The sequence below is a fragment of the Grammomys surdaster genome, unplaced genomic scaffold (assembly GCF_004785775.1).
Source record: "Grammomys surdaster isolate TR1022 unplaced genomic scaffold, NIH_TR_1.0 382, whole genome shotgun sequence".
Classification (NCBI taxonomy): domain Eukaryota; kingdom Metazoa; phylum Chordata; class Mammalia; order Rodentia; family Muridae; genus Grammomys; species Grammomys surdaster.
Window position 1 is genome coordinate 144235 of NW_021604801.1, and position 67624 is coordinate 211858.

General features: G+C 47.8%; 1 protein-coding gene across 1 annotated transcript; it reads left to right on the top strand.

Moving 5' to 3' along the window:
• Positions 1-41165: 41165 nt before the first annotated feature.
• Positions 41166-59869, top strand: Ephb3 (EPH receptor B3). The gene is made up of 17 exons (XM_028781272.1): positions 41166-41668; positions 49474-49538; positions 50888-51560; positions 53794-53949; positions 54617-54967; positions 55099-55223; positions 55399-55558; positions 55644-55752; positions 56017-56069; positions 56982-57104; positions 57205-57452; positions 57876-58091; positions 58200-58349; positions 58438-58631; positions 58723-58878; positions 58989-59091; positions 59256-59869. Exons 1-17 carry the CDS (start codon positions 41575-41577, stop codon positions 59424-59426), a joined length of 3147 nt encoding a protein of 1048 aa, XP_028637105.1. The 5' UTR covers positions 41166-41574; the 3' UTR covers positions 59427-59869.
• The last annotated feature ends 7755 nt before the right edge of the window (positions 59870-67624 follow it).

Genomic DNA, 67624 nt, shown 5'->3' on the forward strand with positions numbered 1-67624 from the left:
TTTTGGGGTCTAAGAAGGTACTTCGAGGTTGGTAAATGCAAGCTATGAAAGTTAGAGGATGTGCAAAACTTGGATGGTGATAGGAAAGTAGCTTAAGGGACATATAAAGAAGCTTCAGATCTGTCGCCCTCACTGTGCTGCTGTTACATTAGGTCTTCGAAGTTCAGAGTCCTAACATTGATCAATGAAGTTATGATAAGTTATTCATCTAACTCTGGTAAAGCCTTCTACTATCCAGTCCACTACCATAGTCACAAGTACAAGATTTTAAGCTTCCTTTGATTGCCTTTTAAGTATAGATATAAAGGTGTTTCTCATTATATCTATAGAACTAGCTTTTTTTTTATATATATATATATATATATATATATCTATATTTATATCTCCAGCCTTCTGGATAGAGGGAAGAACCCCTTCTTGCCCCTTCTGCTCCACAGATGGTTTCTGTCTTCCCTGAGCTCACCTTAAGAAATGCTACTCTTGCTTTTAGAAGAAAAAAAAATGTTTACCAAGCCTCTGCTTTGTCACAAATATGGTATTTACTACCCTTTTCTATAATATGGATTTCAGTACAGAATATAAACAATTGAACATGTCTAGAATTTATCTCTTTTTGTAAACTTAAAAATGATTCTTGTAAGCTTCAGGAAATCCACTCAGATCCATCTCTCATGAGTCAAATGGACTCTGGACCTCTGTCAGTCACCAGCCTAAGTTTCCCACTTATTGCCTATTCCAAGGGGTCGAATTCCTTCCCCTTCCCTAGGTTTGGAACTCCCCTACCCCAACTACCAAGATCATATTCCACCTAAGAAAAGTTTTTTCCCCCTCCCTAACCTAACTTTATTTCCTGCCTCTAATGTGTGTGTGTGTTTCAGCATCCTGACAAGTTCAGGACAGCTCCAGAGAAGCTACCCACAGGTGCTCCATCCACTCTACCCTCACAGACTCTTCTACTGAGCCTGCACTTTCCTCACCAGAGCTAGTCACACAGATCCTGGACAGCAGTGAAACAGCCAGCTCTCTCAGGACTTGACCAGCATTCCAGTTTCCTTAGGGTCCCCAAAGACAGAATGTCTCCCAAAAGTTAGCAGGTAGAAGTCTAAAGAACACAGCAACCTCACTCCTGCCCCACCATCATCCCTTCCTAGTTCCTCATTTTTAATTAAACAAAAAGAGAGGAATATTAGCTCATTTATGCTAGGCTCCTCTCAAGGACCTAGCAACAGCTTACATCATCACCCGTCGCCATTACCAGCTGCCGAGTGCCAGTAGTGCTCGGGTAGCATATATAAAGGGACTGCTTACTACACCCCCCCTTTCTGTCTCCCTCTTTATTTTCTCTCTGTACTCCCACATGTTACTGGCCAGCCTCTCTCTCTCCCCCTACCCTCTTTTCTGTCCTCCTCTGTCCACGTCCCCCCCCCCCCCCCTCATAACCTCACCTGTCTGTCTGCCTTTACCTCTTCTCCAGGTCCTCATTCTCTCTCCTTCCTTCCCCATAATAAGCCTCCTTAAACTAGATCTGTCACGTAGCATGACAGATCTCAGGGGACACCTTGGCATGTGACCATCAGGTACCCCTTTACCCTTGCTGCTGCATTATATTTTAAAACACTGACTGTCCTGGAACTCACTATGCAGACCAGGCTGGCCTCAAACTCACAGAGATCCTCCTGTCTGTGCCTCCTGAGCACTGGGATTAAAGGTGTACAACGTCCAGCATCAAGGACATTTTTAAAAAAGAGGTACAGGAGAATAGAACAGAGAGAGGGAAACATTACTGTGGTGAGATCACCCACGGGGGAAAGGAAGCTCACAGGTTAAGCTTGTGATCCAGTTTCAGAGTGCCCTGGGGAGTCCCCCATGGCCCACACCCTGCCACTGTGTCTGAATGTCAAGAGAAGAGTCACTTTTCAGGGACTGCTGGAACCAAAGGGATGGCAGTGTTTGCCATCCAGCAAAGTGGACCCTTTGCCCTGGGCTGAATCTATACTTGGGAGTAGGTACTAATTCCAAAGTTCTACAAAGCATTCTCAAGTCTTATTCCAGGTAGCCTAGTGCCCTCAGGTGTTGGAAGAAAGACTCTCTCTCAAATTAGTCCCCAAAATAGTAATTCCAAATAGACTGCTGGAAAGCACGTGGTACAGAATGCACACACACACACACACACACACACACACACAGCCACAGAGGACAAAACGGATAGAAGCTGTGGAACACAGAATCACCAGACTCACATTCGTGAGCATCGAAGCTGCTGTGTGTATTCTATACAGGCATACAGGCAAAGTGAAGTGATACTGGTCCATGGTGATAAAGGCTGAATTTACATTTTAATGTAAGGATATGGAAAATTAGAAAGCAACATCAGAGTTCTTATTCATTTATTTATTTATTTATTTATCTATTTATTTATTTATTTTGTTTTTTCGAGACAGGGTTTCTCTGTGTAGCCCTGGCTGTCCTGAAACTCACTCTGTAGACCAGGCTGGCCTCGAACTCAGAAATCCGCTTGCCTCTGCCTCCCAAGTGCTGGGATTAAAGGCGTGTGCCACCACCGCCCGGCCAGAGTTCTTTTTTAATGAGTTATGTAGATATAGGACTGTAAACAGTGCAGCAGCCAACAGAGCATTCAATATTAGAATTAACATTCAGCCAAAGGGACCATTCAGAATGCAGACTAGAGAGACATAAAGACACCAAGGTCGTGAACGTGATTGACATCTGTCACCCCAATGAACCACAGGGCTAACTCAGTTCCTGTGGGCCTGGCCTCCTGCAGCCTCTGGGGTGCATGGGGTGTGAATATGGAGGCGCTTGGAGGGTCCTTGCATCAAGAAGAAAGGCACCAGATCTTTCCCCTCATCCCAGAAAGTTAGTTCAGACCTTGAAGCGCCTTACAAAGTCTCTCAGTTCTGCGAAGCGCACCTGTGCCCTCTAGCGGGAGGATTTTTAACTTCTCTGAAGTTCTGCTGCAGATCTTCTCCTTGCTGGAGGATCTCACTGGGTGGTCCTCAAATCAGGGGATGTGGAGCCTGGGGCTCAGTGAGGCAGGGGCAGACTTGCAGGAGTCAGGCTTCGGTCAGTCAGACAAAGCTGGGCGCGCAGAGGTTGTCTCTGTCCTCTCCTCCATACTGTCCCTCTGTCTGTCTTCCACACAGCTAGCTGCTCAAGGGTTTTTATTCTTCTGGAAAGCAGGGGCACAAAGTTTCCAAGCTGTGCCACCAGCAGCTTCACTTACTGGAAATCCTCTACTTCTAAGAAATGAGGAGTTGCCCATGAAGATTTCTAAGGAAATAATGGAAGGCGGGCTGTGGAGGAGATTGAAGGTAATATTTAAAATTGGTCCTAAGTCCCGGATAGTTTCTAGAAGACCATGAGGATGGAACCAGGAGGTCAGACTTGAGAGTCTGTGTCGATACATGCATGGGTTCCTCCCAGACTCTGGAAAACTAGTAAACAAAACCCACTTCCAAATCTTCAGCCTCCATCGGCCCTTCAAGATCCAGAAACAAAAGACAAAGGCAAAGAGAAGCAAAAAAGGAATGGAAGGAAAATCACGATCTTAAAAGTGGGGAGAGGGAGAAACAGAGGGGAGGGAGAGAAGGGGAGGGAGAGAGAGGAAGAGAGAGAGAGAGAGAGAGAGAGAGAGAGAGAGAGAGAGAGAGAGAAAATATCTTGAAACGGGTATAGCTGAGTGTGTGGTTTACTCTGCAAATCCCCAGCACTGCAACCAAAGCCCACCACAGATTACACTTATTAGAGATTGATTAAATTCCCCTCATTAAAAAAAGAGAAGGCTGGAGCTTTCGTCATGGGTCAGCTGACAAGAGCATTCTCTTACAGAGGATCAGAGCTGGCCTTAAGGGCTGAGCCATCTCTCCAGTCCCAACCATTCACTTTCAATGCCAGTGAGTTCTTTAAGCCACATCATGGTCCAGTCCTGGCTGGATCATAGCCTTGGCTGTTTAATTGGTCTTCTACAGCTCTGTTTCCTTGCTCCCTGTCAAGCAGACAAAAGTAGTTCTTGCTTGGGTGCTAGTGGCACATGCATTTCATCCCAGCACTGAGGAGACAGAGGCAGGCAGATCTCTGTGAATTCCACAGTAGCCTGATTTATAGAGTGAGTTCTAGGACAGCTGTCCAGTTCCACATCTAACAGCTGCCACATGGCTTGCACACACACACACACACACACACACACACACACACACACACATCCTGCTCTCTCTGGATTGCCATTGCCCTGCTGCAGGCTATAGCTTGGGTTTTATTCCTCCAGCTTGCCTTGCTGGCCCAGCCCAGCTAGACTCTGGCCTTTGCCTGCTTCTCCTAATTACCATTTGATTATTTGCAGCTTAATGTTTACTATAATCCTTAAATATCTTGCATATTTATTTAATTTTATTTCTGTTTCAGTAAGTGGGTTTTTTTAAAAAATTCTTAGTTTATTTGAGATGGTCTGTCACTCTGTAATCTAACTTGATCTTAAACTCTTGACCCTCCTGCTTCACTTTACTGAATTTTTCTCTTTCAGATTCCTGTCAATATGTAAACCCATCGTTCACATCCCTTGTCTCAGTGCAACCGAGCTTTAAAATAATGTTGAATAATGATGATTGTGGGAAGCACTCCTTCCTGGTAGCTGATGCTTCAAGAAATGTTCCGAGAGCTTCATGGCTTTAACAAGAGTTAAACTGTTAAGTTCTGATGAACATTCTCTGCCACACCTCAGATTCCTTCCTTTACAGAACATAGTGGTGCACACTTTAATTCCAGTACTAGGAAGGTAGAGGTGATAGGATCAGGAGTTCAAGGCTAGCCTCGGATACATAGAGAGTTTGAGGACAGCCTGGGCTACATGAGACTCTCTCCTGGATTACTTTGACTTTTCCAGTTTCTGCTTTTCCAACCTGTCTATTTAAATTCTGTTTTATCATGGTAAAAGCAATATACAGCAAACCAGTAGCCAGCATTAAACTAAATGGAGAGAAACTTGAAGCAATCCCACTAAAATCAGGGACTAGGCAAGGCTGCCCACTCTCCCCCTACTTATTTAATATAGTATTGGAAGTCCTAGCCAGAGCAATTAGGCAACACAAGGAGGTCAAAGGGATACAAATAGGAAAGGAAGAAGTCAAAATCTCACTATTTGCGGATGACATGATAGTATACTTAAGTGACCCCAAAACTTCCACCAGAGAACTCCTAAACCTGATAAACAACTTTAGCAAAGTGGCTGGATATAAAATTAACTCAAGCAAATCAGTAGCCTTCCTCTACTCAAAAGATAAACTGGCTGAGAAAGAAATTATGGAAATGACACCCTTCACAATAGTCACAGATAATATAAAATACCTTGGTGTTAACCTAACCAAGCAAGTAAAAGACCTGTATGACAAGAACTTCATGCCCCTGAAGAAAGAAATCAAAGCAGATCTCAGAAGATGGAAAGATCTCCCATGCTCATGGATTGGAAGGATTAATATAGTAAAAATGGCTATTTTGCCAAAAGCCATCTACAGATTCAATGCAATCCCCATCAAAATTCCCACTCAATTCTTCACAGAGATAGAAAGAGCAATCTTAAAATTCATTTGGAATAACAAAAAAGCCAGGATTTTGAAAACTACTCTCAGCAATAAAAGAACTTCTGGGGGAATCACCATCCCTGACTCCAAGCTGTACTACAAAGTAATAGTGGTAAAAACTGTGTGGTATTGGAACAGAGACAAGCGGGAGGATCGATGGAATAGAATAGAAGACCCAGAAATGAACCCCCATACCTATGGTCACTTCATCTTTGACAAAGGAGCTAAAACCATCGAGTGGAAAAAAGACAACATTTTCAACAAATGGTGCTGGTTCAACTGGAGGTCAGCATGTAGAAAAATGGAAATTGATCCATACTTATCTCCTTGTACTAAGCTCAATTCCAAGTGGATCAAGGACCTCCACCTAAAACCAGCCACACTGAAACTAATAGAAGAGAAACTGGGGGAAAGCCTGGAACACATAGGCACAGGAGAAAAGTTCCTGAACAGAACACCAATGGCCTGTTCTCTAAGACCAAGAATTGACAAATGGGACCTCATAAAACTGCAAAGCTTCTGTAAAGCAAAGGACACAGTCAATAGGACAAAGTGGCAACCAACAGATTGGGAAAAGATCTTCACCAACCCTACATCTGATAAAGGGCTAATATTCAAGGTATACAAAGAACTGAAGAAATTAGACTCTAGACAATCAAAGAACCCTATTAAAAAATGGAGCACAGAGCTGAACAAAGAATTCTCAACTGAGGAAGCTCGAATGGTTGAGAAGCACCTAAAGAAGTGTTCAGCATCCCTAGTCATCAGGGAAATGCAAATGAAAACAACACTGAGATTCCACCTCACACCAGTCAGAATGGCTAAGATCAAAACCACAGGTGACAGCACATGTTGGCGAGGATGTGGAGAAAGAGGAACACTCCTCCATTGTTGGTGGGATTGTTAACTGGTACAACCACTATGGAAAGCAGTCTGGCAGTATCTCAGAAAATTGAACATAGTGTTACCTGAGGAGCCAGCTATACCACTCCTGGGCATATACCCAAAAGACGTTTCAACATACAACAGGGACACATGCTCCACCATGTTCATAGCAGCCTTATTTATAATAGCCAGAAGTTGGAAAGAACCCAGATGCCCTTCAACAGAAGAATGGATGCAGAAAATGTGGTACATTTATACAATGGAGTACTACTCAGCTATTAAAAACAATGAGTTCATGAAATTCTAAGGCAAATGGATGGAGCTGGAAAATATCATCTTGAGTGAGGTGACTCAATCTCAAAAGAACATACATGGTATGCACTCACTGATAAGTGTATATTAGCCCAAAAGCTCACAATTTCTAAGAAACAACGTATAGACCACATAAAACTCACATAAGAAGAAGGAAGACCAAAGTGTGGATGCTTTGGTCCTTTCTAGAAGGAGTATCAAAAGTTTCAACCAGAGCTCCCAAAGTCTAAGCTGCCAGCCAGAGCACAAAGGGAGGGATTCATGCACCTGTATAGGGAATTGAGGGTGACCATGTTAGACTTCAGTGAAAGTGGAGGGCCATGATCCCCAAAAGTTTGGATCCCCTACTGTGTGGGAAATCGAGAGCAGGGAGATGGGACTGGGAGGATGTTTGGAGCACACCCTCACAAAAATTAGGAGGAGTGGGTATGGGATAAGGGGTTTTGGGGGAGAATGGGAGAAGAGATAACATTGAAAGGTAAATACGTATAATATCCAATAAAAAAAAAAACACAGAGATAAAGGGTCAAAAAAGAGAGAGGGAGAGAGTTTACTTATTTTAAATTATTTTGAAAAGTTTCTAGGAATTGCTAATTGGCTAAGATCCTATTTTAAGCTCTCCACAAAAGAATTTAAGTCTCTGTTCAATATTCTCAAGAGAGATGTAAATCCTAATTTTCCTCAACAATTACTTGACAAAAGAGAGGTAATCTCACAAAAAGTAGAAGAAGCTATTACTAATCAATATATTATATAGTCTGATTAGTTGTTGGCGGTGCTATAACAATCCTTTGACAAAAGATTATTAATATAGATTTATATATCCTTAAAGAGGGTCTTCATGACTCTCTGAGTGTTGAAGGAGCGACTGTTGGAGCTTCTGCCCTGATTTTACAAGAACTCTGAAAAATTGGCTTTAAAAACAAAAGAGGGGGAATGGTACCCCCTCAGAAGGAGTCCCCCTGAAATAATCTCTATCATGCCTTGTTCACTTTTATCTCTCTAAAGCTGAAAGCTCATGGCAAATCTGCTGCTGACTGCCTCTGGCACCACCGAGACCAACAAAACTTTGCCACAGATGTGGGGAAGGACCCTCTTACCCATAAAGGGAATGGCCCAGACCCAGTTCCCTTATGGAGCCGAGGACTGATATGCCTGTCCAATACCACAGAAGGCACAGCTAACTGGCTACCAAAAAGATTAATGAAAAAAATAGATACCCCCACAAAGCCAGGCCCAACCATAAACACGATGAATAACAATTTACATCCAGGGAAGAGAAATCTCCCTGAGAATTCCCTTCTTTTTCCTTTCCAGGTAAAAATGAATCACCCGTGATGTCTGCTGTTAGAAGTTCTAATCCAGATGCTGGCCTCCGAACTTATACTACTCAGACCTTTGAAGGGCCACTGGCAAGAACATCAAACAGCTAGAGATTGACATCACTAATCTGAAGAAATCCCTCGTTTCGCTGCCTGAAGAGACCTCCTAAAATCGCAAAGATCCGTATTGGACTTGATTTACTCTATTACAATAGAAAAGGCTGTATACAGCTCCTAACTGTGTACAGCCCTTAAAGAAGAATGTTGCCTTTACATAGACAAGATGAGGAGGGTTAAAGAGAGCATGAAATAGGTAGTGAAGGCCCTAAGAAAAATCAGAGAGAGAAAGAGACAGATGAATGCTGGTACAAGAATTGGTTTTCAGCCTCTCCAAGGTTGTCAACCCTATTTCCTCCCATCTTGGGACCGTTATTTGGGTTCTTTTTGCTTTTTTCTGCTGGTCCCTGGCCCTCAAATAGGCAGACTAACTCTGTGATACAACAGATAAATAATTTGGTAGCAAACCCTACTCAGATACATTATCATAAGTTAGCTATGGAGGACCACGAGACTCAAGATAAGGTTGTTACTTTATACAGGGTGTTTCCAAAACCCATCTCCACCCAACCTAAAAGGGGGGACTTCTGCCCCTAGACCAAGCAGAGAGGGGCCACCCAGAACCCCCTCTGACAGGCGATCTGAATTCTTGCTTAGGCTGCGAGGCTAAGCACTGCAAGGGAATATAAATAAAAGATAAAAATATCTATCTGGGTTCCCTGAGGGACAAGCCTGACTGCATAGGGGTTGATGTCAAAAGTATCCCCTCTCCAGGAAAAAGACATCGGGACAGGTATGGCCCTCATGCTTCACTGGACAATGACAGGGGGACTGGAGCCATAACAAGGTTCCTTTCAAATACTTGAGGTCAGGCCTCTATCCCTGCCTTCGCAAGTTTAGAATTGCCACAGCCCTTCTATACTTAGAGAAGGGAGGAGATGTCAGGGGCAGCCCTGCTTACACACTGAAGGCCTAAAATCAGCCATAGGCCTAAAATCAGCAATAGGCCTGTCATACATGTATACTAACACCAAGTCTTGGATCTCAGTGGAAAAACATTGTAACAGATGGCTATAAGCTAATGTAAACAGGCAGCTTTCGTGGAAATTTACAAGCCTGAGTAGTCATAGACCTTGTAAATAGGTAGCCTGGGCAGACAATACCAACTTAGATAAGGACAAGTGAGTCATAGGCAGAGTCATAGTGGCTTATCCCCTGAACCTTCACCCAGCTGATACCCGGTTCTGAAGATATCTGTATTCCCCCTGAACACCCACACTCCAGTGTCATTCCCTTCCACACATCCTGCCTTTCTGTGTTTATAACCCCTGTGTGAATGAATTACGATTTGAGAAAAAATAAATTATAAAAAAAAAAAGATAATAACAGAAACTTAAAAAGAATTATGTTTTATTGTGGTTAATTGTAATTTTTTAGGGATAATTTTCTCTAGATGTTCAAGTACGTTGCTAGGGCGTCCTATGTAATAATGTTTTATAATTATCTTTGTTTCTTTTGAATCTGGTATTATATTGTTTTTCTAATTTCTACTATTGTTTGTATCTTTTATCTTTCATTGTTTTCTAATGGGCTACCTAGTTATATTATTAAAAATTAGCTGCTGAGCAGTGGTGGCAAACACCTTTAATCCCAGCACTCGGAAGGCAGAGGCTGTCTGGGACCTCTCTGTAAACCAGGATGGCCTCAAATTCAAAGAAACACACCTGTCTCTGCCTCCTGAGTGCTGGGATTAAAGGTGTGCTCCACTGTGGGAAAAAAAAAGGGGGCCTCAGTGGTGGGGTCCCAGAGGCTTTCCACAAGTCGGGTCCCACATACAGGAGAAAGTCAAAGGTTCCAGAGGCTGGGGGCTTTAGTGATGGCAGGCCCCAATGACACGAGGAAGTCCTTGGTTTCAGAAGGGTTTATTTTCATGGCGGATGGTAGATGCATCTGGATGTACCCCCCCCCAACTCAGGGCAGATCTGAGTTAAATAGGGAGGGAGGAAAGGGGAGGGTCTGGGTAAGAATGCTTAATTTGCTCTGCCCTCTGGTCTTCATTAGTATGTAAATCCCTAGGGCCTGAGGCCTGTAGTCACTCTACCTGTATACTTTGGGGGGGGGGAGGGCTGTAATGGCCTACGTGACTGAACAATGTAGGGCTATGGAGACAAGACTGCATGTCAGGACTCTGGGTTCTGGGGACGTAGCCGAACACCTGCCGTTTCTCCCTTGGAGTCTCAGGGTTCCAGGCCCATGCCCAGCCATGAACCAAGATACCCTTACGAAGTCCCACACTCTACCTCTACCCGGCTAGAGCATCTACTTTTAATCATGTGCACACCCAATTATACAGAGGCATAGACATAGATCAATAGGGGACTTTCCCTAAAAATTCACTTGGGGATACATTTTTGCCTGATTGTGCATGTACCCCAAAGCAGTTCAGGACAGACAGGACTTTCTGGTCTCTTACTGGGCACAGGGAGGGTACAATTTGGATAGAATCTGCATAAGTTGCTGTGGTCAAGGGGAGAAGAAACATTTTCCTTTGTTCAGAGAGATGTGTGAACAGCTTGCCAGTGGTGTCCTGGGCTGCCAGCATGTGGTTAAGTGTATTGTTCAGAGAGGGGTGTGTGCAGGTAGGGGACATAGACAAGCAAGTACATGGTGTTAGTTAACTTAATTGTTTAAGTTATAAAGTAAGCCAAAAGTGGGCCTGGTGGGGCATGGTGTGAGTGTATGAGGAAAGATAAGACAAGAGGACCATGAGAAGAAAAGGGTTCAAGACCAACCTGGATAACAGAGCAAACCTTAAAAAAAAAAAAATGAACACATGAGAGTAAAAATGTTTTCTTAAATATCAATAGAAAATTGCAACAATGGACAGAAAGGGGAAAAAAAAGCAAGAGAATCAAAATGCAAATGCATTACTTAACCTCTAAACCATAGTCATCAGAGAAATGCAGACTGATGTCATAGAGAAGAATTCATTCACATCATTAAACTGGAAGAACCGTGCCAAAAGATACAGTTTATTGCTTTAGAAAAAGGCAAGGCATCAACTTGATACACAGAAGCCAGGCATGCCTCCCAATACCACAACATGACCCTGCTCTGCATCCTGTACAAATGACACACACACAAGGTGAGGCTGATCAGAGTGTCCCAGGAACTTGGCTTCTAATAAGGACAAATGGAAACGCACTGAGGTTTGTCAATATGAGGATGCAGAGTGGCAGCTCTCTGCTTTTGTTTTTGTTTTGGGGAGACAGGCTCACTGTGTAGTTGAGGCTGGCCTCAAATTCTTCATCCTCCTGAGGGATGGGGTCTCAGACACATGCCACCATGCCTGACATGTTAAATATAGTCAAGTGACAATGTTATACTACTCCACAACAAAAATGGATATTGCTTATCTTAATCAGCATGAAGCAGGATTGGCAGGGCAGCTCAGAGGGTGGAGTCATTTGCTACCAAGTCTGGTGCCTTCATGGTGGAGGAAGACAGCTGACCTTCTCTGACCTCCACACATATGCCTTGGCATGATCATGCACCTCCTACAGAAAGTAAATAAAATTTAGGAAAAATTAAACAATAAACAAAGAATGGTTAGCATTGTGTTCCAGCTAAGATTCTTTTTGTTTTGTTTTGTTTGTTTTTGTTGTTGTTGTTGTTGTTGTTTTGAGACAGGGTTTCTCTGTATAGCCCTGGCTGTCCTGGAACTCACTCTGTAGACCAGGCTGGCCTCAAACTCAGAAATCCGCCTCCCTCTGCCTCCCAAGTACTGGGATTAAAGGCGTGTTCCACCACTGCCCGGCCCAGCTAGGATTCTTCATAAATATTAACTCATTTACTGAATAAACAGAGCTAGATTTAACAACACAAATAAACCCCCAAAGCGCCATGTTGGCCCAACAACAAGCCTAGAAATGCTACCCATAAACTAACCATGCATGTGAAGAAGGGCCATACTCATAGGTGCTACTGAAACTCTATTCTAGCCCAGAGGCTGATGCTTCAAAATCTCAGCAGAAGCAGGAGGATTGCTGTGAGTTCCAGACTAGCTGGGGATATATATGGTGACGATTTGTCTAAAAAAGAAAGAAAAAGAAAGAAATGAAGCCATTTTCTAGCTGGGTGTGGTGGAGGGAGTCTGTAATCCCAACACGGGGAGGTAGAGGCAGGAGGGGAGGAATTAAAGGCATCATTAGCTACACAGCAAGTTCAAGATTGGACAGGACTTGAGATTTTTATCTCAAAACCAAAAAACAATAACCCAATATATACCAAATAATGCCCATTCTATAGTGCTTAGAAATCCTCACTACGGGACAAGAAGGTTGAGGGAAGGAGGGTCCCCAGAGCCTTAGCAGTAAAGAAGGACTGTTCAATGCTGACTGGAGAGTGAATTATTCCTCAGGCCTTAACATATCTCTGAATTATCTCCTAACACTTTTTTTTTTCCTAAAGAAAAGCCTCCCACTCTGAGCTTCCTTCCTTTCAGCCTTCTATTCTTATTTTACATGCCTGTGATTATTCTGTGTATACATATTTATATTCTATTTCTCTCACCCTTAAGTTCACACATATAATTTAAGAGTCTTCAGAATGTTCCTAACAGCACATGCTGTCCTAGCAGAGACAGCCTGTAGTATTCATCCACGTCGACTGTAATTTTTATGTCTGCCATTTTCTCACTCTTTGCCGTGAAGGATAGCTGTATGTATGAAAAGCTTTGGGCCAATATTTAGCCCATACTGATATAGTTCTGTGAGTAGAACCGTAGAATCGAGAAGTGTAAACAGTCACACTCAGCCTCTGAAGCATTACATTTTGTCAAGAGCTGTTCTAATCATATCCCTTCTGCAAATGCATTAGTGCCTCCCTCCACGGCCCAGCCAGGTCTGCTGAAAAGCCGCTATAAAACTCCTAACTGCCTTCATCATTGAGAACGGAGGTTTATTGAAAGTATACCTCGGGGCTGGAGAGTTGGCTCAGAGGTTAAGAGCACTGACTGCTCTTCCAGAGGTCATGAGTTCAATTCCTAGCAACCACATGGTGGCTCACAACCATCTGCAATGGGATTTGATGCCCTCTTCTGGTGTGTCTGAAAACAGTGACAATATACTCACATACATAAAATAAAGAAATCTTAAAAAAAAATCTTTGAAAGTATGTCTTAAATGCATATCAATTCTCTGACTAGGAGAACCCCATCACTGTTGTAGGGAGGGGACCCACTGATGCCAAGCACAAGTTTTACCACTGAGCAGCATGAATCCCATCCCCATAAAAACAAATTAATTTTGAGCCTGAATCTTAGTCTAGGTTAGCTCAAACTCTGAATCCTAGTGTGTCAGCATCCCTGGTGCTGGGAATCACAGCTAGTCAGTCAACTGGATCTCAAGGAGGAAGTGAGGATTGAAAAGGAAAAGACAATTAGACAACACTATAACATGACTCCAGCCAGTGCTGAGGCTGAAGCGGGTTTATTTTTCCTCTAGTCTGCTTTTATACCATTCTAGGTACGTACAAAAAATAAGATCAGTTCTAGGCCAAGGAACAAACAAGGTGATAAACAAAAATAACCAAGGAACAAACAAGGTGATAAACAAAGTCCTGTGGTATTCAGGGACTTATCAAGATGATCAAGATCTTGAGCCAACTTCCTTGTTCTAGCCCAATGTCAAATTCCTAGAAGCCAGCCCCCAAAAGCTCTCCACAATAAGGATGTTAGTCTCAACATTAGCAGTCCACCATCCAGTCTTCCGGTGGCTTCAGCTTTTAGGGTCAGGCTGGGCTAATTAAAGCTCCCCTGGTTCAGTGCAGACACCAGGGAAGCTGTAGCCTCACTCAGAGCAAGTGGAAGCATGTGGAAGAAAGGATAGCAATGACCCGGCAGTGGAAAGTGAAGGCATCTTACACAGGGCAGTGGAAAGTGAAGGCATCTTACATAGGGCAGTGGAAAGTGAAGGCATCTTACACAGGGCAGTGGAAAGTGAAGGCATCTTACACAGGGCGGTGGAAAGTGAAGGCATCTTACACAGGGCGGTGGAAAGTGAAGGCATCTTACACAGGGCAGTGGAAAGTGAAGGCATCTTACATAGGGCAGTGGAAAGTGAAGGCATCTTACACAGGGCAGTGGAAAGTGAAGGCATCTTACATTCTTTGAAAGATAAGGCTTGACAATATGGGTTGCTTGTTGCTCAAGCATGGGGACCTGACCTGGCTCTTCAGAACCTGTGGGAAAACCAGATCATGGTCACTTGTAACCCCAGTGCTGGGGAGACAGAGGCACACAGATCTCAGGAGCGCCTGGCCTATCAAGGCTATAAGTTCAATTCCCAGCATAAAAATGAAGAAAAATAGATAGTGTTTGAGGAGAAAGAATACTCAAAGTTGTCCTCTAGCCACCTCACCCATGGACACACCTCACCTGTGCACGTGCACGCACACACACATTCACATGGACATGCATACACAGGTGCACATGCACACTAAAATCAATCTAGAGACTGGTTGCTAGAATTAACTGTATGTTTTGGGAAACGGTCTTTTTTCCCTCCTTGGTGTTTTCCTTTATAAAATAAATGACATGAAATTTTCTTCCGTCTTTAAAAAGACTGAGTTTATCAAATAAATTTTATTTGTTAACCAATAACTGACTTCTTTATTACTCCTATTAATCACAGTCATTTATAAATAACAGAATGATGAATCAACCTGAAAAAAATATATATATATACATACATACACACACGTATGTAGCTACACTACTAAGTGGCACTTCTACACAAAAGAGAAATTTGGGAGTTTTTTGTTGTTTTTTGTTTTGTTTTTGTCTTTTTTTTGTTATTGTTGTTTTTGGGTTTTTGTTCTTTTTTTGCGGGGGGGTGGGGGGGTCGAGACAGGGTTTCTCCGTATAGTCCTGGCTGTCCTGGAACTCACTCTGTAGACCAGGCTGGCCAAAAACTCAGAAATCCACCTGTCTCTGCCTCCCAAATGCTGGGATTAAAGGCATGCGCCACCACTGCCCGGCTCTTTTGGTTTTTTCGAGACAGGGTTTCTCTGTATAGCCCTGGCTGTCCTGGAACTCACTATGTAGTCCAGGCTATCCTTGAACTCAGAAATCTGCCTGCCTCTGCCTTCCAAGTGCTGGGATTAAAGGCGTGCACCATTGTTTTCCTCTTTATAAGAGGTAAATATTTAATGGCAGTTAATGCTTTTGAATGGTGAGGAGCTTACTGAACCCCTAAAAATACATTCTGAAGAGAAATTATTTCAATTACAGAAGGAAATTGTACCCACAAAGTTGTATGTCACATTGTTTACAATGACTTACATGGGGAAAACATCCTAAATATTTATCTATAAATTAGTTTGGGCACATTTGCATATTTATACAATGGCATATTTTGCAGCTATTAGAAATTATGCTCAGCCTTAGTTAGGGTAAGGAAAGATTTCCTATGGAATTCACCAAACCCTTAAGTCATTAAGGAAAAGCTGACAGATTTGACACCATAAATATTAAAAGCCCTTGTCCTGAAGGACCCCATAAAGAAAGTAAAAATACAAGTGACAAACTGAGATAAAATACATAAGAGGAACAATATTAAACTATGTATCTTTATTTCCTCCGTAAACCACACTGTTTCTAAGGATGAGTTCATTGCCTGGGAAAGAAAGGCAAGTATTGGCTGGAATAACCACTCTTAAGAGAAAGAGTCCACACTGATCTCCTTAAACCCCTGTAGCCAGGCAAGAGCCTCAAAAGTCCACCTTTTTTGGAGAAAGAGAGATTTTTTTTTGGGGGGGGGGAGCTAGCCCTTCTGATAAATCAAGGCTTACCTGGGGTGGACTTGATCAAAAAAGTCTACACTTGGGTGTGTGCTAACAGCATGCAGTTAGGAAGTCATCCCTATGTCTGGAGACTGGAAGGGAGAGAAAAAGGAGGGAATGACTGAGGAGATGAGTCCACAAAGCCCCAACGGTAGCCCAAAGGCAGAAACAAACAGAGGAGGAGAAATTATGGGAGGAGAAGCCTCAGCAGGTACCCTCCATGACTCAGGGCACACTCCTCTGACGGCCTTGGGCATTTCCAGCCTATTCCTTCCAGAGATCTTTTGGGACCTAGTTACTTGAAAAGTCAACACAATCTCAGGTTTTTGTGAGCATAATTATAATTTTTCTGGCAATTACAATTTCCTCCAGGAGTTAGCTAACCATTCTGGTCTGTGTGTTTCTTGTCAGCATTGTATTCTAGAACCAACCAGAGCCAGCCAGAGTCAAAGCTGTGATAAAGAATGCTTTTTTATGGGTTTCATTTTCCTTTTTTGTTTTTGCTATCTATCCCTTGCTGACCTGATAACCACTTTGTAGCTGTGCTGGCCTTGAACTCACAGCCATCTTCCTGCTTTGGCCTCCTTGAGCTGTGGGCAAGCACCACCTCACCTAACTTAGTTTGCTGGCTCTGATTCTGCTGCTCCTGGCAGGCAGTCCATTCAGTTAAATCCAGTTGATGAGTTTAGTTGTTCTCAGTCCTAGAGCCTAGTCATCACCACTGACTCTGGATCGGCTGAAACTCCTATCTCCCAAGCCTTTGGTCTTCCATTCAGCACTCAAACTCTGCAGTAGATTCACCATGTCTTGCAAAAACCCAGGGGAGCCCTCAACCAAAGACTGTAGAGGAACCCAGTTCATCCTTCTAGCACTTAGCTGCATACGGCTCCTTCTCTCGGTTATAGTGCCCTGTGAGTTGTAACTTGTCCCTGAATTCTGGCTTTCTGGTTTTCCAGCCTCCAAGAATGTTACTCTGTGAATAATTATCACCTCCCTGTGCTGTAAAAGAAGAGAGAGAAAGCAAGGGCTAATGGGAACTCAGCCCATGGGTCTCCTATCTCTCAGGGTCACCATCTGGTACTATCTGTTGTTTGATGCCTCAGTACAATTGTTTCATGTTTTGTTTGCTTTTACAGACATTCTTTCTGGTGATGATAGCATCTGGTACCAGTTGTTTCATCAGAGCTATAACAGCCATGTTATCCCAAAGCAGAAAGGAAAGACTGGCCTGTAGCTCTGTGAGTTCTGTGGAGGGAAGCGGGAAGAGAGGAAAGAAACCAGAGCTGAGTTGGTCCTAGCTACATACTGAAAACCAAATACAAACAGAACATGTTTAAAGTAGCTGGACAGAGGGCTGCTAGGGTGGCACTCCACATGAGAACACTTGTATAGCATGTGCAAAGCCCTACATGTAAAAAAAATTAAATGTACTAGGTATAATAAGAAACACCTCTACATCCCATTACTTGAAAAGCTAAGGAAGGAAAACTGCCAGCCCAATTATACACACACACACACACACACACACACACGTGTGTGTGTGTGTGTGTGTGTGTGTGTATCAAGTTCTTTTGGATAATTTCAGACTTTGTTGTCAGCAGTCCAGTCTAACATGAATCAGCAGCAGTGGCTTGATCCAGAAGAAACCTCATGACTCTGCCAATTGTCAGCAAGAAGCATCCTGAACACCACCAGTTCTTTGGTGCATTTCTTTCTATGAAGTTGACTTAGTTAGGGTTTTACTGCTGTGAACAGACACCATGACCAAGGCAACCCTTATAAAGACAACATTTAATTGCGGCTGGCTTACAGGTTCAGATGTTCATTTCATTATCATCAAGGTAGGAGCATGGCAGCATCCAGGCAGGCATGGTGCAGGACATGCTGAGAGTTCTACATCTTCATCTGAAGGCTGCTAAAAGAATAATGGCTCCCATGTGGTGAGAAGGAGGGTCTTGAAGCCATGCCCACAGTGACACACTTCTTCCAACAAGGCCACACCTCCAAATAGTGCTACTTTCTGGGCAAGCATATTCAAACGACCACAGAAATCATGACAAGTGAAGATCATCAATGAAAGCAAGATGAACCAATGCCAGAGCATCATCCACTGTCTGTTGGGCTATACTTACACTCTTTCTAAACATCATGTGTCCTTTCAAGGGTCCACTCCAGCAACATCACATCCCCTTTCACTAGGCAGCTTCCAGAAAAGCACCATGTGTCTATTTCCAGCAAAACATTCTCTCATAAGATAGCTTCCAGAAGAAAAAAAAATCTCATGATACAATGGAGTCTCCAACGAAACCAAAAATTCTCACTTCAGGAGAGATCTGAGAAATGTTCTGATCATAAAAGCCACAGAAGAAACCTTCCAAGACATGACTCATGAAGGATATGTGAGTGAAGGGGCTTGAGGAATCTTTCTGTATGATTAAGGAGAGTTGCTGAGGTCAAATGTGAGACTGAGAAAGACAGAGAGAGATAGAGTTAGGGTGCAGGGAGGGAGGGAAGAAGGAAGGAAGGAGGCTAAGATTACAACTCAGTACATAGTTGCTTGTTTTCTAGAATTCCGAAGGCCCTGGAATTGTATAGTACAAGAAAAGCTATAATTTAATTTACAACTTGACTGGAGGTTAAAGTGTTACTGAGTTAACTAGCCAACTACAAAAGGATCTGGGTCCTACCGGAGTGCAGTTGTCCTTCAGTAGTTACAGGGGACTAGTTCCAAGATCCCTGCTGCCAACAGTCAGCAGATCCTTAAATGCAAATTCCCTTTTATAAAATGATGTACAGCATTTGCATACAACCTACACACATCCTCCCACAAACAGTAAAGTTCTTTTTCTCTTCCTGAGCTCCCCCCGCCAACCTCTCCCATATGTTTTAGACCAAACCAGATTCCTTGTAATGCCTTAAATCAATGCTACCTCAAAAACCGTTGTGTTGTACTATTTGACAAGAAAAACAGTATGTATCTGTTCAGTATTGACATGACTTTATTTCCACAATTTTTTAAAGATTTATTTTTATTTTATGTGCATGAGTATCTTGCTTGTGTATATGTATGTCTACCATGTGTGTGCCTGGTGTCTAAGAAGTCCAGTAGAGGTTGTCAGATCCCCTAGAACTAGAGTTACAGATTTATAACTGTAAGTCATGATAAAGGCCCTGTGGAAGAGCAGCCAGTGCTCTTAACCAATGAACCATCTCTCTAGCCTTCTACAAATATGTTTGATCTAAGGTTAACTGAACCTATGAATTCTAGAATCCAGTGAGTGGGGGCTTTCCATATGTGACTGAATTTCATATAGTCTACTTTGTATTAAACACCATCTTTTGGCAATTGTTATAATAACTTTACATTTTATCTCAGCAATTTTGAAATAATTTTTACAGATTTATTTTATTTTCAAGTATGTGCACATGTGTCCAGAAGAGGGCACTGGATTCCCTGGATCTTGAATTACAAGTGGTTGTGAACCACATAATGTGGGTCCTGGGTCCTCTGCAAAGGCAGCAATAATTCTTAACCACTGAACCATCTATCCAGCCCAAATTCCAGCATTTTCAAAGTTTATTTAAAATTTAGATAGAGAGCATCTGGACAGTGAAGACACATACCTTTAATGCCAGCATTTGCAAGACAGTGTGGTGGTGTGGCCTTGTTGGAAAAAGTGTGTCACTGTGAGGGTGGGCTTTGATACCCTCCTCCTAGCTGCCTGGAAGACAGTCTTCTCTTGGTTCCCTTCAGAACAAGATGTAAAACTCTCAGCTCCAACTCCAGCACCTTGCCTGCCTAGATGCTGTCATGTTTTCTATCTTGATGATAATGGACTGAACCTCTGAACCTGTAAGTTAGCCCCAATTAAATGTTGTCCTTTATAAGAGTTGCCTTGTCGGGCAGTGGTGGTGCACGGCTTTAATCCCAGCACTTGGGAGGCAGAGGCAGGTAGATTTCTGAGTTTGAGGCCAGCCTGGTCTACAGAGTGAGTTCCAGCATAACCAGGGCTATACAGAGAAACCCTGTCTAGAAAAAACAAAACAAAACAAAACAAAACAAAAGAGTTGCTTTGGTCATGGTGTCTGTTCACAGCAATAAAACCCTATCTAAGACAGAAGCTGGTACCAGAGACTGGGGTATTGCTGTGATAGGGCTGACAATGCTTTTGTTTGGTAGAATGTGGATTTGGAGACTGTGGATTTGGAAATCAGTGGAATGTTTTAAGTGGGGCTTAATGGTCCTTCCTAGTAAGAATATGGAAGAAACTGGTACTGAGGGTGATTTGAACTGTGCAGACCCAGCCCAAGAGGTTTCAGTGGAAATGAATTTTAGTATGTGGCCTAGAGTCTGTTTATGTGGTATTTTGGTGAAGACTGTGGCTGCTTTTGCCCTTGTCTGAAGAGTCTGCCTGAGGCTAAGGTAAAGAGATTTATATTGTTGCATTGACAAAAGAAGTCTTCAAAACGCTCAGCACAGACTTTGTTCTCTGGCTTAGTCTCATGAAGAGCATTTTGATCAAGCTTCAAAAGCTTTGAAAGAAAACGTACAAAATCTATGGTTCAAATATTATAGGGGCACCAGGAAGTAGAATGGAAATGAATCTTATGTTCAAGGAGATAAAAAGACTAAGAGAACAGTGACCTTGGGTCACTTGGCAAGATCCCACCCAGCTAAGCTTATTGTTTGGGTTTACTGTTGGTCAAGGACTAGTTATATCCAGGCATTATTATTATCTGGTTATTGCTTTTATTTGGACTTTTAATCTGAAATGAACTACAATCTAGAAAATGGAGGGCACATTTTGATCCAGATCTTAGAGCTGGAAGACATAGGCTGTTCAGGCATAATAGCCATGAAAAGCTTAAGCCCAGGCATGTTTGATATGTTTATAAAAAGATAAAGAGATATAGAATATGTTCTATGTGGGTGTGCTAAGGTATGGGGGAGGGGGATGTCTCAACAGGCCCATGCCCGTATAGTATAGAATAGAGTTTATTCAGGGCATGAGGAGGGGAGTTAAGAGGGTAGTAGAGGCAGAGAAAGGCCATGATATGTGGAGAGATGGGGAAGGGAATGGGGAAGAGGAGAGGAAAAGGGAAGAGCCCAAGAGGACAAGAGAGGGAGGAGTGGGCAAGCAGCCCCTTTCATAGTGGGCAGGCCTACCTGGCTGTTGCCATGTAACTATGGAAGGAGCATACCTGGATGTTGCCAGGTAACTGTGGGGGTGAAGTTTTAGACAGAATGCTAACAATGTTGGTACATGCCTTTAATCCCAGGAGACAGGCAAGGGGATCTTTGAGTTCAAAGCTAGCCTGGTACAGAACAAGTTCCAGGTAAAGAAAAGCTTAAGTACAAGCATGGTGGTATGCTGTTGTGGAAAATATTTAGAATCCCAGCCCAGGGCAGAATACTGCCTTGTTCACTGAGTTCCCGAATGAAAGACACACTCACAGCCTTTATATTTACAATAAGCTTTAAGCAGCACAATAGCTGGGCAGCTGTTTGCCCTCCATGCTAGAATCTACTTTCCTATCGAAAACCCTGATAGCCGGGCGGTGGTGGCACACGCCTTTAATCCCAGCACTTGGGAGGCAGAGGCAGGCAGATTTCTGAGTTCAAGGCTAGCCTGGTCTACAGAGTTCCAGGACAGCCCGGGCTATAAAGAGAAACCCTGTCTCAGGAAAAAAAAGAAAAGAAAAAAACAAAAACAAAAAACCCTGAGTTATTTACCAACTAGAAATAACTTTGGGGAGGGTTACTCAGTGTCTTACAGTGCAGGGACTCTCTGTCTCAGGGGCAAACAGCCTGGGGGGGGGGGGGCAAATTAGCATTAGAATACAAGCAACATTGGCCAACCCACTACAGTACAGGCCTTAAATCTCAGAAGACAAATACCTTGAAAATCTCTCGAGTTCAAGGTCACTTTACAAATCAAGTTCCAGGACAGCCAACCTCAGGCAGTGAAGGAATAGAAAACAGAAAGCTGGTGACAATGTAATAGAACAAGGGGGCCATGTTCCAGCTCCGGCAAGTAGCAGAACTCTGCAACTTCAGCCATGTGGCTCTGGCTTTAGAGTCAAGAATAGAAGGGACTACTGGGACAATTGATGCTGGTTAGCTGGAGCTAAAGAATTAGCAGTGATTAAGAAGAGACCAGCATCACTGAGAAATCTTCTGGGAAGTGTTTTCTGAGAGCACAAAAAAGCTGTGTCCCAGAGATAGCCAAGGTTGTACCTCACGCTGCAGCTGTACTTGATAATGTGTAAGAATCACAGAAGTGGTGCTGATTTTGAAGATATGAAAGGGTCATAGAGAGCAGCTGAGGCTTGGCACTGTGAGAGGCCATGGAAGGCATTGGTGAAGGTGCAGCCTCAGTTGCAGTTGATGGCTCAGGACTGAAGGGGTCATGCAGAGGATTTGAGGCTTGGCACCATGAAGAGAGCCTATGAGAGGCTATTGGTGAAGCCTAGTTGCAGCAGAAGACCCCAGTGTGTTGGAGATGCCAGTACCATGGGATGGTCACCTAGAACAGCAGCAGCAGTGGAGTGGATCAACCTGAGCTTAGGGTGCTACAGAGGGCAGAGCTGGAGAAGTGACACCAGCCTTTTGGAGGAGGCTGTAAGATCATCTATGGATCCCAGACACTGGAACAATAATCTATAAAGTTGAAGTTGCCTTGGAGACCCCAAGATATTTGAGATGCCAGAACTGTGGGATACCTGCAAAGGAGAGCAGTTAAGAAAGATTGGAACCAGCCCAAGAAAACAAAGTTTGTTGCTGCTGAATGCCAGATCTGCCAACAGCACAGACCAACACTGAGCCCCAGATATGGCACCATTTCTCAAGTAGACCACCCAGCAACTTGGTGGCAGGGTAACTACATTGGACTACTTCGTTTTGTTCTTACTGGAGTAGATACTTATTCTGGTTATAAATTTCCCTTTCCTGCCTGTAATGCTTCTGTCAAAACCATCACCCAGAGACAGCCCGATCTCTGATTTCAAGGCCAGCCGGATCTACACATCGAGTTCTAGGACAGCCAGGGGTACACACATGCACACACACACACACACACACACACACACACACACACACACACCCTGCCTCAAATGATAACAACTACAACAACAAAAGTTAGAGACAGAGAGTATTAGGCTTCTCTATGGCTCTTTCCAACGTCTGTCATTATACTTGGTTCTTTTTTTAAAGATGTGTTTCCTCATTTTATCTATTTGAGTGCTCTGTCTACATCTGTAAGCCAGAAGAGGGCATGAAAACCCATCACAGATGCCTGTAAGCCACCACGTGGCTGCTGGGAACTGAACCTGGGTCCTCTGGAAAAGCAGTCTTATCCAGCAAGCCATTTCTCTAGCCCCTATACTTAGTTTTTCCTTGAGATATGTAATTTATCTGGTTTCCCAATGAGGAAGCTATCACAGAGAGAAATTGAATTGCTTCTGATATAATGCCTAAGCGTGGCTTGAATTCCAGATCTGGGAATTTACAGAAACTAGTCAATGCTACACCATTTAAAGAGTACATAATATCTAAGCGTTTGGATCAGATTGAAACTCTACAACATGGGCTCTGCAAATGTTGCTATGTAGCTGTTTCCTTTGCTCCATGCTAACCAAATTTTCATGTCTCAAGAAGCTCAGAAGTTACAAGGTTCACAAAGCTATGAAGGCAATCAGACTCTGGGAGAAGAGCCTCTCTGATGGTGGTGGCATTGCCAGCAGTTCAGAGGTAGCTCCTGGGATGCTCTGAGCCATCACCCAGGCTGCCTGTGCATTGCTCACACTCCTTCAAGTCACCTCACAGAGCTCTGGGGTTTGCTCATCTAGACTTGGGTGCATGCATTTCTTCGCTCTGTGATTGGTGCCCTATTGAAGATATTTACTCACACATTCCCAGGAAAAAAAGGTCAGACAATAAATAGCAGCTTTGGAGATCTTAAATTCCCCTGCATAGTATGTGTTCGCTCTTTAGGATTAATTTCTTCTTTTCTTTTTTAAAATTTTCTCAAGTTGGCTGAATGAGCTGAAAAGCACGTTTTCTCTCTGAATTACATGCCGCATACAAATGACCTCATTATTGACAAGGCAGTCATTGTCGAAGGTTAAATGTTTGGCTCTGCTCTCTCAGCCTAAAAATTATTCTCTATAAAATATTAGTCTGCTTTTGTTTATTTTTGAGCCCCAAAGATACTTGAGTAGACAGACACAGTTTCCTCGCCTTATATAACAGTGAAAATGTTTTTTTTTTTTAAATTGGCAAAGCATATCACAGCTTATCTGGTCCAATTCCTCAACTGATAGAAAAAGAGGGCTCTAAAAACAGCTGGGCAAAAATAGAAATATAAACGGCATCACATTTTTTTACTAATCAGGCAAGCTTTCTCTCAGAGTCAGTGTAAACACTTCTGGAAGTGGAACTGTAGCTTGTGAATGATCAGTAGCCATGAACGCCTTACCCACAGGAAGGGGCTAAACTGCTCGCTGACAAGTCACTCAGCTTTTGACTGATCTGTTAGGAAATCACAGCTTGACTGGACGCTTACTTATAACAAGCCCTGTACTCAGCAGGACACAGTATTTCTCCTGTTTCATCCTTGCCACAAACCTAATGGCAGCTACTGTGAGTGTCCTGGTTATAAAAATGAGGCTATGAGTTTGCAGAGGTTAACGAAGGATGCATTCATCATTAGCTGTCTGTCTGTCTGTCTGTCTGTGTGTTTGTTTGTTTGTTTGTTTGTTTGTTTGTTTTTGAAATAGGGTCTCATACAGTCCAGCCTGGCCTTAAAGTCCTGATTTACCTGCTTCTAGTTCCCCAGCACTAGGTTTGTAGAAATGTCCCAGCATCGAGGACAATGTTATAAGCTGCAAATCACACACAACAAAATTTCTCATGTAATGTGACTAATCTCACTTATAGCTTAGATTCTTTGTTTGATTAGGAGTAGGGGATTATACTTATGTAGTGATTAAAAACTCCTGAAATTCTTAATTAAAGGAATAGGAGAGAGAATTAACTAGTGTGAATGTTAGGTTGTGAGACAGATATTAGCAGCCATGGAAGTCACTGAGAAGGATTCCATCATCAGCATTGGACCTCACCCCTCCTTTACCTGGTGTCCCTAGAAAGGGAAGCTTCACCATTGTCCTTCCTTAAGATTTAAGATACAGGGGCTGGAGGGATGGCTCAGAGGTTAAGAGCACCGGCTGCTCCTCGAAAGGTCTTGAGTTCAGCAACCAGAAATCACATGGTGGCTCACAACCATCTATTATGGGATTTGATGCCCCCTTCTGGCCTGCAGATGTATGTGCAAATAGAGCACTCATACATAAAAAATAAATAAGTCTTCTTAAAAAGATTTAACATACAATATGACAACATGAGGACTTTGTTGAGTTGCTGAAAAAGAGATACTTCAGGCTGGAATGATGGGTTGTTGGGACACTGTGTCCCATTACCAGAAACCACCCAGAGAACCCACAGAGTTCAGTGTGTGGCAGACATCTGTAATCCCAGTGCCCCTTCCCTGAGATGGGAGGTGGAGACAGGAGAATCATCCAGAACGGAAAACCAGATAGCTTGGAGTCAACTACTCAGCAGCAGAAACAAAAAAGACCCTGCCTTAACAGGGTGGAGGGTGAGGATGTTCCTGATCTTCTCACACATTCTGTGCCACACAGTACGTAAAGCTAAAAAATGTTTAAAGAAAACTCCTTCCTCTTGGTCAAAAAAAAAAATTGAGTTCTATCTTTGACTCTAAGCAGAAGCATGACATCCTAAACTTACCAAAACAATACACCCTACCATCTCCTCCCTTAACAATCCAACTGGTCCTGTCAATCACCTGACAGAGGAACCGTCTCTCAGAAAAGCTGATTTACCATACACATGCTAGGGGAATGAGAGGAGTGACTACCCCTTTGATGACACAATGCACTTATACACCCAGGAGACCTCCCTCTGGGCAGTTGACTGCAGATCTTCACTAGGTCTCAACTCCTCCACTCCTAAAAGAAAAGCCACGTCAACTTCCCTTACTTCCTTCCTCTCACTAAGAAGGAATCGACCCCAGAAAGGCCAAGGCTTTTTCCCATAGATCCACTGGAACCAAGACTGTGTCCAATTAAGCCATTCATTGGGCAGGACCTGTGCGACCAGAGCCCCACCCTCAGGACCCTGTGTGACCAGAGTCAAAATGAACTCTACATTCTCTGAGGTCAGCTCCCAGTGAGATGAGAATAGTGGCATCTACTTATCAAGATGGCGTGAAAGTTTGTGAAACAGTCTCTAGGGGGTGCTGTGAAGATCTTCAGATCCTTCCATAACATAATTTTTTCTTAAGAAAAAAACAGGAGAATCTTAATCACATGGCCTTGCTGTCTGTGCATCTGAAAGCTGACTTGTCATCTTGAAACCTTGTAGGGTAAACTCACAGAGGACTTGGCAGGGAAGAAGCTGGTTTGAGGTGATGGAGTTGGGAGGCTGACCTTCCTGGGAAACTTGGTCACCTCAGAAGGGAAGGGTGTAACATAATGCCTTTTTAAGGAGAAGGAAAAATTTACAAGACTCTGCTGACCTGTACAATGCCTTCCTTATTCAACCATTCTAAATACAACTTTAGGAGTCTCCAGGCCAGCACACCTGATAGACACACACTCAGTGCCCCCTGGTAGTGACTCGAGACCCCATTTCACCTGCATCCCTAGCTGGTTGGCCATTCAAGAGAAGGAAGCACCCGTATCCAGATGTACTTAGATGAAGTTTGGTAAGCTGCATTCCAACTGCTGAGCCCAACATGCTGAACCTCTGTCATTACACAGTAGCCATGGCACGGTCATGCTGGCACCTGAGTATCCAAAAACGCTGGCTGATGTCCCTGCCCAGGTCATTTTATCTGCTCTTTCTGCACATCACAGTGTCTCCTCTGACACTTTGTGTATAGTGGGAAGTTTGCCTTGGTCTCTCCAGGCTGCCCCTGAGCAAGGCTGATGCAGTTTTCACTTGACAAGCACACACAGGGCTGCAAAGCTCAGGTCCTTCTCTTCTTCCAGCTGGACAGGAGCTCACCCAGCCAGCAGCATCAACTGAAGGTAGGGTACTGGAAGGACGGCAGGGGCATCTATGCAGCTTGTCTGACTTTGGATACTCCTATGTTTGATAAACTGTGTCATTCTAAGCTTACCCTGGACCCCCGATGGGCATGATGAACTTACAGCTTGCTAGAGCTCATCACTCACGACTCGCAGTGGATAATTTTGGCTAGATGGTCATTTAGTGCTCCATAAAAAATTTTCACTTTATTTTACTGCATTGGATTCATATATTATTTAGTAAGTGCAGGGGGAATACATGTTCCATGACATATGTGTGGAGATCAGAGGGCAAACTGCTGGGGCAGTTTTCTTCTTCTATCCTGTTGCTCCTGGGGACTGGACTCAAGCCATCAGTGTTGACATCAGCAGCTGCTAAGGCATCTTGTTGGCAGCTTGTTTTATTTTTGACACACAGGTCTCCTCCATAGATGGCTCGGGGGTGGGTCTCAGTGTGAGCTTACCCTCAGCAGACATCTTTGCCCACCATTGAGCACCTTGGTACTCTAGCTTCTGTTGGGTCTAGGCTCAGCTAACAAGGCTGCTGGAGTCACTACTGAGCAGCCTGGACAGCAAAGCTCTCGTGAATGCAGATGGGACAAGAGAAAAAAAGAAAACGGAGCTCTGCTCCGATGGATCCTCGTGCCATTTAATCTTTTTATTTTGCATTCTATCGCTGTTATCTTGAGAGTTGTTTTGTTTTAAGTCTGGATCGACCTGGAACTCACCAGGCTGGGCTTAGAGTTGTCACGATCCTTCAGGTGTTGAGATTACAGGCCTGGGTCGTCACATCTGGCTTATTTTAGGCCTTTTCTTTCCATACCTACCTAATAGCAAGTTTCTTCAGGGCAGAATCAGAATTCCAGCTCCTCTGACTACCGCTATCTGAGCCTAGACAACTCATTTTTCACCGTGAGGCTTCCTGTCCTCCCCTAAGAAGTTGGGAAATAATTAGCCCACAATGCATTGGTGAGTAGGCACAGGGCCATCTCAGCACTCCCCAGAGCCATGCTCATTCTTCTTGCCTCTGATCCTCTAACAAAAGCTCCCGGACTCCAGCCTCAGCACCTAGTAAATCTGCTAGTGTGCCAATGGGTATAGACAAATGCATGTAGCCCTCGGGGGAACATGTGGTTAACACGTGTGCATTTTAACGGGGCTCTTTTATAGCATTTCTAATGCTCTGTGGATTGTCTGGGGCCGTGAGGGTTGTTCTCTCAAGTTGTAAACTCGCTGCTACTAGTTCTGCCATCTGAGTCTACTGGACAAGGTGTTGGGATGTGGCGCATGCGCAAGGTATGAACGTGCTGGTTAATTGGGAAAGTTTGATTGGGTTTGGAATCACCTAGGAGACACATATTGAGGTTAGTGAGGGTGTTTCTAGAGAGGTTTAACTGAGGAGAAAGCACTTACCCTGAATGTGGGTAGCACCATCAAATGGACAGCAGTCCCAGACCAAATAAAAAGGGGGAAAGGGGAGCTGGAGAGATGGCTCAGCAGTTAAGAGCACTGACTGTTCTTCCAGAGGTCCTGAGTTCAATTCCCAGCAACCACATGGTGGCTCACAACCACTGTAATGGGATCCGATGCCCTCTTCTGGTGTATCTGAAGACAGCTGCAGTGTACTCATATACATAAAATAAATAAATGAATTGGGGTGGGGGAAGCTGGCTGAGTATCCTTCTCTGCTTCCTGACCACAGATGTGATGTGAACAGTGCCTCAGACTCCCACTGCCTTCCCTGCCATCTCGGACTGCACTACTCAGAGCCAAAGTAAGCCTTTCCTCGCTTAAAATGCTTCTCAGTGGGTCACAGCTAAGAAAAAAAAATAATACAGTGTATATTGTTCACTAGATGTATGAATGTAGTTTATACGGTGCATACGTGTACATACGTGTGGTATGTACACATATGTATAGAAACAGGAAAAAGCCAACCTCCTGGGCTGCTTCTTTGGACTTTCAATCCCCCCCCCCTTTCAACTTACCAGTGGGCGATACCCATGCCCTGACCTTTGTGTGTTAAGACACAGCCTACAGCTTTATGCTAAATGAGTACTTCTGCTCACTGAAGGTGTGGCTGGGAAGGGCATGGGAGAAGAAACGAAAGCAGCAGCGAGGCCAAGAGCACGAGGAGCGGTTTCCTCACGGCAGTGCTCTAGTGCCCTCTAGTGAATTTTCCCTGAATTTCTCACGGCTTCTGGTGTCTCTGGATCCAAACAGTTCTAACCACCTTCTCTTAAGCAACTTGTGGGACTCCACAGACCTGAGCCTGCAGGAAACTATGTAGAGGGCTGATGTGGGGGAGGCCGACTTGTCATTCTCTTGGCAGAAGAACTGCTTCAACCGTGTCTATGTAGAAAAAGAAGGAAGAAATAAATATTTACGTGGTCAGATATTTTTAGAAGCGGTTTGTTGGGGAAAAAAATGCAGTAAAATATGAAACAAAAGGGTGGGAGCTGGGGGATGGTTCAGCAGTTAAGAGCCCACACTGCTCCTGCAGAAGATGAGAGTGCAGTTTTGACCACTCTTCTTGGGCAGTTCCCAACTGCCTGCAACCCCAGCTCTTTAAGACTCTATAGGCATCTGCACTCATGTGCACAAACTCCCATGAAAACCTCAGCAGGGATGGAATGTGAAGCCCAGCCTCGCACCCAGAAAAGCTGCCATGCCCATGTGGCCAGGGGCCAGAGCTCCTGTGAGGGAAGACAGTCTTTGGTGATTTGTATGAGATCTCTAAATGGAATATGACTAAAGTTATGGACACCTGGTTTAGTTTGGAAGTGTGTTATCCTGAGGTCCCTGCATCAGAATCCTGCTTTTGTCCCTCAACAGCTGAGTGGCCATGAGTGACTTCTACCTGTTGGTCCTGTGAATGGGCAGAGGCAGTCGACGCATGAGGTGAAGGGGAGGAAGAGAAGGAAGGCATCCTCAGCTGTGCTCCTACCAGGAAACACCATGAAAACAACAGGGCTGTCTTTGTAAATGTGTAAATGTGCACCAGCTCACCCCAGACGTGCCCATGCAGATCTGGAACCAGCGCTGCTGCTGTCAGGCTTTATTATGGAAAGAGGCAAGATGACACTTTCTCTAGGGAACAAAGTAAGTCCCCGATGTGCAATTCAAGTGTCATGGCCACCATTGAGGTGAGTTCTGTGAAAACCCCATTACAGAGAAGGAAACTGCCAAATGTGCGTGCCTAAAGCCAAGAACAGGCTGGAGCTAGAAAACAGGACTGTCTCCTGGAAAACTCAAGACAAGCCTTGTATGCCCACTACCGGCTAAAACAGAAAACACTCCAGACAAGTCACTGGGCCCGCACCTTTCCTGTCTCCCTCTAGCCGCTGCCCCCAATCTAGTTTGTTACCGCAGACATGTTTACTGTTACTGCTGCAACCTAGCCTACTTCTGGACCTTCCGTAGATACTATTGCCCAACGGAAATCCTCCCGCAACATGTTCTTTCTCTGAAGTGTTCTCGACATAACTTGACCCATATGTTGTCAGTATTTGTTGTTACCTTTGCTTTGTTGCTGCTCTGGGCACCTGCTCAGTTTCTGAGCTAAACTTGCTGCTTGTTGATGGTTTTCTGAAGCCAGGACCTATTCAAGGACCTTCAAGCAGCTGGCAGGTCCTCGTTTGCCAATAAAGCTGTTACATAGGCAGGTATCCTGCAAGAGCTTCACAAGGAGTTCACTCTGGGTTTGCAATTTCCTGTCATGCCAGCAGCATGGGTTTCTGCTGCTCTGTACCCTCTCAAAATTGACAGATCATGTAGACAAGCCATATCCTTTACACTGCTTAATAGCTCTTTGTGGTTACAAAACAAAGCAAACAACCCCCCACACACACACACACACCACTACCACCATATTATGCCCTAGAGAACAATGGCACAAAGAAGCACACGTGGGCTGTGCTCTGGATAATCCCAGGCTCAGCAAGGTCTAGATGGAGGTTACTAAGGCAAACTGTCCTGCTGATAGTGCACCACGTAATTTGTAAAACATGGCATAGGGGACAAGAAGGGGGGAAGGCAGGTTTGGAAAGACTCGTTGGCCAACTCAACCAACAACCTGCTTCAAGGCATCATATCTTTGTCTTGAACCCTTATCTGACTGGTGATGAGTAAGGAGTCTGGACTGGGTTTGCCTACAGTGGTTGCAGTTCAAGCCCGTTGGTCTTAGACTCTTTAAAGTGTTCAGGCTTGAAAGATAACTTATATAAGTTGTCCGCTAGAGAGGGGGCAATTCGGCTCAATTCCCCATCCAGTGATGCTTTGCTGGGGTTAATGTCGATTTGATGGTTGCCTGGAGCCCAGGGATGCAGTGCACAAGAGATATAAGCTGGAGTCTTCAGACCTGCCCAGAGGAAGAACTCACTACAGCTCAAGGAGCCCACCCTGGAAACGCCAGGCTCCATCACTGTGGAGTTCCAGCCATGCTTTCTTTCTAGTCACTTCCCTTCCACCCAGAAGGAGTTCTGACCTACTCTGTATCTCCTCAAAGCAAAATGCATCCTAGGCCCCCAAACAGAACTTCTTGCCATTTCCTCTGACAGCAATTCCTGGATGTACTATGCAAGGGATGCTCAAGCTCTTGTGACACCTGGGATAACAAAAGGATCCTTTGTGGGAAGTGGGCTCCAGCCAACAGCACGTAGCTGTCTGGACTTCCTCTGACACATTCCTTTCAGCACACCCACCCCTCCCCTGTGCCTGCCCCATCCATTCAGTTCAGGACAATGGGGAATCCTCAGAAACAATCAGGCTATTTGATCAACCTGAAGAGGAAGGTCAGAGTGGCCTTCCAGCATCAAACCTTCCAGAAGGAATGACATGACACAATGGGAGATGTGTGGGAGTCTGTTACGTGTGTCAGCATCTCATGGTTCCCTTCCAGTGCTGTGTGGTCATGGAACAAAGGCTTGTCCTTAGAAATAAATCCACAAAAGAGTCTCAGCGAGGCAGCCTCGGAAACCTAGACTCTTACTTTGAAGAGCAGGTCCACTGAGAATTTCTCTTGCCAGTGAAGTTTCAAGACTCTTCTGTGGGTCACCAGCTCAAAAAAAAAAAAAGAAAAAGAAAAAAAAGAAAAAAAAACCCTTTGAACGTTTACTGATCTAACCTCTCCTGATTTGTCTCAGAGAATTGTTGTACTGTTTGCTTTTAAGGCCCTTGCAGAAAGAAGGGGTAGGCGCACACACATGAACAGTGTATGTATCCATATGCACATATATGTATGTTCTGTATCAGCCTAATTACTCTCAGGAGTAGTGATAACACTTTACTGGTTTTTATATTTCCTTTCATGTTCTAGTTGCTCGATATTTTTTTCTACACAAATAGGTGTATCTGTCTTCTAATTGTAGGGGTTTTGACCCAGAATAGACTGGACTGGGAACTCAAAAAAATACTATTGTCTCCTTTTGCTATCTCCATTTCAAATGAGTTTCTTTTGTGTTTGGAGAAGGTAGGCCTAATTAAAACACTTCAGCTTTGGGGAGGGAGCAACTCAATGGTCTCTCCCCTGTATCCCTCCGTCACTCTTAAGACGGTGCAGTAGAGTAAGGCTGGGACACAAATGGCTCGGAGTGGGCTAACTTTGGTTGGGCCTGAACTGCCTATGTTTGGGGATCAGGCTGTGACTGTGAAGTTGATGAAGGACAGACTGCTTTGAACAGAGGGAAACAGTAGCCATGATACTTAGAGCTAACGGTCCATAGGTGCTATTACTAGCTCCAATTTCTGGGGCAGGAAACTGAGGCTTAAGGAAATAGCACGACTTATTTATGGTTGCGTCAATGATGAGTAAAGCATCTAAGCCCACTTAACTTGATTGCAGAGCCCACATTGTTTTGGAGGCGCTTGAGGTTCCCAAATGTTGAAACAGGGATCTTGCTATGTAGCCATGGCTGGCCTAGTACTCACTATCCAGTTCTGGATGGTTTCAGACTCAAGGCGATCCTGTTGCCTCTGCCTCTCAAATACTGGGATTATAGGCCTAAATCACCACCCCTGGCGAAGTCAGCTGTAGCATGTAGTTTCTACTACCCTGCTTTAAGCTCTGGGTGAACCGGATGAAGGACACACATACACATACTATCTTATTTTTAATATGCGTTTAGCTAAATGGCTGGGCTCTTCTAAGCCTCCCTTGGCTAGTCTGCCCTTCTTTTCACTCCAGCTCAACACCTCCAAATCTGCCTCCAGCTTAGTTACCTTCTCCTGCTCAGCACCCTAAATCTGATCTCAGCTTAGTTACGTTTCTAACCTTCCATCTGGTACTCCAGGCCCAGTCAGGTAGGCGGCCAATGGTCACTTCGCCAGATCTCACACGGCTGGCAGCCCTCTCTCCCTCTGAAGTATGGTAAATCCTCTCCTCCTGCATCTACTACCCTACCTGCGGGAACCCAGAAGTCCCACCTCTTTGCCCAACCATTGGCTGCTAGCATCTTTATTGACCGACCAAGAACCAATTGGGGAACAGGATCTTCAGAGTTCAATGCAGATTCCCAAGCTGAGCATCAGAACCACCTCCTACAGACAGCACTCCTGGTTGGGCTCACATCGCTATGAACTACCTACCCAAGAAGAAATAGGTGACTTGTAGGGACAAGTCATTTGATCACTATGGTAGTTTGAATAAGAAATGTCCCCCATGGTCTTAGCCGTTTGAACACTTGGTCTGCAGTTTTTCTACTTAGGACAGTTTAGGAAGTATGTCACTGGGATAGACTCAGAGGAAAAAAGTTCCATTTACTGCCAGTTCGTTCTCTCTCTCTCTCTCTCTCTCTCCCTCTCTCTCTCTCTCTCCCTCTCTCTCTCTCTCTCTCTCTCTCCCCCTCCCTCCCCCTTTATGCTAAGGGTTCAAGATGTGACTTCTCAGCTTCCTGTTGCTGCCATGTCTGCCTGCCCACCATAAGGGTCCTTACCCCTCTGGAACCATAAGGCCAGATAAACTCTTTCTTCTGTAAGTTGCCTTGACCATAGTATTTTATCACAGAATTGAAAAGTGACTAATGTAGTCACAAAAGCTAACTTGACAACATCTAAGCACTTAAGACAAACAGTTAAGACAAACAAAAAACAAACAAACAAACAAAAACAAAAATCACAATCCACCATTCAGGAGAGAAGGACTAAGCTATATCCAAGATGTTGGTATGGTGGCAAGACACAGGTAACCAGATGCCATCAGAGGACAGCAAGGAAGAAAATGATGTCATGAACCATCTCTCTGGGCACTGTGTTAGAATCATTCTTCACCATGCCACAGAATTCTGGAGAAGAGAGTGTGAGGTAGGAGTATGGCAGAGATGGCTGTAATTTGCACATACCTGGTCTGAGGTGCCTGAAGGCTGCTCAAATGGAGATGCCCCAGAATCCAGGCTGTTCATAGTCTGGAGTGTGGCAAAGAGCCTTGTGTGTGGCTGTTTCCCCAAGGGTGCTGTGTGATGTGAAACACAAAGGACTGAGGACAGCGTGGGGACCACAGCTGGGGCCTGGGGAGATCAGAACACTCTGGAACAGTATTTCATTCATCTTTGTGCATCAGAGTGACTGGCTCCTCTTCCTGTCCTGCCTACTCTTTCCACCTGTGCTGCTCACGTCAGCCATGTTCTTGACAGTTCAGCATCCACAGAATTTCCTTGCTGTCACCTCTCCTGGCCTCCCTTTGTAAAGCCCTCTTGTTTTCCAGCACAGCAGTTATTATTGTATTCTAACAAGATGATGGTGTCAGCAGCTACATGAAAACAGGGACCATGCCAACCCTAGTGCTTGAATGGGTGCTGAGGAGTGGGGCCAACAGGGAAAAAGGAGCAGGTACTACAGATACCAGTTCCCACCTAAGGCCAGTGAAGAGGACCTGAGCTTCCAGAGACACAGGCAGGAGGCACAGGCTTGTGGCCTCACCCTACCCACCACCACTAGGAGGCCTCCTTTGGCAAGAAGCTAGGCAAGAAAAGTCTCATTATCTCTGATGGTCCTGAGGGGACATTTTAAAGACTAGTACAACAGCACTGAGGGGAGGGAGGAAGCAGAAATACAAACTAAAAATTTTCCTACAGGCATTGTTTTACAAAGCAATGGTCCACCAGCATATATACCTCTAAAGCCTGAGGCTTTAGAGCCTGTCTGTCATGCTGTCATGGTTACCTATGTGCCTCCTTTGAGATACATGATCCTAACACAAAGGGCACACTACTGACTTCTGGGTCTATCTGAATCACACCTCCTATCTTACAACATATGTTTTATGGTTAGTAGTTGTCTTTTGATTTTTATTGTACGTGAGTGAATGTGTGTGTGTTTTCATATGTGTTCATGTGTGTTCACGTGTGCATGCATGGGGAGGCCAGAAGTCAACATTGCCTCCATTTTAATTTTTGAGATAAATTCTCTCACTGAATCAAGAGCTCCACAATTGGCCAGACTTGCTGGCCAACAGCCCCTAGGAATCCTGTGTCCACTGCTCAGTGATAGGATCCTGGGTACTTGCCTTGGCACACAGCCTTTTTACATGACTGCTGGAGATCTGAACTCAAGTCTTTACACAAGTGTAAATGGCAAGCACTTTACTAAGGCCATCACCCCAGCCCTAATCCCATAGTTCCCTTCTCCCCGTTCCCTGCTCCCAACATTAGAATGGGCAGCTTTAAAAATGCACCTGTGCACAGACTGTCACAGAGAAAATTCTCTGGGGTGAGCATTTTTTTTTTCTTAGAGCTTGCCAGGTGACTCCAGTGTGCTTTTGGGTCTGAGTTCTGTGATACATGCATGTCCTATGCCCTTGCTCTCTTTCCTGATCAACTCTCTGATTCCCCAGCCTCAGTCAGGCTTCTTTATATTGCTTTCTTTCTGAGGAGGCTTCCATGGACCTCACCAGAGCTGTCGTTGACAGCTGGATCAGGTGCCCTGTGTAAACTCTTTCCTATGGTGCCCTGTGCTTATCTTGTGATGTTAACGTTCTCCCTCTACTCCCACCCCACTTCCCTGACACAAACTCCTTTCTCTACTGGTTCATAGTTGCAGTTCTGTACCTGGCTCATGATAACTGTTCAATAAGCTGGTTGAATGTTAAATATCATGCTGAAATCCATCTTTCTAAAAAGTCCCTCTAGGCCCTGGTGGTCCCTACTTCCTAATTAAACATAAAAGCCCAAAAGTCTTCCCCAGTTCTTAACTTTCTCAAATGGCTGTGGGTATTGGTCCTTAATTAGCACCTTTGAGTCCCTCTGGGTTCTCCCTGTCCTTGTGAGCCTTTCTGTTCCTTCAAACATCAATGTTTCTTCAAATAGCTCCTAGGGAATAAAATGGACTTCTCTGCACAAAGAGACCACTTGCAAACTGTGCAGGCAGACTCAAAGGCTCCCAACGTGCTTCCCTCTCAAGAAGATGTTTAAGATCCTCTATTCAAGAGCACAGAGAGGTTTTGTCAATACACAACTGTTTCCTCCCTTACCTTTCCTCAAGGGAAGCCTAAACTGAGCTTCAGAAGGAACACCGAAGAATAACTTCAAGAGAGTAGTGAGGGTCAGCCAGGTTGGGTGGGAAGGGGAGAAAGGCAGGGAACTGCCAAGAGGCATTAGCAGGCTTTGGAAAAACAACCCAAGGAAATTTCCAAAAGCATCTGTGGATGGAGAGGCTGCACCTTTCTTACCTCCTTTGAATGGATGATTAGGAAATGAGAGAAAAAAAACTAGTAATAGCCGGGGCCTGCTGCTCTGAGCCTTCAAAGAAGCCAGGCTATTTGCCTACTAGGGCTTGGAAACTGGGAATAAGAGAACTACAGCGGTCTCATCTTACCCCTGTTATGGAGGAGGAGTTGACTGACTGGTCTGCAGCTCAGGTAAGTGCTAGATGGGGTCCACGAGGCTTTGTTGGGTTTGTGGCTCCATTGACTTTCTTTCTCTGAGGTTGGTTTCCTTATCTAAAAAATTGGGGATTTTTGAACTTCATATCAAAATCCCTTTAGCCTTTCCTTCAGGGAAGTTGTTGATAAAACAGAAAGGCAGAAAAGTCTAGGAGTGGATGTGACTCAAGAGGATAATTGGGCCAGAGCCTGCCTCCCATCTTTGACATAATGCTTGTTTATACACAGTAGTGTCTAGACTGAGGGTCCAGGTAAGTGGGAGACGTGAAAAGTTATCCTCATATCTTGTATGAGACATTGGATGGAGACTACTGAGCTTTCAAAAGACTCAGATGAAGCTGTGTAAGAAGCAAGTAGAAATAGCAGATGGTTATAACTTTATGTGCCAGTTTTCTTCAGACTGGCAATAGCTGTATGGAACATCACATGGATAAAAATAGTCTGGGATTGATTAATAATGTCTGCCTCCAGTTTAAGCCAAAGAAGTAGCTAAAACTACCAGGTGCTTACATACAACACTGATTCATTTAGTAAGTTGTTAGTAGGTACTTCATGCAGAACACTGGTCTTTATATTGGAGATCAATGGCAAATAAAAGTTCTTACCCTCTGTTCTATCAGGAGAGACAGTATATGTGTGGACTGATGGTTAATCACGTAGTCTTAACCAGTGCAGATTATTCCATAGATTAGACAATCATGGTGTGGAGAAGGAGGAAACCCAAGAGGCCAGACAGGTGATACTTAAGGTGATATCCAAATACTAAGATGGAAGTGCTCCAGAGAAAAGCTGAAGGAAGGGGAACCAGGCAGAGCAGAGGCAGGACTTCTAACTATCAGGGAGACCAGAGTTGGCTGCTCGAAGGATAGGGAATGGGTCAGTAGAGGAGACGGGAGTGGGTGTCTGATGGACCTTCCAAGTTCAGCCAGAATACACAGAACAAACCCCTAGTCCCCTCCCCAAGCCCCCATCATCTCCAATCTCCTTCCTGTATCGACCTCACCTCCATGTCCTTCCCTTTTCTCCTAACTGAATCAGGCTCCGCCTGCCCTACGGTTGGGACCACTCTGTCCGAACTGAGTAAGGCTCTGTACAACCCCAGGCTCATCTCCAGCAGCCCTCACATCAGTTCCCCACTGGGCTCCTTGACTCTGAAACATTTATTGAACTAATTCTGCCACTTTTTCCTGCCCCAAGTTCTCTTTCTTTGTTTTGCCCTAACACAAGGCAGGACTAGAAGCTTTCTCATCTTTTTAAAGGAAACCTGGAGTCATTAACTGCTGTACACATCCTCTAGTTGTCTGCAAACACTCTTTGCAGAAAGAATTGGTTGTGGGTGTTCGTTATCAGAGGGGCTCACTTGTTTTGGGTCCTCTGTGAAAGCATCACAATAGCCTGAGAGGAAGGGAAGATCTTCACACACTTATCTTCACGTGGATGCTCGGCCTCAGGAAGTCCAGCATCTTATTGTAGACCCCACAGCTGCTGAATGCATGGGCCTGTCAAGTTGGGGTCCTTCTGAGCACCAAGCTTCCTCCTAAAATCATGTGGTCAGAGAAATGATTTTAGCATCACTGAGCACTTCCCTTCCCCTTCAAAGTCCAAGGCCAGAGCCTATTCCCTAGGTTGCTCAGTATCTCAACTTGGAAACATGAGAAAATTGGGACCTTCTGCGTATTGATTTCTAGTTCCAGTGTGTCCATCTGCCTCCATCTCCAACCCTTTGTTGCCAGCTCATCACCTTTTGCCACTGGCTGCCACCGCCGCCCGTCGCTGCCAGAACTTTGGTGCTCTCCAGTCTGTCAACATCTAGGTCAGGAAGCATTCCCGTGGGAACCATGGTGCCAACATCCGGTGAGGACAGGCCCCCATTACCTGCTTCTGCTATCACACCCAAGAACAAAGGAGCTTGGTGCCTGCTGCCTGGTGGGCTGTTTGTCCAGGGTGAGGCTGAGCCTGGCACAGATGTTGAGTAAACAGGAGTGCCAGCCTCACAGATCTGCCTTACAATAAACAAGGCTTTAATTGAGATGTGTTACCCCCAGGCCACCTGCTGAAAATCACAATGGTCAACACCAACCAGATCTCCAGGGCAGAGAGGGCTATAGGACAAGCAGTCCCCTCTCTCTACCTTGAGATCTCCAGCCCCACAACTGAGAATTAAATGAGATGGTTTCTAAGATCCTTTCTGTGGACTAGAGCTTTGTTAGAGCTTTCTGTAAGCTTTTAGAACTTAACAGGTGAGAGCCTCTGAATAAGGCAACCCCCACCCCAGCTCCAAGCATCCACACCCACCTTAGTCCCTGCCCAGGGAGACAAAGCTCTTTCAAAGCAATACCCTTAGGCTCTGGACTCACGACCTCACCCCACCCTGCTTTGGTTTGTCTGAACTGGAGTCTTAAAGTGCTTCATGGTCAGAGGAACAAGTCTGTCTGTCCATCATGCTTCTGAGACCATCTCAAACCCAACTCTCATTCTTTGGCCCAGAAACCAGGGGGTAGGTAAGGAAGGCTCTGAGGGACCGTGGAGTGATAGTCACCCATTTAGGCCAGTGAGAGGATGCATGGTAGTCATGACTTTAGAATTCAGTACACATCAGAGCCCACTACTTGTTAGAATGCAGAATCCTGAGCTCTGCATTGCAGCTATTCTGAATCCTAACATCTGAGGGGAGAAGGACAGTTCTGAACATATACTGAGGTTCTTACTCCTTAGTTCTTTGATGAAGCAAAGTTGAATGTCTGTAACTACACAGGCCTGGGTTCAGTTCCTGTAACTTGGGGCAGGCTGCCAAGCCTTTGAACACACCAGCTTGTCTATGTATTTTCTTTTGCTTTCTTTCTTCAGTTTTGTCTGTAAAATAAGGCTATAATAACACATACCCTGAATAAGTGTGAGGTATTGTTTCAGGGCATTTATTGCACCTTGTAAATGTTCTAGAAGTCAACGGCAGAAGTCCATCGCAGGAACCTGAAGGCTCTCTTTGATGTTTCCGACCACTACACCTCTCTCATTCACTTAGTCACAAATACAATTCAAACTTGTCCCTGTTGGCTCCTCCTTATAGCCATCGCCCTGGTCTAAGCCACCATCCTCCCCACCACTACATGGCCCCTTCACTAGCACCCAGGATTCTACCACTGTCTCAGCCTGTCATCCTCCCCAGGACAGATATGCCAATCTGATAAGGTAATGCCCCCCCCCCCGTTTCAAGAGGAAAGCTACATTGTGAGTCCAAAACCGTATCCTCCAGGCCCCTCCTCACCTACTTCTTAGCCTGTTCACCCTCTCAGCTCTGACTCTGCACTCAAGCTATTCTGAACTTTCAGATTCTTCGATTCTAGGTCTTAACACAAAAGTGTATGTTCTCTGCCCGGAGCACTGCCTCCCATCCCCAATACACTGTTACTCATCTATCTTTTATATTGTCACTCAGATGCTGTTTCCTTAAACCTAACATTGTGCTTCAAAAAACTAGGTTCTTTCCCGGCAGGAATGCTTGTTAGCCCCGCTGTGAGTGTTAAACCCACCTCCACCGGATAACACATGGCTCCGGGATAATACAAGCTTCTCTGCTCTGCTCTAGACACTTTGAAACATTGTCGGTGCCCAAAAATATTTTCTAACAAATGATCACAACCGAATAGACGAATAAATAAACCCTTGAGAGTCCCTTGAAGCAGGATCTGCAGGGGTGGGCAATTCTCCCCCCCCCCCCCCCCCCCCACACACACACATACACATCCCTTTCCCTACACGCTAAGGCCTATTCTAATAGGGTCTGGATGTGCTTGGGAGAAAAAAGCCTCTTGACAGACTCTCATGGGTCTGCTAACCACAGGGGGGCGCCCCAAGCTCGTTCTACCTGGTTATCACTGTCTAGGACCGAGCTGATTACTAATCGCCAATAGGAGAAAGGGGCGGGGTTACCCGGCTAATAGGTAGTGTGGCTCCGCCCAGTCTAATTCATCTTTTCAGTGGCTCCTCCTGCTCCAAGCCCCAAGACGCCGAGGGTGGGCTCGGTGGAAGAGCGGCCAACTGAACTCCAGCAGAGTGCTCTCGCAGCAGAACCAGCTGGCTGGGCGGTCTGTGAGTGGGCGGCCGGTCTCTGGAGGCGTGGCCTGAGTGTTGACGGGCAGGCAGGTAACTCCGCCCCTCTCGCCCAGAGCGGCAGCTCCACTGAGAGGACCAGCAGAAGTGAGTACGTGAGCGGCGCAGCCAGATACCGGCTCCTAACCCGGACGGCGCGCGCACCCGGAGCCCGGGATCCGAGCTCGGCCTCAGTGGACTGTGCCCCGAAAACCGCGACCACCTGCACCCTCTGCTTCCCGAGTCATCGGACATCAAGCCACCCAGCGCCCCGGATCCTCCTGGACCGGTCCGTCCAGATTCCCGCGGGAACGACCTGCCGGCATCTACCCGGAGTACCGGGTTGGGCGACACCTCGGTTACAGAGCCGCCCGTCTGCTTTGCGCCCCCTCCCTGCTGGGATCTCTTGGACTGTGCGCGAGCCTTCTCCTTCGGGCGCCCCCAGCCCCGCCGGCGCGGCCCGGCTCGGCCCCTCCGAGCGCCCCGGGCTATGGCCGGAGCCCGCCCGCCGCCGGGGCTTCTGCCGCTGCTCGCTCCGCTGCTGCTGCCGCTGCTGCTGCCCTCCGGCTGCTGGGCGCTGGAAGGTGAGCCGCGTCGGGGTCCCGCGCGCTAACGGGGAGCCCCGCAGTGTGGGGCCTCGGGCTGAGCACACGTCCAAGGAGGCTCTATGCTCGAGCCGGCTCCACAGACCTCTTTGGGGGAACTGCTAGCATCTGGACTCGGCACCGACTCCCGAAAGCTGCAGTTTGGCCGTGGGTTTTTGTAGGAATAGCCTAGAGTCAAAGCAGAGAAACGAGACCCTCGGGGTTTCGCACCTCTGGAAGGCGAGGAAATGTGGGCGACCCAGCATCAAGGCGGGGGCTGCGGGACTGGGCGTTTGGGAGGGTGAAGCGGAACTCCTCGGGTTGGGGGCTGCACTGGTTGGGAACGGGCTGTAGTTAACAGTAAGCGTGATTGTGTGCACCCCGCTTTGTCAGGGGATGACTGCGGGGGTGGAGAGGCAGGGGGCCTGTCATTGTTTATGGTTTCTCAAGTGCCAGCAACACAAGAGGTGTGTGTGTCTGTTGTAAACCTTCTCGGACCCACCCCACCCCCACCTCCAGCAGGACCTTCGGAGGGCTTAGGTTTCCATTGAACCTCACAAACAGGGATTTGCCCGGGTAGTACCTGAGCCGAGTGGCTACTAATCATCAGCGGCGGGAAAAGGTCAGCCTTATCTGTGGGCTCTGTGAAACCTACTAAGACTGCTACTGAGAAGAAATTGAACCCGGACAAACAAACAGCCCGAGTGTGGCTGGCCCAGACAAGAGAGCTCACACTTACGCCACTTGACATGAACCCACAGGGAACACTGGCACAGGTCACTAACACAGTCTAGAAGCACATATACTGGCGTTACAAAAATTGTAAACCCATTAAGTCAGGGGCGAAAACCTTCCTTAAAGTTGAGGGAGGGCAGCAAAGAATTTGAGGGGAAATTAGAATACAGGAACGTTTGCTGTATTGGTCAGATCTAGACACTTTTAGTTAAGGAACAAAACATGATCCCTATGCTGTTGGGTTCCTTCTGTAAATTCACAGTGTAAACTTAAAGGTTAGGAAGAAAAAAAATCTCTAAAACAGTTCAGAGGTTTCTGGTCTTTGGAATTTTGGTGCCCACTGAGATGATGGATTTACTCACATGGGTGGACACATGTAAATTTAGACAGACACACAGAGGTTGCACCCACACTTACACACACTCACCCACTCACCCACATGTGTGTGATAGGATCTCAGGCGTGAGAAACCAGTGTAGGGCTTTGTTGTTGATTGCCTGAAGGGTGTGAGCCAGGGAGCCTATTGAGTTCCCAGATCTGTGACTATCTTAGCTCAGGAGAGGCAACATTGGCATATGCACTCTGGGACATACACTTAATTGTGTGTCACCTGTGTGTACTAGGTCCTAAGGCCCCTTTTGTGGGGTGTGGTGGGTAGTAGAGCAGAGAGTGGAGTGGTCGGAGGTGTGTGGTTTGGGGAGAGGAGGAGCTAAGCGTACCTGAGGAGGCTCTTCCCTTCCTCCTTTTTATCCCTCACAATCCTCAGACACTTTGAAGCAGGCCCTAGCTAGTAGCGTCTGGGCCAAGGAGCTGATGGTGACTGAGAGTCCCTTGTGATCAGCTATGAATGAGAGTCGTAACTAGTGCCAGACTGAGGGAGGCTAAGCCAGTGAGGGTGTTTCTGGAAAGTAGAGGGGCCTACAAATGTGGGCTTTTATCATTACCTTCGCTAAGGAAATATAGGTGCCGAGCAGAGCAGACTCTTAGACTACCTGCTAGGATCGGATTGGATTGTTTTTACGTGTAAAGGACTTAGCACAGCTGTTGCTACTCAAGGATTAGCTGTTGTTGTTACTATTATCACCCTAGGGTCTGCTCTTTGGGGAGCAATGAGAAGTGTCCTTATCCTGCTGGAGGGGCTGAAAGGAAGGAATGATGGAAGGAAAGGCTGGACTGGAAAGTTGGGGCTTATCTCCTTGTCGCTCCAAGGAGGAAAGAGATCGAGAGCAGAGTCCTGCCTAACCCCAGCTGTCTTTCTGGTAGTCCGTGATGGGTAGGCTTCAAGTCTTGGAGACTGTGTCCGTAGAGCAGGGCTCTTTGCTTTCTTGGTGTTGATGATCTGTCCCTGGTTCTCTTCAATAGTCTCTGTGTATGTAGACTCAGGGTCCCTGAGCTGTGTGTGTACCCACAAGCTGCCTGGCACTGGTTCCTGATCATTCTCTTCTCAGTTTCCCATTTGGGTGAGATCGGGATGTTACTAGTCCTTCCTAGTGGAAAAATTGCTACCCTAACACACACTCACGCGCGCGCGCGCACACACACACACACAGAGAGAGAGAGAGAGAGAGAGAGAGAGAGAGAGAGAGAGAGAGAGAGAGATCGATCCCTGGATCTATGGGGCACCTCATCACCAACTCTATCTTCCTTTAAGGACTTTTCTCTAGTTCCCACTAGCCCAGATCCATGGGAAAGAGGTGTTCCACTGGAGGTGAACAGGCTAAGAATGGGCATGGGATAAGGAATGACGTCAGAGCCACAGGTCCTATGCATTTGAGAAGGGATAGTTAAGTCCCAGCAGGGAAGAGACCTTTCTGTGAAAGGAGAGTTCCCGGTTTGTAGAAGGTGGGGTGAGGACATCTCACTTAGCCAGGCTAGGCAAGTCTGGCCCTGGGGGAGAAGCAGCAAGCCTCAGTCCTGTGAGGTAGTTAGTGTGACCCTGAGAATCTGGGAACTGCCAGGATTGTCTTGGATTACTTATGCTTATTGCTTCTTTCCCTTGTCTCTGGTATTCCTCCCCTCCACCCCTATCTCCCCATCCCCCATTCCTGACCTGTCTTGTTTGTCACCAGCCAGAGCTTCAGCTCTGACAAGGGACAGCAGCAGAACCAATTTGTTCCTCACTCCCTCTTAGCCACCACTGCCACTTTGGCCCAAGAAGCTGAGAGCTAAAGCCTGGGTTGTTGTGGGCAAGGCCTCTGCCACTAGCCTTCCACTAATTAAACAGCAGAAGAGGCTGAATCACCAGGCCTGCATAGTTTGAAAATTGTAGACCTGCCTGTTGTGCTGAGTCAAACTGGTTTGTCGGGCTTGGGCAGGGGGGTGGCAGCTGGGTACCTGATGGGGTGGGAGTGGCCCCTTGGCCCAAGGGCTATCCTTAGGCCAAGTCTCCCATGGCCTTCTGCTTCAACTCCTGGTTGGGCCACTGAAACCGGCATCCTGGGAAGGAATGGAGGCCTTGTGCCTGGGCCAGATGTCCACGGTCCAGGCTGGCTGCTGGCAGAGACAGTCCAGGGTGGGAACACTGAGGCTTTGGGCTCCCTGCCCTGTGCATCTCCCCTCTTCTCCCTCTCAGGTTTATTTAATTACAAATCTCCATCATCTGAGAGAAAGAATGAAAAACAAAATGTGTTCTCTGTTCAGAGATGCTCCCCTCCCCATCGTCCCTGGTGTGAAGACCAAGGGACTATAGCTAAGAATGGGAGAGAGGCCCTGGGGAAGTTAGGCACTCAAAACAAAAATATGATACAATAACAGAAAGAAAAAAACCCAACACTCCACCTACCTGAGTGTGCCAGCACACACGCGCGCACACACACACACACACACACTTCTCAGACCCTAGGGCAGGATTCCCACAAACCCTTTCTGTATCAGGCCTTCTCAGCAGGGTATAAGCATGAACATAAACTGACCCATGACTGGAATAAGAAACTAGGAACCTGATTCCCTGTTTGGGTGCAAGGTAGGGACTCTATGGGGGTAGTTTCTGCAACTTGTCAAGACTTCAGGGCACGCCTTTCTGACCAGACCCTGTTCCCTGTCTCTGTCCTTCTGTGATACCCACCAGCTTCCCAGACCTTGAAATACAACTTTTTTCCTACCACTTCAGAATCTGTGGCCTGCATTTAAGCCAAAGGCTCCTTTGATCTGATCTGTTTCTTGTTTGTTGTTTCCTGGGCCTTGGTGGAACTTCTGCTACAGGGTATACTCTGGCAAACTTGGAATCTGGCATCTCAATAAAATTGAGTGGGCCTAACCCTTCTTCACCAGGACAGCCAGCAAGGATCTCAGGCTGTGTCTTGCACAAGTGTAGTCAAATGAGACTCTCTGAGGCAGGCTGGGGTATCCACAGTATCCCCATCATGCCAGCTCCCCAATTTAAGTGCGCCAGCTCCTGAGCTGAACTGCTGAATGATGCTTTCCTCCCCACGGCTTAGGAGTCCACATACTGCCATTTTGCTGCCAGGGAAGTAGCTTGCTGTTTAGGCAGGGGCTATACCTGGAGAGGCCGCACCCAGCCACACCCAGAATCATCTCAATGCCCCTGCCCCACCCCCAGCCTTGTGACCTGACTGACAGCTCCTGCTTTAGCTAGGACAACAGGAAATAGAGCTGGAGTCACCCTGCCTTTTTGAGAGGCAGGGTGAGAGTTAGCACCTTCCCCCAACTTTTCCATCACTCTGCTACAGATACCCCAAAGAAAAGCATGCTTGCACTGTGTGTCTGATGATTGTAGAACCCCCAAGTTGTTACACTTACTTTAATGATTGGTGCTTTTTTTCTTCCCTGAAACAAGATTTCTCTGTGTAACCCTGACTGTCCTGGAACTCTCTGTAGACTTTACTGACCTCATAGGGATCGTCGTGCCCCTGCCCCTGCCCCTGCCCCTGCCCCTGCCCCTGCCCCTGCCCCTGCCTCCCAAGTGCTGGGATTAAAGGTGTGTACCACAAACTTTCCCGTTGATGGTTAATTCTTAGAAGGAGTTTCCATGCTCCCTCATGGTGCTGTGGTGTGTTTTCCATGTGACTGTTACATGTTACAAGTCTATACAGGGAAACTAGTACTTGTCTTGTAGCTGTGCAGTGGGGTGTGTGAGAAGAGGATGCACTGTTGGATTGTGCGTGCCTGTCCTTGGAAAGGCTGTGTGGCCGAGAGTGGGTCTTGCCTTAGGGCACGCTGGATCTGCGTGTAAGAAAGATCCTCTGTATGTGGATGTCTAAGGAGACTAATCTGTTTGTACCATATGCATCTGTCTGAAAAAGACAGACTAGCTGTGTGGGGGGCCGTGTACGTGTTTGCGGGTGGTTCCGAGTGTATTTGTCCACCATATGTGTTGACTTGCCCTTCTTTGGTCCCAGTAGTGGAAAACAAATTCAGCCACTGAGAACCGGGAACTGCCCGTGCAAGTGTTGTGTTTGTGCATAGGTGAGAACCACACAGTTGCTGCCACAGTTACTTGCTATGGCTGTGGCCCAGTGGAAAACCGAAAGGGTATTTCATCAAAGCCCCAGTTCCAGGTCACCAGCTTGGTGATAGCTTCCCGGTGACTCTTAAGAACAATGCGAGTCCTGTGTCTAGGGGGTGGCCGTCCTTTCTTATCTCCCTCCACAGCCACCTGGCTGAGGGGTTGGCCTGTGAGCAGCAACTAGGAGGATTTGGAGGTTGCTCACGTTGCTCTTTTGTTCTTAGTCCGTGTCTTCACAGCAGAGAAAAGGTCTCTCTTCCGGTACCATGGGTAGAGATGGGTGCTATAACCCAGTCAGTCCTTCTAAGACCAGGGCACTGATACTCAGTCTGCCCTAGATCTCCCTCCCGTGCTTGGGGCAGACTGCAAGGAACAGACCCCTCCTCTCCCAAGAGAAGAGGGGAAACCAGAGCGCCCGCCTCCTCCCCATCCTGGGTGACCGGAGCCCGAGCCCCTCCTCAGGCACACAGGCCTGGAAACCCAAGTCCTCTCCTCATTAATGGGAAAAATGTGCCGAGATTGAGCGATGGCCAAAGGCTGATCCCCTCCCTCCCTCTCCAGAAATTAAACAGAAATGAAGAGCCTCCCTCTCTCCCTCCTCCTGCGCCCGCCTCCAGCCCTCCCCTCTCTCCTCCCCCTCCCCTCCTCCCGGAGCCAGCGCAGGGCTTGTTTTAAACTGTGGAGGAATCTGGCTGGAGGGGGGAGGGGGCTGAATATTTGGGTTTAAACAGTTCCAGATGGGTTTGGCACAGGCTGAGCCGAAGGAAGTGAGGGAGGAGGGAGGCAGCGCGCGGGAGCAGTGGGAGCCCTCGCCTGCTCTAGCGGGCGGGCAACGGCAGGCGGCGGCGGACAGACAAGCAGGCGGACTGGCCGGCTAGTTGGCTGGGGGAGGGTGTGCGTTTGGCTCAACGCGGAGCGACTGCTCCCTGGGACAGGAGTATTCCAGGCTGCCGGCTGGGGAAGAGGCCACTTGGCAATCTTCTTCTCTGTCGATGTCTCTTTGGACCTCCTTGTCTCTTCATCTTACTGTCTGTTGTAGTCCACTGCCCAGCATTCCGGCTGTCTGGTCCTAGCCTGCCAGAGACATTCAACTTGGACCAGCTAAGGCCCTGCTTTCCGTCTATCTCTGGGTCCCTGCTTCTATGTGTATGTAGGTCTGTCTGCCAGAGGAGGCTGGGACAGCTTGTCATGCAGCCAGCCTTGTAAGGACCACCAGCTGCTGTAGTCATAGAGCCTGGCTCCCTGCAGAGAGTACCCGCTGCACTCTGCCCCTGTGCCACCCACTGGGGTCCACTCATCACTGCCCTGTCCGCCAGTTGGGTTCTCTGATAGCTTCTGCAGGAACATGTGGATTTTGGACCTTCTAGGGACCCTCAGCTGTGCCACCAAGGGTGTGACGGCCTCTAGACGTTCTGGGGTATCTCTGCCTGTTAAAGTTCAAAGTTGAGGCTGACTTGGCACTCAGGCTACAGAAAAGGGGGGGAGGGGTGTCCCTTCCCTTCCTGGTGTCATGCTAGGCCTGATCTTAGGGTCATGCTGTCTTCAGTTGTCCAGCCAAAGCTCAGAACCAGATTCTAGGGGTGCAAGTTTGTGTCTAGAACATTAAGGGTGCCCCTCCCCCTTGAGCTGACAAGGAACTTGGAGCTCAGAACAGAGAGGGACTGTCCCTTGACTCACAGAGGAAGGCAACTCACCTAACTTGGATGTCCAAGAAACACTTCCTGGAGGGAGAAATTTGGCTGGGACACACAGCTGGGTTTCCAGTTTTCCGAGCTTTATTTGGGGGGAGGGTATGTTTTTGAGACAGTCTCACCATGTACCCCTACACTAAGCTGAAACTTCTCACACACACCCCAACTCCAACCTCTCAGGTCCTAGGATTACAGGAATATGCCTCTATGCCTGGCTCTCTCATCCCTTTAAGGGGTTTGTTACTAAATCAGCTGGACCCAAACTTGCTACCTCCAGCCCCTTGTTCCATGTCCTCACAGTTTCACCAGTTAGACCAGCTCTGTCTGGGCATCCCTCTTCCATAGAGGGCTGTGAGCAGTGCCCTCTCCAAGGATTTCATGAAACTTTGAACTAAGTTCTAGGCTTGGTGGTCCTTTTACCTCAAAGAGCATCCTTGCTTCAACCCCCACAGGTGGCTGAGTAGGAGGATGGGAACAGGCCCTGGCCTGCCACTGTTCTTCCCCAGGGCAGTGTGTAAGGCTGGGCCTTTGTGCTGGGAATGGAGTCAGGGGAGGCCCACACTGCTGGGTCTGAAGCCCACAGCCCTTTGTTCCAGGATAAAGGCCCTGCTGGCCCCTTTGTGTGGAGATTAGGAGAGCCCGAGGTGTGTGAACCAGTCTTTGCTCCAGCCTCAGTTAACCCAGGCCTAGGGTCAGAGGCAGACATGTACCCCTAGCCAGCCAGCCAGACACCTTTGGAGTTGTGACACCTCTGGGGATGACTTTAGGGTCCCTGAGGAAAAGGGAGGTATCTTTGGAGACTTGGGAGCGGCTGTGCCAGATGGAAACTGGTTTCTTATATCCCTGACTTTCCTGGGTGACTTCTCCCTCATTCTGAGGTTAGCCCCTGACCTTTCCTTCTATTGCTTCCCCAGAGACTCTCATGGACACGAAATGGGTGACATCCGAGCTGGCATGGACATCTCATCCAGAGAGTGGGGTAAGACTTCCCCATCATCTATCCTGAATATTGGTTGCTGTTATGCCTTCTCCCTCAAGGCCTGACCTAGGCTGCCTCTGTCCTCAGCTCCTGTGGCATTCTCGTTCCCCTCTTTTGTCACCTTCTTAGTCCGATCCTCCTAAGTGTGTGAACGTTTGTGTCACTCTGTCTGCTGGTTCATCTTTGTCCTACTGCCCTCACCTAACAGCCACCCCCAAGTCTATCCAGACCACCCTCCCTCACTCCTGGGTCCCTGGAGAGAGTGCTGGCACCAGATCCAGGAACCCAAGCCAGAGCATGGTGGCTCATGCTTTTAATAGAAGCACTTGGGACGCAGAGGCAGACAGATCTCTGTGAGTTCTAGGTCAGCCTGATCTACATAGTTCCAGGACAGCCAAGACTACATAGTGAGAGAACCTGTCTTTAAAAATAAATAAAACGTAAATAAATAAACAAACTTAAAAAAAAAAAGAGCCAGGAGGCCTGAGCCCCAAATCTCTAGCATATTGTGTGCCTTTGAGCAGGGCAATTGACTTCTCAGGGCCTCTATTTCTTGACTATTAAATTCCTACCTTTCTAATATCTCTCAGCTGTTGGAATTAACTTCCCCAGGTAGCCTTCATGACTGGGCTGAGCCCTGGGACCCAGTGTGGGCACAAGACTCTGCAGCCATCAGGCCAACTGGATTTTAGCTGCTGTGACTCTTCTATAATAAGCCTTGGCTTTCTTGTGGAATTTAGTGTTGCCAACACTACCAGCTCTCACCAAATGCTCTCTCTTGGTAGGGCAAGACTCACCAAATCCACGTTCATTCCTCAAACCCTCATCTAATTCCAGTCAGCCCCACTTTACACGTGGTAAAACTGAGGCCCCAAGATAACAACATAGGCCTGACACCAGGCTTCTCAAGGTCTCTGCCCTGATCTAGGTGCCTTCTTCATTAGTTCTGTATTCCTGAGTTATGCTGGGTTTTTTTTTTTGGGGGGGGGTGGGGGTTCAAGACAGGGTTTCTCTGTGTAGCCCTGGTTGTCCTGGAACTCACTCTGTAGACCAGGCTGGCCTCGAACTCAGAAATCCGCCTGCCTCTGCCTCCCAAGTGCTGGGATTAAAGGCGTGTGCCACCACCGCCCGGCCTGAGTTATGCAAGTTATCTCTTGGTTTCAGACCAAGAAACTGAGGTACAGGGAGGTTAAATGACATAGGCACTCAGAAAGCAGGTCTTTGAGCCTATGACACAGACACCCAGAAAGCTAGGCTATGAGCTCATGTGTGCATGTGAAGCCCCTCACCACAGAAGCCCCTCTGTGAGGTAAATGGCTCATTTTCTTTTTTATTTGCTCCCCACTCAGTGGGAAGAAGTGAGCGGCTACGATGAAGCCATGAATCCTATCCGCACGTATCAGGTGTGTAATGTGCGTGAGTCCAGCCAGAACAACTGGCTGCGCACGGGTTTCATCTGGCGGCGGGAAGTCCAGCGGGTCTACGTGGAGCTGAAGTTCACCGTGAGAGACTGCAACAGCATCCCCAACATCCCTGGCTCCTGCAAGGAAACCTTTAACCTTTTCTACTACGAGGCTGATAGTGATGTGGCTTCAGCCTCCTCTCCCTTCTGGATGGAGAACCCCTATGTGAAAGTGGACACCATTGCGCCAGATGAGAGCTTCTCGCGGCTCGATGCCGGGCGCGTCAACACCAAGGTGCGCAGCTTCGGGCCGCTTTCCAAGGCCGGCTTCTACTTGGCCTTCCAGGACCAGGGTGCCTGCATGTCACTCATCTCTGTGCGTGCCTTCTACAAGAAGTGTGCATCCACCACTGCAGGCTTTGCACTCTTCCCCGAGACCCTCACGGGGGCTGAGCCCACTTCGCTGGTCATTGCCCCCGGTACCTGCATCGCTAACGCTGTGGAGGTATCTGTACCACTCAAACTCTACTGCAATGGCGACGGGGAGTGGATGGTGCCCGTTGGTGCCTGCACCTGCGCTACTGGCCATGAGCCAGCCGCCAAGGAGTCCCAGTGCCGCGGTAAGTGGGGCCTGAGGAAGGAGGGGAGGGAAGCCTGACAACAGCCAGACTTTATATCTGACCAGATATGGTCTCAGGTGTGGATTGGAGGGCAGGAGAGGGAGGGGCAGCTGCTGTGAAATAGAGAACGTCCTACAAAGAGGGACACGGAGAGAAAAGAACTCTGGGAAAGAGGAAGAAAACGAAGCTGAGGATGCACTAAGTGGTGGGGCTCTAGCCTGGCATGCACAAGCCTCTCCTGTAGTCCCCAGCCCCAGAGCAGGGTTACTGAGGGAGGGGAGGAGCCAGAGAGAGGGGGGCTTTAAGTTAAAAGAGTGAAGACTTTGTGCACGCACAACTAGTGAGCAGTGCGAGCCTGGACAGACTTTGGAGGCTTGGTCCTGTCTCCAATGTATACTTCACCTTGGAAGTTCAAGGACTCGAGAGCTGAGGGCATGATGCTGTGTGCATCGCTCTGCCTTAAGGGCTCAGGTTTCTTGAGAGGCAGTGTGGCTGGTACAGTTAGAGGCCAAAAGTCCCTCTAGCCCTGAGTCCTCAACTTACTACTTCTGTGAGCCTATGCAAGTCACTTAACCATGCTACCCATGGCTCCCTCATGAAAAATGGGGCAGTAGTGAGATGTTTCCGAAGAGTGTACGGGCATAAGTGATGTCCTGCCCTAAGACCTCATGTCACCGGCAGATGGGAGCCACTGGTCCCCAGAGTGTGGAGACACAGGACAGGGATTGTTCAAGTACTTATTCACTACGCAGGCTAGAGACTTGCTGAATCTCATAGACCTCGTGATCTACTGGCTTTCCAGCTAGCTGTAAAATCCTCTTAAGGGGCGTTCTCTTTTAAGCCTCACCACTACCCAGCAGAGTGATTGTGAGTTTTCTCCCTATTTTGCCAACAAGAACTTGAGTCTCAGGGAGATTCTGTACTGCAGGCCTCCCAGGTAGGAAATATAGGAACTGGCATTAAATCCTTGCCCAAGGCCGAAGTAGGGCAAGGTGTGAGGGTTTCGTCTCTTCTGTCTGCCCATTTCTCCATGGGACTTGTGACAATACTTCCCAGAGCGGAAAAGGGCACTTATCATAGCCCTCTGTGTAAGGGGGCTGGACCATCAGCCTGGCCTGCCTCATGAGGCCCTGTGTTGGGTTGCCTCACTGGCCTCTCTGCTTCTCTTTAAGAACCTGCTGGAAACTTCCTCTTCCCAAGTGTGGAAAGCGGGTGGGGGTGATGAGCCTGACAGCCCGAAGAAGGGCTAACACTCTGCAGGTCCCTGGCAGGAAGTGCAGGCTGGTTCCCATAGCAACCAGGCTGGCCTGGCCTCTGCCCCCTCCCCCACTGGTTCAAAGATCTAGGATGGAATATCACCTTCATGAGGGGAGGTTAAACTCTAAAGAAGGGCACACCTCCATCTACGGGCATCGCAAAGCTCCGTGACCCTCTCCAGAGGTCACCACATGGATAGACTGACAAGTCTCTACTGTGTCCAGGACAGTCTCCAATTATGCCCATTATCCTACTAATCCTAGTGTCCCCTTTCACTCCTTAAATGTTCTGATTTTGAATAATAAATATTATGACCACCCTACATGTGAGGAATGTGCAGAGCTCATGCCACGGGGGCTGAATATGGTTGGCAGAAGAGATGAGAAGGGTATTCAAGCACCTGGCTCTGGCCTCATTTGGGACAGGTCCCCTGGGAGGCTTTGAGGCCTTTGGATTCCAGGTGACCCCAGGCTTCTTGCTGTTTTCTTATCCCCTCTTTCCTCTTTTTCTCACCCTGTCCTGCTCCTTGGTGGGTGGGGTAGAGGTTTGCCGGGGGCCCTCTGCTGAGAAACCCTTAGCCTATCTATGGCAGCATCCTTGAGGTTCTCAAGAATTACTCTCCCAGAGTGCTAGGAAAAGCTGGGGCAGCTCAGCAGAGTCCAGGGTGCTGAAGCTCACTGGTAGTCTTTTCCTCTCCCCTCCTCTTCCTCTTCCCTCTGCCCTGCCTCACTCAGCAAGCCCAGACTGTCCAGGTGATGGGCTGGTGTCTTCCGAGGCACTGGGGGGAGGGGGAAGTGAAGAGGAATCTGCTGACATGGATTTCTGTGGGGCAAAAGGGCCCTTTGTAGCTGGAGTTGGGCAATACCAGCATTGCCCCCATGGTCTGGGAGTTGGAGGGGCTGAGACATAGGCTGGGAAGGGCCAGGTTCTCTCAGAGGAGGGAGGTAAGTATGTGTCATCCTCTTGTCTCTTGCAGCCTGTCCCCCTGGGAGCTACAAGGCAAAGCAAGGAGAGGGGCCCTGCCTCCCCTGTCCCCCCAATAGCCGCACCACGTCACCAGCTGCCAGCATCTGCACCTGCCATAATAACTTCTACCGTGCAGACTCAGACTCAGCAGACAGCGCCTGCACCAGTACGTGAGCTCCTACGCTCTGTTTCCTTTCCTTCCTAGAGAGCCAGTGTCAGTGAGATAACCCCTTCTAGCTGAGGAAACTGGAGCTCAGTGGAGTTAGATGATATGCGCAAGCTGTCACCGAGGAGGTGATCGCCCTTGAACCAGAATCCAGCTCAGCTGGCTTGTCCAGCTACCTGCATTTTATTTTAACAAGGTCCCTCTAGCTGCCAACAGGCATTGGGAGCCGACTGGGGGCCTCTCCAGCTCATCGCTCCTTTGTCTGCTGCACACTCGGCCCAGCTCTGGCCACAGCCTAAGGGTGTGCTGCCCTGCTTGCTTGCTTCCTGTCCTCGCCTGTGGTGTGCCAGGTGCAGGGGATGTAAAGGAAGTGAGAGGCTGGTACTAAGGAGCTGAGTACCAAATTTCGAAAACAGGCAATGACCATGCAATATGCTAAGTGCTAGGAATGATGTTGGGGGCATATGGAGGATGGAAGAAGACAATCAAGATAGGCTTCTAGGAGGAGGTAACATTGCATTGAGTCTTGATGGGTGAACAGGAGTTTTGTTGTCCCAATAAGGAAGTACAGAAAGATTATTGACAGAGGTGGGGTAAATGTCCAAGGCAGAGTGGGCAGAAGGGTGGTCCTGGACCCCCAACTCATTTCTCCTTTATGCTCCCAAAGCGGTGCCATCTCCACCCCGGGGTGTGATCTCCAATGTGAATGAGACCTCGCTGACCCTTGAGTGGAGTGAGCCCCGGGACCTTGGGGGGCGAGATGATCTCCTTTATAATGTCATCTGCAAGAAGTGCCGAGGGAGCTCTGGGACTGGGGGTCCGGCAACCTGTTCACGCTGTGATGACAACGTGGAGTTTGTGCCTCGGCAGCTGGGCCTGACGGAGCGCCGGGTCCACATTAGCCACCTGTTGGCCCACACACGCTACACCTTTGAGGTGCAGGCTGTCAACGGTGTCTCGGGCAAAAGCCCTTTGCCACCCCGCTATGCAGCTGTGAATATCACCACCAACCAGGCTGGTGAGAAGGGGCCCACAGAGGGGGATCTGGGTCATCTTGCCGTGCATACAGAGGGGTCCTATGGGAACTGAGCTTTAGGAAGGATGCCTAGGCCCAGGGGCATCTACTTAGTGACCTCTTCTCTTCTCCAGCCCCCTCAGAAGTACCTACACTCCATTTGCACAGCAGCTCGGGGAGCAGCCTGACCCTGTCCTGGGCACCCCCAGAGCGGCCTAATGGAGTCATCTTGGACTACGAGATGAAGTACTTTGAGAAGGTCAGAATCTCCAGGGGCAGGAGGAGGCTAGAGGCTGCTCAGGGACAAGATGGCACCCAGATAGCATTAAAGGCCTTTGGGACCAGAGCCTCAGCACAGGGCGAGCCTGTTTATGGGTAGGGGTCCATTGGGTCTAGTCCCACCTGAAGGCGCCTCCATTCTCGTGGCATTGCAGAGTAAAGGCATCGCCTCCACTGTGACCAGCCAGAAGAACTCTGTACAACTGGATGGGCTGCAGCCTGATGCCCGCTACGTAGTGCAGGTCCGGGCTCGCACAGTAGCCGGTTATGGACAGTACAGCCGCCCAGCTGAGTTTGAGACCACGAGTGAAAGAGGTACACCCCTCTCCCACCGCATGCCAGTCCCTGCCCCGGCTCAGCTTTCAGATCCCTTCACTCGCTGCTCACCCTTGACCTCCAGGCTCAGGTGCCCAGCAGCTTCAAGAGCAGCTTCCTCTGATTGTGGGATCCACCGTAGCTGGGTTCGTCTTCATGGTGGTCGTTGTGGTCATCGCTCTTGTCTGCCTCAGGTACCATGGTTGCCCCACAAACTGACTCAGGCTCCCCATTACTGGGATAGAGTTCTCCTGCCACACTTTCCTTGCCAGAGAATCCCTACTCCAATCCACCCTGTCTTCTGTATAGTTGCCCTACTCCCAGGGACTTCAGCCCCTACCCAGAGACTCAGGAGTGACTCTGACCACCAGCCGTGGGTTCCCACCCTTGGCTTTTCTGTGGGCTCCAGGGTTCCCTGAACTATAGCACTTTGCCTTAGGCCTCCTCTGCCCCTGCAGGAAGCAGCGCCATGGCCCTGATGCAGAATACACGGAGAAGCTGCAGCAATACAGTGAGTGTCTCCCTGTCCCCAGTGTCCAGCTCCCATAGCTTTAGAGATGATTCTCCCCTGTAACTTCATTCTTCTGACTGGCTGCTTCTAGTAGGGTACAGTTTGTACCCTGAGCTCTCCCTTGTTTGCTAGCTACCTCCAGAGTCTTAAGATGTAACAAGATGTAAAGCCTGTCCCAAAGACAGTAAGTCCTGTGGAAACAAAGTATCACACACACAGGAAACAATTAGGTGTTAATTCCCGTGGCAAAGGACACTAAGAGTTCAAAGAGGAAGGCTTCCTACAGGAAGTGGTAGAATGAACAGTGTTTGGGGAACATTCCTGGCTCAAGAAGCCTCTGGAAGGAAGTGATGGGTGTGGACTGCCCGGCTGTGTGCCCGGCTGTGGGGGCAGTGAGAAGATTGGTTTGACAGCCATGAGAATGCCAGCCGAGAAGTCTGGCCAGCCCCTTGGAGGGTCCTAAACAGCAGGCAGAGTTTGGACTTGACTCTACTGCTGGTAATTGGGAGGGCTCTCAGGTGAGGAGGAAGACAGTGGACACATTGTTCCAAGAACACGGAGCAGCTGGGTGAGAAAAGTGCAGAGGCAGAGAGCCCAGCGAGGAGGCTATTGCAATAATGTTGAAGGCCTGGACAAGGCTGGGCAGTGAGAAGGAGTAAGGGAAGAGTGAACTGGAAAGAAGTTTGAACATGATGAGAGACGAGGGAGAAAGACAGGAATCCTGAGCGTCTAGCTCATGTGGTTCCCCGGCATTCTCGTGGGGGAGGGACAGATACCAGGGCACAGCATAGAGGGTAGGCAGGCTCAGCAGAGAGGCTATCCAGAGTGCACCCAATCTGGCTGGTCCCTGCATATGAGCTCCTGCCTATGGCTTGAAGTCCACCCTCATGTATCTGCCTCTTTTCCCTGTAGTTGCTCCCGGGATGAAGGTTTACATTGACCCCTTTACCTATGAGGACCCCAATGAGGCCGTCCGAGAGTTTGCCAAGGAGATTGATGTGTCCTGTGTCAAGATCGAGGAGGTGATTGGAGCTGGTAAGTAGTAACCTAAGAGCCAGTGGTCCTGCAAGGCAGAGGTGGGTGAAGTGCTGGGTGGATCCCAGCATACCATGTGACCTGTGCCTGTGCTCTCCAGGGGAGTTTGGGGAAGTGTGCCGGGGTCGGCTGAAACTGCCGGGCCGCCGGGAGGTGTTCGTGGCCATCAAGACGCTGAAGGTGGGATACACCGAGCGGCAGCGGCGGGACTTCCTAAGTGAAGCTTCCATCATGGGTCAGTTTGACCATCCCAATATAATCCGTCTAGAGGGTGTAGTCACCAAAAGTCGTCCAGTCATGATCCTCACTGAGTTCATGGAGAACTGTGCCCTGGACTCCTTCCTACGGGTAAGAGCTAGCCCCATTCCTCTTCTTCCTGCAGAGAGCTAGGTCAGGCTGGTTACCCTCTCCACCAAGTCAGAAACCCTATTCATAGTCTACACATATTTAGTTTAGAGTTAGCCTGGTACAGGGAAATAACTGGGCCTTCAATACCAACTCTGCTCTTACTGTCTGTGTGGTCTAAATCCAGCGAGATACTTTCCTTTCCTTAGTTATAAACTAGGGCTGGTAATACTAGATCCTCACAAGAACCACTGGGATGTTGTAGACATGATTCATGGCACAGAGTAGGACAGCTAACAGCTGTCTCCATTCAGCAAATCTAGACACAAACTGCAAAACATGGTCTCAGAGCGCTTAGAGAGAACAGGTAGGCCATGGGCCTGTGGGGAGGCAGCAGGCCCCACTGAGCCCACCTCTTGCCTCCAGCTCAATGACGGGCAGTTCACAGTCATCCAGCTTGTGGGCATGCTGCGGGGCATCGCTGCCGGCATGAAGTACTTGTCTGAGATGAACTACGTGCACCGTGACCTTGCTGCCCGAAACATCCTTGTCAACAGCAACTTGGTCTGCAAAGTCTCTGACTTTGGCCTCTCTCGCTTCCTGGAGGATGACCCCTCAGACCCCACCTACACCAGCTCCCTGGTACAGGAAGCAACTGAGAGGGATTTGTGGGAGGGGAGGGCTGGCCAAGCAGGGGGTCAGGGGTCATCACTGAGTCACAAGGTGAAGGGTATGTCCCCCCACAACCAGGGTGGGAAGATCCCTATCCGATGGACCGCCCCAGAGGCCATAGCCTATCGGAAGTTCACCTCTGCCAGCGACGTCTGGAGCTACGGGATTGTCATGTGGGAGGTCCTGAGCTACGGAGAGCGACCCTACTGGGACATGAGCAACCAGGATGTGAGTGAGGCTGAGGGAGTGTGCGTGGCTGGTGGGAGTGGGCGGAGTGTGGACTGGAACTCATTTCCAATTCCCTACTATTACCCAGGTCATCAATGCCGTCGAGCAAGACTACCGGTTACCGCCCCCCATGGACTGCCCCACTGCACTGCACCAGCTCATGTTGGACTGTTGGGTGCGGGACCGGAACCTCAGGCCCAAGTTCTCCCAAATTGTCAACACACTAGACAAACTTATCCGCAATGCTGCCAGCCTCAAGGTCATCGCCAGTGCCCCGTCTGGGTCAGTGTCCTGGCTCCCACAGGCTAGCAACCCTAATCCTACTCCCTAGATCCCAGGATGTACCAGGTCACTCTTTTTGTTTTTTCCACAGCATGTCCCAGCCCCTCTTGGACCGCACGGTCCCAGATTATACGACGTTCACAACAGTGGGTGACTGGCTAGATGCCATCAAGATGGGGAGGTATAAAGAGAGCTTTGTCGGTGCTGGGTTTGCATCCTTTGACCTGGTGGCCCAAATGACTGCAGAGTAAGTGTACCCTTCAAGGTGCAGGCTCTGGGCAGGAGCTCTGGCTGAGCCCAGCATAGCGGGTAGAAGGGAAAGGACTTAGTACCTTTTTTTTTTTTTTCTGTCTCTAGAGATCTGCTAAGGATTGGGGTCACTTTGGCTGGCCACCAGAAAAAGATCCTCAGCAGTATCCAGGACATGCGGCTGCAGATGAACCAGACACTGCCCGTGCAGGTCTGACACTCAGCTCCAACAAGGGGGTTGCCCCCCAGGACTGCACAAGGATTCTGACCAGCCAGCTGGACTTTTGGGTGCCTGGCCTTTGGCTGTGGCCCAGAAGATGGAAGTTTGGGGAAGGACCCTCGCTGTGACTTCTCCAGGCTTGTGCTCCCTCCCAGGAAGTGTGCCCCAAACCTCTTCATATTGAAGATGGATTAGAAGAGGGGGTGATGTCCCCTCCCCAGATGCCTCGGGGCCCATGCCTGCCTGCTCTCCAGTGGGGAATCTTCACAACTCAGATTTGGCTGTGCTTCAGTAGTGAAGGTCCTGGTTGGGTCAGGTGGGAATAAGCCTGGGTTCTTCAGGCCCCAGCCCTGGCAGGGGTCTGACCCCGCCAGGTAAGCAGAGAGTACTCCCTCCCCCAGGAAGTGGAAGAGGGGACTCTGGGAATGGGGATATATGGTGCCCCATCCTGAAGCCAGCTGGTATCCCCAGTTTGCACAGGGACTTGTTGGAGGCTGCGGGCCCTGCCTACCCTTGGTGCTGTCATAAAAGGGCAGGCGGGAGCAGGCTGAGAAGCAGCCTGTGCCTCCCAGAGACTGACTCAGAGAGCCAGAGACTGTGTGTGTGTGTGTGTGTGTGTGTGTGTGTGTGTGTGTAAGACGGGGGTGGAGGTATGTGTGTGTGTTGTGCACATGCTTGCCTGCACAGAGAGCATGAGTGTGTACAAGCTTGGCCCTGCACCCTGTAGTGGGCCAGCTGGGCAGACGGCGAAATAAAGGCAATAAGATGATTCTCTTGCCTCTTCTCATTCCTCCTCTCAAAGCAGGTTTCCTTGATTTCCTCATGTAAATCATTGCTGTCTGCTAGACCTTCACATCTTCTCAGTGTCAGTGGGAAACTACACTGGGGCCTATCCAGGCCTGATTTTTTCCTATAGTTCAGTTCCATTGCTTTGAGCATCTAACAGAGCTCTCAGAAGTGGCACACTAACTGGGACCAGCAAGCCCTTCTCTAGTTCTTTGCTTCTGTGGCTCCACAGTCTGCATGGTGTTCTGTAGAGTCCCTGAGGGAGAACCATAGGGTTAATCAGTCCTCAGCGTCCCAGTGTGGGCTCCCCTTCACCAAGCACTGTCACCCAAGCCTAGTCTTGAGGCCAAAGCCAAATGTACATCCACATCTTATTTCAACTTGGTAACCCAGCCAGGAGAAGAGGCAGATGGTTAGGAACTTGACCACAGTCCCCAGGCAGCACTAGAGGCAGAAGCTGGAAACCCCTGTCTATGACAGCCTGCATGCTGGAAAGGCCTGGGATATACATAGCAAGAGCCTGGAAGAGGTCAAAAAAAGTCTCTGGAGTCAAAGGAAAACTTCTGGGGTGTCAGAACATGAAAATGCGTAAGAGCCGTAGTCTGGGTAATGGCATGGGCTTGAGGAGGTAAGCATATGCGCCCTGGGTCTGTTTTAACCAATCGTGACAGGGGGAAGTGCAGGGGAGGATATCCTCACGGGGAGAGAAATGCAGGACCACCAAACAGAAGTGGGCAGGGCATAACAGATCATCCCAGGGCAACCCTAGGTGCTGCCTAGAACAGGTTTCTGAAATATCTGAATCCTAACTTAGAGTGTCCCTCATTGGGGTGGGGGGGGGGGGAATGCAGGGGGGTTGGGGAGGTAGGCCTAGAAGCATGGGCATGCATGTGGGGGGTGGGGGTTGTTCAAGTGTGGCCACCACAGTCTGGTGTTTTACGACCTCCAGGTGGATCAGGGCTTCCTGGAAATTTAGGTGGGGCCAATGGACTATAGGCCTATAAGGACGCAGCTAACATTTTAAAGGCAGGCAATCTGGGAATTGGAAAGTTACTGGCTCCTCCTGGGTCCCTTCACCAACCCTTGTCAGACAGGTCCTCAAGACTGCCTCTCTACTCAACACTGCTTGCCAGAGTCCTACAGTAGATCCTTACTGGGAAGGGGGCATACCCACAACGTGGGGCCTTGGCAGCCTCCCTGCTCCAGGGAGGGGGTGGGCAGGAGCTCCTCAGTCATTCCAAAGCTGTCAGTGGTGTGAGGCATAGGGGTACAGGTAGAGGGATGTGGGCCTGGGTGGCATTCCCCTGCTGAGAGCTCACAGGTCCCAAGCCTGTTTCCTATTCTTGGTGGATAGGAGTGGCCCTCTGGATCAGTGAGAGGTCTGTAACTCCTGTCTTCTGGGTAGCTTTTCCATTGTTCCACTCCCAACAAGAGCGAGGCCAGAATCTGCAGGGTCAATTTGAGCCTAAGCCCAGGGGTACACATTGCTCTGTTGGCTGCAGCCAGCCCACTGAACCCTGCATTTCTTTCTTCACCTGGGTGTAGATGTCTTCCCCTGCACTCACAACTGTTTCCCACCACCCTCAGTGGAATCACAGCCAGGCCACATGCCCACTGAAACCCATTCCATTACCCATACCCCACTTACATTACCCATTTTCATGCCACAGTCTGTCTGCCCTAGCCCCCCTCTTAGCCTGTATACCTGCAGGGTTTCCCAGGACTCAGAAATAATGAGAGGAGGGGCCGCAAGGCTCACTGCATTCCTGCCAGCTGATAGAGCCAACTGGTATTTAGTCCAGAGGGCTGGGGTGTATTCAGACCCCAGAACCTCAGAACAAAGTAACAAGGGAAGCAGGGCCTTGGCAGAGGAAGAGAGAGCACCCCGGGGGGGGGGGGGGGAGTCTAGCTTCCCCACAGGCAGATAAGGAGTGGGGGATATGGAGTTTTCAGTCTGTCTAGTCTCTGTTAATTACACACTCTGGGGCAGAAGATTAGCTCTCCCCGTCAATGATTTAAAAGGGAAGCCAGTGGGGGAGAGGGGAGGGGCAGGCCCTTTCCTGCAGAGGCCAGGTGCTGAGTAAGACCTGGGGTAGTGTAGTATAGTAGGAAGTGCAGTCCACACAGAGCCCAGGCAGGTGTGGAGCAAAAGACATCTCTGTCTCTCTCTGTCTCTGTCTCTGTCTCTCTCTCTCTCTCACACACACACACACACACACACACACGTGACCTTGGCAGGTTGACGTCAGTGCTGTCATTTGTAAGAAATATATGAATCTTTCTATCCCATGACAGTGTTGCAAATGCTCACTGGCATTAATAAATGTAACATCTGGATCCGGGATGGTAGTGTGTGCTAAGACATGTTAGGTCTTTTTATTGTTATTATTATTTATTAATGTGAAACTTGAAGAAAATATAGAAGCTGGCAGAAAAATAGTGGATAGTGCTTGGTTTGTGCCAGGCTCAAATACAGCAAGGCACCGGGAGTTATGCCAGCCTCGATCTCTGGAGGCAAAGGTGAGGAAGCTTCAGGAGCAAGGAAAGGCATCCCCTTAAGGAATACAGAGCTGGAGGATTAGCCCAGCCCTGCCCCTGGGTAGGCTGCTGGGACCTGGGTAGTTAAGAAGCTGGTTAAGAGCGAGTTGCTGGGGGTGGAACTGTAGAGATGCATTCATCAAGCATTTGTTGGATGTCTACTACCACACTGCAGTATTGGGATGGACACTAAACACATTGAGAAGCAAGAGGAACCAAATGCTTCCAGGAACCAAGAGAATGGGGTAGAGATTCGATTCACACAACCACAGAAAGGGCTGCACATGAGTACCAGTCAAGAAGCGCTGCAAATGGAAAGTTGGGTTTTGTGGGACCCCATCAACAAGGCTGGGGGCTCTCACCAGTTATGGGATGCCCAGCAGAGGGAGCTGGGGCCCCCATGACCATCAGGGTGCTTCTGTGTGTCGGGCCTTCTAGTGTCTGACCTTGAGCACTCTCTATCCATACCCTCATTCACTCAGCACACACCTGTGGCACAGGTGGGCGTGTGGCTTCCTCTTCCTCTACAAACCAGTTCTAGTTCCAGTGAGGAAGCTAAGAACTGGGACCGCCCACTTCTGTCTGCCTAGAGTGCCAGTCATGGGCATTTGATGCAGCAATTTCAGTCTTCCTTGGGTCTGCCACTTGACTTTTGTAGCTGTCTGCTCTACATTGAGGCTACAAGGAACATTTGTCTATGACTTTCTGAGTACATGCCTCTATTCTCTCTGTGGAAGAGCTCACAGGAGGGCTCATGGTCCAAGAGACAGTCAATAGCAAGGCCCAAATCAGATTGTCCACAATTCTGTGGTCTTTGTACTATGTCAGGATACCTTGAAAGGGAGCCCAGGGGATCTAGAAATGCTGCACCTGATGGCACTTACGGTGGTGCCTGCCTCCGGGAGTGGGCTCCAGGCAGCCAAGGGTTGCCACAGTGTTTGTGTTTTGGAGGAGCTAAGCAGCCAGGTGCAGAGGGTACTTGCCAGGAGCACAGGCCAGGCATGGAGTAGGTGCTAGCCTGAGGCACATGCAGAGTGCAGAGGCAGGAGCTCTCCCTCCGATCCTCTTCCATGCCCTTCTCTCTTGTTTCTCATTAGTCATTCCCAGCTCATGAAGAAGGAATGAAAACAGACTCAGGTTCTGGCTAGAGATGTGCTGTGACATCAGTCTGCAAGGCCCAGCCTACCTGGGTCAGAGGGAAGGCTGGTGGAAGGCAGCTCTTTCCCCAAACCCTTTCTTTGCTATGGAAACTGAGCTTGGGGTAGGTGGAAAACAGAGCAAGCCCTAGGAGACCATGAAAGGACACTTGTGCATGTGTGGAAGCAAGCGAGCTGGCTTTTCCCAGACTCCATTGCCCTTCTGCATACAGACACCCTGCGACGTTTTCTACCGCAGCTCCCAAGCCACCCACAGATCTCCACACAGCCCTTCTACTTACTTTGAGGGCACCTCCACTGTTGAAGTCTTCCCGTTTTTACTGTTTCGTCACAGTTGGACTTCTGAGACTCGGTATCTGACAGACCAGATTGGTTTTGGCTCCAGCCCCATGGCTTTCACACCTGGATGCTGACTGCTCATCTCCAGTGGCTTCCTGCCTTCCCAGGATACTGTGCTCAACGTGGTGAATCCTGCCAGCTTTTAGTCAACTTCTTCCAGAACTGCTACTCTGAAAACGGAAGCTCCCACCTGATCTCTCCTCCTGCCTTATTTCAAACATCTCTGGTCCTTGAACCTCCCCACCAGTGGGGGTCCCTTCAGGCTGTACTTATACCTTCATTCATCATAGATTAGGCAAATAAATGTTCCCATTCCAGTCTCTCTGGCTACCCTTTTCTTGTTTTGCTGATTTCCAGGAACAACCCTGAGTAAATTTTGCTAGCTCATTTATGCCCTCTGAGGCACAAGCACCCATTCACAGGAATATCTATCTCCCTGGTAGTTTACTGAAATCGTGCATGCTCTGAAAAGGCTCTCACCAAGGTCTCCTGCCATTCCCTGAACTTTGGGTAATACTGGTAAGTGAGATATGTGTGCTACCTTCTGTTGTATGACAAAACTTTTCCCGGGGAGACAAAATATTCATCTCCTCAGCCCAGAGAGGGAACCCATGACAGACCAAAATATGGACACCACCAAAGTCCAACTCGGCGATCCAGTGAGTTTTATCGGGATTATTTACAATAATATGGGTGAAAGGTTACTTACAGGAGCAGAAATGACTCAAAGACAGCTGCCTTGCCAAAACCCACCCCAGCACGGGTGGCGCTCACAAAGCTAGGAGCCTAGAGTGTACTGTACAACCTGCAGGCAGCTCAACAGGTTGGAGGTATTCTTCCAAATGATTCTGGTCTAAACCTCTTCCAGGCAGCTGGCCTGATCTCACTCTTCTTGGCAGCTCAGCTGAGCTGAGAGTCTTCTTGACAGATGGGCTTTCCTTACTTTGCAGGGAGGAGCCCAGTGAGTCTGCTCAGTTTCAGGGACTTCTGGAAGCTATTTTGTTGTTGTTGTTGTTGTTTACTTCACTACTTAAGGAGCTGCACTGCAGGGTTCAATGTTTTACTCTCTAAGAAAACTGTTACACAACACTCCACCCCTTCCTCTGGCTTTTCTGTCCTTTCTACCCCCATCCCACAATGATTGATCCCTGAGCATTGGAAGAAGTGACTATAGATTCCTGCCTATGGCTAAGAAATAGGTCACTACAACATATTGTTACTTGTTCTTAGCTTTGCCAGTGGTTATAAGTTAAGGCTGGTAACAACAGTGATCTATGGAGGTAAACACATATTTAGAATGTGGTTTGACAAGCACATCACAACCATCCAGTATAACCATAGAGTTTGCTTCCCCATTGGGACTTATGACCAGATGAAAACTCTTGTGGAATCCAATTAGAAGGCTGTTGGTCTCACCCGTGACAACTGAACCACTATTGCACAATCAGGCATGTCTTGCCAGGCATGTAAGTGTTTAGCACACAGGGTCCATAGCCAAGCAGGAATGTTGGTGACAGTTTGCCACCAGGAGCCTACATGGCCACCTCTGGCATTATGAAAACCAGCTAGCAATCTGCGAGTTTCCAGTTCTGTTCCAGCTTAATTTCTCCATGTCCTATAGTAAAGCATGCAAATGCGGTATCTTCAACAATAGGGTCTTACCGTCTAGTTCTGGCATACAACCAATAGCAGTAGCAATAGCTCTTATGGTTTGTGGTTCCTGGGAGCTTCCCTAGCCAACAACTCACAGGAAGGCTTTCTTTTTTTCTCTTCCTTCCTTCCTTCCTTCCTTCCTTCCTTTTTTCCTTTCAATTAACCCAGCTCCAGGAGGACTGTAAGGTAAGTAGGAGTATTATTGTACCTGGTTGTCTCTCTTATGACTTTCCAAATCTGCAAACACTCCAGATTAGCATTATGCCATTTATACAATAACTAAAGGATGGGCAGGACAAGGCAGGATTCCAAACCACCATCCCATAACCAATAGTGGGTTTCAAAGACAACCTTGGTGAAGCACTCACTCTGAAAGCCAGTTGTCATCTGTTCTCAGCAAATGTCAGGTTATGCCAGAGATTTACAACTAAGAAGATACTAAAGTCAAATATAAGCAAGGTCCACAGTGTGGAAGGTTCCATCCCTTTGTATCCTCCACAGATCAGTGTTGGGAACAAAGCATGAATGGGAGATGCTGGCTTGGCTCCCTGCAGCTGTCAGCCATTCCCGCTGAACCACTGCATTTCCATATCCTGGGATCTTCCATGGAGCCTCCCTACATTTCTCTACACCTGAGAAACTCAGTGGGTCTAACTCAGTCTGCTCAGAATTACTCAGGGCCAAGGGTAAATGAGGTCATTCTCTCCCAGCTGCACTTCCTGCCTTCCTTTGTCAGAGCTGCCCTGGGTTAGCATTGTAGCTGTGCCTGTAGCTGTTGCTTTCCCATTTGCCATTTCTGGCTGTTGGGGGTGTTCCTGGCTGGTCTAACCAACTCCACCTCTAGTATATAGCCTTTTGCTGGAGGTAAATGTATTCCTAGTTTTGGGGGGTAGTTACCCAGCCCTGGAGCAGACCTGACTGTCTTCACTTGTATTATTCTATCATGGTGTCTTCTGTGAACTACTCCTCGGCTTTAAAGCCATCCAAAGCTCCTTAGCGTGCAATTCTGTGTCTATCAGTTGTTTCCTTCAAAATTCCATCTCCACACATCGTCATGTTTGTCTTTACAGAACCCAGAAAGACCTCTTCTCAGCTCTACATTTTCACTCTCCTCTAGGATGCTCTGTCTTTACCAGCTCTCTTTGCATGCTGGTCTAAGTACTGAGATCTGCCAAGACCTGTCCTGTTTTATAAAGAGTTTGCCCCATCAACAAACTCAGCAAAGACACTGAAGCTCCATACAGCCTCCAAGTCCCTGCTGGAGCCACCTCTTCATCTCCTCCGTGAACACAGTTCTACCTGGCCCAGGAAACTTGAGTCAAACACAGCTCCTCTTATTCCCAGTTCCCTAACTAACTAACTAACTAACTAACTAACTAGAAAAAAAGTTTTCCTTCATTTCGGCATTTCAAGGGCTGATCACAGGGCTGGACCGTGGTTAACGCTCTCATCTATACGCTGGGTTACAGATTTCCCCTCTTTTTCTACTAAAAGTTGCACTTGAGAAGTATCTCTTCCTCCTTTGACTCTCTCTCTCTCTCTCTCTCTCTCTCTCTCTCTCTCTCTCCCTCTCTCATCCTCTTGTTTGTCTAATTTACTTGTCAAATCAGGCTAACACAGAGAGTGCTTCCATACCTCCTTTTTTGTTTAAAAGCTTTTATTTATCTTATGTATGTGAGTACACTGTAGCTGTCTTCAGCCACACTAGAAGAGGGCATCGGATCCCATTACAGGTGATTGTGAGCTACCACGTGGGTGCTGGGAATTGAACTCAGGACCTCAGGAAGAAGAGTCAGTGCTCTTAACCACTGAGCCATCTCTCCAGCCCCCACCCATGCCTCCTTTTCTTGCTGCATTGCTCCTCTATACAACAAGGTCCTCCTTGGCCACAGATGCCTGCCTGCCTCCCTCCCTCCTTCCTTCCTTCCTCCCCTCCTTCCTTCCTTCCTGACTTCCTTTCTTCCCTCCTTCCCTCCTTCCTTCCTTCCCTCCTTCTCTCCCTCCTTCCCTCCTTCCTTCCCTCCTTCCTTCCCTCCTTCCTTCCCTCCTTC

What these genes read in the sequence shown, in the direction of transcription:
- Ephb3 (XM_028781272.1), top strand. Translation starts at nt 41,575, where the DNA reads ATGGCCGGAGCCCGCCCGCCGCCGGGGCTTCTGCCGCTGCTCGCTCCG. An exon ending in CGAGGAGGTGATTGGAGCTG is followed by an intron (nt 57,105 to 57,204) that starts GTAAGTAGTAAC and finishes TGTGCTCTCCAG; the next exon opens with GGGAGTTTGGGGAAGTGTGC. An exon ending in ATCGCCAGTGCCCCGTCTGG is followed by an intron (nt 58,632 to 58,722) that starts GTCAGTGTCCTG and finishes TTTTTTCCACAG; the next exon opens with CATGTCCCAGCCCCTCTTGG.